General features: G+C 46.2%; 1 protein-coding gene across 1 annotated transcript; it reads right to left on the reverse strand.

Moving 5' to 3' along the window:
- Positions 1-11,299: 11,299 nt before the first annotated feature.
- On the reverse strand, positions 11,300-38,073 carry LOC128715035 (uncharacterized). Its single transcript, XM_053809915.1, has 27 exons — positions 37,941-38,073; positions 37,417-37,632; positions 32,151-32,572; positions 29,065-29,719; positions 28,812-28,959; positions 25,142-25,596; positions 24,647-25,009; positions 23,671-24,162; positions 22,855-23,003; positions 22,503-22,787; positions 22,130-22,417; positions 21,977-22,063; positions 21,833-21,898; positions 21,513-21,557; positions 20,840-20,881; positions 20,669-20,758; positions 20,512-20,591; positions 20,287-20,435; positions 15,611-20,192; positions 15,345-15,469; positions 15,156-15,268; positions 13,593-14,020; positions 13,370-13,520; positions 13,097-13,284; positions 11,751-12,702; positions 11,541-11,662; positions 11,300-11,456 (listed from the first exon to the last, which is right to left on the reverse strand). The coding sequence occupies exons 1-27, from the start codon at positions 38,068-38,070 to the stop codon at positions 11,300-11,302; spliced, it is 10,980 nt and encodes a 3,659-aa protein (XP_053665890.1). The 5' UTR covers positions 38,071-38,073.
- Between the last annotated feature and the right edge of the window lie 34,016 nt (positions 38,074-72,089).

The raw sequence follows: 72,089 nt of genomic DNA on the forward strand, positions 1-72,089 counted from the left end.
CCTTAAAAGTTCGCTAAAATCCCTGAAGGTTCTTCAACTTCTAAAGATAAACCTTAAAAGAGTACTCGTTAGTTGTTCATGAATCATTTGTGATTTCTGAATCTTTAAAAATCTTCAAAGATTTAGAAATCCTTGAAGATTCAAAAATCCTTAAAAGTTCGCTGAATTCTCTGAAGGGTTTTGAGTTTCTGAAGGTTCTTGAATGGCTTCGAAGATGAATAAACCATAAAAGAGTAATCGTTAGTCGTCCATTAATCATTTGAGATTTCTGAATCTTTGGAGAGCTCTTGAGATTTACAAAACTTGTGAGATTCATAGTTCTTGAGCGACTCAGAAATCTTTAGAGATTCATGAATCTTTTCACTTTTAATAGAGATTCAGACTCATGAATCAGTAACACATTCATCAGTATTGTCACATCACATCCAAATGACTGAACGAACGGTAAAGATCTTTCGTTCTTTTGTCTCGCATCAAAAATAGTTCGCTCAGTTCCCGTTCAACCTGCGCTGTAAACCGTTCTGCGCTACCAGTCGTTCAATGTACATCATTCACCCTGCGTTACAGTTCGTTTTTAACTTTTATATTGAGAGAATGATTCAACCAACCTATCTGAATAGATTCGTGAACTGTAGTAACATAATTTGAAGAACGAGGTTCGTTCGTTCACTTAAAAGAACTGCACTGGTCTACCCGTTAAGCATGATCCCAATACTACCAAGAAAGAAGAGGATTTCCATGAGCTGAAAGTTGTTTGCGTGTCAACAATAGTGTCGTTACTTTGTTGAGGATCGAGCAATTAGAGAAAAATCAACTTCAATTGCTCATTACTGCATATCAGAGCCAACAATCGCATTGCCCATTCCCTACAATGTCACGGCAATAAATCAAACCGTGTTTATAATTGGACATAAAACAAACCCATAGTTCACCAAGTAGCTTCGTGCACTGCTCAATCTTTTTTAGTCAGTCAACCGACCGCAGCAGCCTCTATCCTTTATGGCAAACTCGCAGCAACTACCCGTCAAGGTTGCTTTCCTATGGGCATCTTCATACGCTTCATTAACCGGTAAAAGCGTTCTAAGTAAACGCGATCCCAAAAAAGGGCACACTCGTATGGAAATCAGACCAGTTCTGCATGTGTGTGTGTGTGTGTCACGCAAAACTCCAACATCATAACTGACATGATCAACTAGTTTGTCGTTCGCCCTAAACTGGAGCAGAGAAAGGGCTCCGACGTTGCATCACATGGTCCGGTAGCTGATGATCGGCAGCCCACGAGGACGATGCAAAACAGCCTTCAACTCATCACCATTTCGCACAAAACGAGTACGCGTGACATACCACAGCGCAAACACGACGGCGACGGGTTAGATAAAATGTTTTCCCAAACAAGGAGATCATTATGCAAATGGTTTCCATCTGCTTCTGCTAGCTGCTGCCACCGGTATTTTACCATACGATCGGTTCCGTGGCCCTTTTTTGTCTGCGTTCAACGCAGCGCAACTACTCCACTCTGCGTGCAGGACGCAGTCGCGATCGGCTCGAACGTCACTTAATTTGTTAATCATCAATGCAAGTGTGCAGTTAGCGTATGCAGTGCCTGCCTACCGGCCTATGCAAACTGTTCGGGTTTTGCGTCGTGTGCATTTGTCACGACACTCGTACTCGATCGAGAGTTGCTTTAATTTTTGCCCCCTTTTTTGTACCCCGTTGTAGTTGTTCCAATTTTTCATTGCGAGCTTTTAAATTTTGGTCTAAACTTTCTTTCGAGCTGGGGCGATTTGAGCGGGAAGCGGGACGCGAAAAGATACTTGAAGTTGAGCTCAAGGCAACAAAGCAACAAGTTACTGCGGTGATTCCATTAAATATTGGCCCGCCATCGCCTACTCGATCGATCGCACTCTGTTCGCCCGGTTGCTTTGATCGGTTGGACGAATCCATTGCGATGGAATTGCGTGACGAAAGCGAACCAGAAGGCTACCTACTCTCACCCTCTCCCTCTGGCCATCGCAAAGCGAGGCAAACACGGTGCAACCCTTAATCAATTTAAATAACATCATCGCCACCGCCACCACCCGCTCGGGATGCATTTTCCACCACCGAGGGAAAAACGGATGGGGCCTCTTCTGTTCGTTTGCCTGTCACCGCGGCTCACTGTTAACAAGTTGTCTTGCCACCTTTAACGCGTTGCTGGACGCTACGGGTGCAGCGGATGTGCCCAGTTTCGCTTTGTTTCGCCATGTCCCGTTTTAGGGATTGTTTCGAGTTCCAGTTGCGGGCTGTGGGGGCAGCAAACAGCCATCGCAGGACGATGGGAGCTAACTTCTTCCCTCCGTCGAGCGCGGTTTAACATTGTTGTGGAAATTGATTTGCAAGAATGTTTTACATCCTTTCGTTTCGCAGGGCTACGATGGAGACAAGGCAACAGGGTGACAAGAGCAATAGTCTTCAGGCGTTTATGTGACGAGATGATCGGTATGATGTATTTTCAGTAAATTAAGGATCATTTAAACTAAGCTTGAGAACTAGAAAAAGACCATCCACGTCGAATCCTCTGAAGGTTTCGACAGTGTTGTCAGCATTTCATGTCAGTTACATCACATTGTGGAGTTAAGTGACTACTAGATTTTTTGGATATCTGCAGTAAACAGATTGACAGGGTTCTTCAACTCCAGTGTCCGATATTCACTGCACTCATTTCCACCGTACATTGATTCCACAGTTGTTCTTGATGTTCCTGGCGTGACGTTTGCATTGAATTAAGATCTGTTCTGTTTATCAGTAAACCAGTGTGTTTATGTGACTGATTCACAGTACTTAGACTACGAGACGGTAGCGTAGACATTTAGAGTGCTAAACCAAGATCTCTGGAGAATTACAAATTTCAAAGTTAGCGTTCAACGCAAAATTATTGCACATAAACCTTTACAACATGTGGATAACATTGTGCCTTCGAAGAATTCACGAAACCTATGGACTTTTGATGATATTACATTGGAGATCTTTTTACGTACTTACTTAACCGGTGGTAATGCCACTTCGCGGTCTTGGCCTGCTGCAGAAGTCCTCTCGCAGTCGAGCGCCGTCGTCTGCCATTCCAATACCAAGGCCTTTCTGGCGGACGCATCAACGCCATCACTCCATCTCAATCTGGTCCTAATACGCCTCCTCTGTCCATGTGGTCGATCTAAAAGGTCGTCCGGTGTCATTCTCATATCTGTAGTATGACCGGTTGGCAGACAACACTGACTTTTGATCCAAGATAGGGGAAATTTTGGACGACTTCAAAAGAGCGTTAACCTATTTGTACGTCAGCCCTGCGTAAGTTAGGATTTGTTAGCAGGGCCGCTGGTGGTGCCACCATCAACTTGGTTTTTGCCTCGTTAATCTCCAACTCGAGGTTTCTTTTTTTTTTCGAGGTTCCAACCTCGAGGTTGGAGATCTTCACCGTACTATAAATTCTGACGAAGAGTCAAACTCCTGAGGAAAGCAGACATACTCGTGCGAGGAGATGGGCTTTTTAGAAACGGTTCCTTAAGATACCTGTCAATTTTTTAACGCCTCATTAACCAAGGAGCTAAGTACTTCAAAAACACATTAGACAAACTTCTTCTTTATTGGCACAATAACATCAGAAGCCTGTCATTTTTGGCTTTCTTGGACTTCATCTACCCGTCTACCCGATGGGCCGAATGGAATTTTGGACCGGTCCTGTCGTGTGCAGATTGTCGGCCACTACACCAACGAAGCGCTTAGATTGGGTGTGGAGAAGTCGCACTGATCTGAAGATCCGTAAAGGAACATTATAATTAGTATTGATTCGGAATAAAAGCAATTCCTTAAAGTTTGTCTTTTTGTCTGCCCTTTATTTGACCATTGGACACCAGAACACGCCATCCCGTTGAAACATCATTCCAACTTTCCACACACACACACACAATAATAAGCCTAATTAATATATCAATATGGTAACGCAAACCCGATAAGCGCGGTGAATGTAATGATATGAAATCATGCTACAAATTTCACATTTTTCCACCCTGTTCGCGCTCCTTCTCTGCTCGCACACGGAACGCGCACCATTTCAGTCGAACGATGATCATCATCATTTGTTAAAAATATCATCATCAGCACACCATAAAGTGAGTGCGACGGCACCGATAGCACCGATATGCGTGCTGTTGCGATCGCTATCGCGCTCGTCCGGCTCATTATCAAATGACTTCTCGGAGCCCCCCGGGTGCGTCACACACCCGCCCGGTGCGTAGCATTGCGATGCCCCAGTGCAAGGTGCCGTACGTACCGAATATGGTACGGCCGGGTGTATGTGTTTCTGAACCGACTCCAAACGCAGTGCTCCTTATCGAAGCAGGATTCCGCATCGCGCAAAAGTGGCCGGCAAAACGTTGGCACGCGCTTCCCGTTTTCGAATGTGCGCGCGACAGCAACACGATCGCGATCATGAGGTCCCCCCCCCCCCCTTCCATCACATTGGGAAACGGTACGGTGTATGATTAGGTTGTTATGGTGTTTTTATCGGCTGCAAGCCCAAAAACGCACGTCCACCCATCGCCCCGTAATAGACTCAATTAATCAAGCGGGTCGCGCCGGATCTGCGCCACGCAATGGAAAAATTGCGATCGGTCCGCGTGATAGACGGTGGCAGTGCACGCAAAGACGTTGTGCACCAAGGGGTCGAAGAAGGGGGTTTGGTGCAGCAGGGTGACAATTGTGCTTCCAATTCCCATTTTTGGTCAATCCAGACGAACCATATTCAAAAAAGCACATGGGGGAAAAATTAACGATCGTACGATCGGGTTCGTCGCTTGCCCATCCATCAATTGATGATGTCTTTCGTTTTCACTTCAACGCACGTTGATGGTTGTTTTTGCTGTTTTTTTTTTTCTTCATTCCTGTCTGTTTTTGCCAGCTAGCACCACACACTCCTTACGTTCATTTTGCTTCGCAACGATCGGGTAAAAACACAACCCACAATCACCCCCTCCCCGCCATGTCTGCAAACGGCCGCCTTCGTGTAGTTGCGTTTTTGTGCGATCACAATTGGAAGGCAAAAGCATTGGCAGATTCCTGTCAAATGGGTGCGTTTATCGCACGCTCCGATCCGAAAACTCAATCAAGTTTCACTACCCCGGGAAGAACTAGAGCTAGATCGGTTTTTTTCCCGGCCAACCCCTCAAAACGGTGCAACCCGAACGGAGGGCTTGAGCGCTTCGTGATGGTCAAGAACTTGATACCTCACTGCAAACCGTCCGGTCCGTATGCCGGGATGGAGGTGAAAGCAAACGGGTTTTTTTTTTGGTTTGTTTGCGGGTGTCGGGACCAAGAGTTCTGCATCCAGGAATGAAGAGCATTCATTCTGACATTCAGCTCAACCTTCCATTTTCCTTTAACGGTAACTGGGGGGCCGGATGGTATTTACCCATCGGTACCATTTTGCGGAAAGCAACTGTTCGTACCGATGCCTGTGTGGCAGTGTGTGGTGGCCCCATCGGTATGCCGGTTCCTGTTTGTTTTACAAACGAATGAGTCGAGAAGAATTCATTTCATGCTTTCCGCAACAAGAACTCCATTCAGAACCGAACTTCACGCTAAAATGCTTCAGTGTGTAATGGAACTCGTTGGGTTTTTAAGACTTTTATACCGTATTGGATCGTCATTCGTGGTCCTAACTCGGATCTCTTCTAAGACATCTCAACCACAGAGACAATCACCCCACTTTCTAGTGATCTTTTAACAAACATCCGTCTCACAGATTCGTGTTACCAACGCCGACACGTAATCATTACCTCCAAAACAAAACAAAAATCATTAAAAGACTGATACCGCCACTAGGAATAATGGGTTGGGAACAACAAAAAAGGGCCCCCGAACCACGGCAAACGAGTTCTTCATTCGTTCAACCCTCCATCGACAGGAAATGTCGTCCAATCTCACGATGATAGGGCCCTTTTCGGTGATTGTTATCCGATCTCGGATTTTTGGTAGGAGGAAGGGGTGGGGAGGGAGGTCAGTGGAAGGGCGTAATGCAATCGTTGCCCTCAAAAAAGGGTCATTCTTTCGGGTGGTGAATCTATCGAAAAGACGGAAAGAAAAGGTCCCCCAGGTCCCCAGCGAAGTTGCCCGTGCGCGATCTTTAGATGTTCATTACGGCAGTACACCCCGTTACGAGACAATCAAAAGAGAAACCCTCTAATCTGGGAAAAAAGGCGGATCGCGATGGACGTCCGGCTACAATTGGGCCGGGTGTCCATTTTTTTCTCCTTTCTTTTTTATTCCCCATTACCGACTAGAATCGATATTTTGGGGCATCGAATAGTCCGCTCGATGTCCAATCGAACACCGATCGGATGTCATTATCGCTGCTTGCGAGCAGGTAGGGTTATTTATTGATCCGTTTCTCGAGGGAGAGGGTTTCGTTTGTGAGTTTTGTTTAATTTTTTTTTTGGTTCTCTTCTTCCCGCTAATCACGATCGTGTTATAAAGTGCACAATATACACATTTTTCATCACTGGCGTGTAAAGTTGGGGAAACATAACTAGTCTCCCGCATAGAAACATACACAAACGCATTCTTTACGATGCCCAATTAGCTGCAGGACGTGGAAACGGAAATATGTTTTCATATTTCACGGCTGGATACCTGCATTCAACAGCGATTCTTTCCTTCACATCGTTAATTTTCTACCAGTTTCCTACTTAGGTATCAGATTTTATCGTTAACTATGCTTAGCCTATTAGTACTAGCCTATAGCACGCGGATCTTCCTAAAAAACTCCCCAAAAAAACTTCGTCAAAAAGACCACGCAATATGATACGCGCGCACGATTGGGAACCAATTAGTGGAAATTTCTCAACCGATCGCGTTTAGGACGATTTCAAATTTGGCTACGGTAGCCCACCTGCTGAAGACGAGCTTCGACAGTCGCTCTTGTGGCGATTTTCAAACCCATCATCACTAATTGGATTTGACGCCGAGACGTCCAACGGGTGAAACTAAGTTCAGACAATGGGAACACCAAACGAACGGGAGCAAAAACTATTTGTTTTAAATTACACTACATATTTTACCCGATTAGAACCGTTGGGGGAGTAAAAAACATCATGATCGTTCCCCCAACGTAATGCACTTTAAAAAAAAAGTGGTTGTGTGGTTGTATGTTTTTCATGATTCCATGCACCTCACCCAGCTACGTGCAAATATTTATCTTCAACGTCATCCCGGCTCTTTGTAACATTAATTCGGCTCGGTACAAGGATACGATAATTGCAATGCTTTGCTGCTCATTATTAACTCTTCTTAGGGTCGTTTTTCCCTCCGTTCCTAAGGACATCAATTGTGGTTACGGGAGTGTCCCTTGCGATCAAATGATCAAGATGGAAACATCGAAATACCCACATGCCCATGAGCATGCTTCACTCATTCGGTTGCCATATGGCGGATGAGATAATGGAACGCGCATGATACCTCCTTAGTGCCGTTGATCGGTAATGATTGTTATTATCTGTAAATAAAAAAAGAAACATAAGTACAACACGAAACAACTAAGATTATTTGAGAATGCTTGAAGATATGTAACAAACACGAAACAAACGCAATCAACCTACGTTACGCCTGAAAGTATGCAATGACGCAAACAAATGTAACGCTTCCACTGCACAGCGTTATAACACCAGTTCAAATGAATACTTTCAAACGAAACATTTCATTGAAATATTTCATATTGTCAAGCGTTTTTAACGAAAATAAAATTTTTCCTTACTTTTAACAATTTTATATTATAAAAAACCGTCTAAAACGTAAGAAAATCTGTGGACTCTTTACAAAATAACACATGCGAGTTGCCGTAATTTTCATCAGTTTTTCACTAATTTATCATTTATTCTGCAATATCAATATACCTTAACTGTAGTGCTTATCCGTTCGGTGTCGAAAGTATGTTTGTTTGTTTTTCTGTTTAATTTGCGTTTCGTGTTTTACGTTTTCTTAATATCTTTCCACTTTCAGTTTTTTCTGCTTCTTCATCCCACACTGTCTCGCTCCTTAGTTAATACTTTTTTTCAGTTTCTTTTCCTATGTACAATCACTATAACACCTCTGGAGGGACATAAACGGAATACACACACGCAGTTCGAATCATTCACGTTCTATTTAAACACTTACAGATATTTGTTTTTTCTCTCCGCAGTACGCAGTAAGCACAACGGAAAGAATCGAAAAGTACAAAAAACCAATGTTTTCCAACCATCTCCAATAGTGTGACCGGTAATGTGTAAAATGTAAACGTATCAAGAACAACAAGCGCTACTACAGTGCTAACTTTCCAATTACTTTCCCAATCACGGAGAAAAAAAAAACAGTGGAAAAGAAAAGCCGACATCGTAATGAAAGTTAAAAGCAAACAGTACTTTATATTCTACCAAACGAAAAGTAATGCTCGGATCGTCTCGGTGTGCAGTTTCTTTTTGTGTTTTTATACAGTTCTATCTCCATATTTCGTCCTCCACGTTTATAGTACAATGCAAGCAGCACACACTTTCTACAAAAAATACGTTCTACTTAATCATCACCATCATCGGTAATCAACAGCAGCAATATCATCAACCACTACTAATTCCGTATATATCGAGTAGTGCTGTTAATACCAACCGTGACGTCGGCCAGCATTAAGAACGATACACAAATGGGAGTTGGGGTTTTCCATTCCCTTTCTTGATCTTTCACGATCACTCTGCTTCAATGTTGTTGCGTTTCTTTCTCGTTTCGCGTAACGTAAGGACGCATATGTGTGGCTGGCTTCAAAATGGATGTGCTCCTTGCAGCGAAAGCACTGCCTAAACGAACGCAATTCGTTTCTTTATTTGTTTCCGTGTTCCCGCTTACCGGAAGGATGGCATTCTACTGTATCTAAAGTTTCGAGCTTCGAGTCCGTTTCCGTCAACTACATCCCCTTTGTTAAATGCTTTGTTTCTGTGTTTGTTTTAGTATTTGTGTGCGGTTACGGTTCATTTTTCCGGTTTGTTCCGGTTTCGGTCACCATGTGGTGACCAAACACCGATCAATTGCTTTTAACTGCTTGTGATTGATAGTGATTTTTTGTCTTATAAATCAGTTTTATTCATTTCTTTTCCTACTACCATACATCATCCTTCGTCCGGTTGGTGTGTTGTGTGAGCCAAACGCAAATAATACGCTCAAAGAAATACTGGCGTTCCTCGCTGTCTCCGCGGTTTCATAAGCACACGTTCATTACTCTATCCTGCCATTACGACCATTTCCTGAGGAACTGTGTTGAACATAAAAATATATATATATATACTTATTCATTCGTGTAAGACAGAATAAAAATCCGCGCTGCTGTGCATTTTGACCTGTCTCTGTTGAACCTTCTGTTGGTAGAAATTATACGAACATCTGTCTGTTTTCTGTTACTGCCCGGGGTGTGCTGGTGTGTATATGTGTAAAAAATACTTATTTTCTGTGTTTCTAGCCAAGGGCACAACATTTTTTAACGTACGCTCACATTCGCTTGTTCGTTTGTTTGTCGAGGAGATAGTGTCGCGGCCTCGTATCCTTACGTCAGTCTGTTCCAGCACACGCAAATACACAATCTAACGTCTTAATCATACACCCTCATGGATACAATTGTTTGTCTCATTCGACAGTGGGGGGGTTCAATAAATACAATATCCTCTTGCCATCCAATCGTGGTGGAATAGTCCGAGCAATGTTCCAATTCGTTTAGTAACGTGCGAACACGCAATCATTAGGTATCGTCGTTAAAACATTACAGTAGGAACGACACAAAAGGATCGTCTAGCTCCCATCACATCTTACCGATTCCCCGATCTCTATATATCGCATCGCTATTTCTATCAGTTTGCTCGACGGTAAAACTTAAATAAAAAATTAATACTTCTAACCCTCATCATGTTCTCCTGCAATGAGGAAAACAAATGGGAAATTAATTTAATGAGCTCGAGCGGGCCGCACGTTTCAAATGGCCCCACGATCTGCACACAAACAATGTTGGCTGCTAACCAACATTCGCTCGCTCTATAACGATGGCGTCTTGTAATGTTTTAAGATTAATAATAATACGATTGTTTTCTTCTTCTCGTTCTAATGCCTATTGTTTCACTTTCCATTTAAATACATCTTTCATCTTGCCTTATTACGCATGTGGCACACAGAGCTGTGTCAATTGTTTCATGTTTCTCAACTCTTCTACATTTCCTATCGGAGCAATAAGAGGAGAAACAGTACATCCAGCTGCTGCTTAAGACACGTGTATAAAAAAAAAGAAATCTTCTTTTGCCTTAACATACTCCCGCCGCTACTCCATTCCATTGCCTTTCGTCCACTTTGTGTCACGTCGTTACATAAAACCAACCGAGAAGGGTTCGAAAATCTAACGATCTAACGGTAATGTCCTACTATGTACAATTGGGTAATTGGGCGGCATTTGAACGCAAATTAAAACTGGTTCGTGTCAAAACCAATCGACTGAGTCCGCTGATACTAATATCTTACTGATTCCACAAAAAAAACCGAAAACTATGAGTCTAATACGATGGCCTTATCGATGTTTTGTGATGTAGAAGCAGACATTAGAAGGTGTGCGATAGAAACATCGTTCCACGCAACTCCGTGTGTCCGTCCCTCTGTATGTGTGCATGGGGATCAGTTGTTCGATGTGTTCCAAATCACGCTAATATGTTCACACAGTGAGTGTTTACTGCCGGTTGTTCTCTCCACCCCGGCAATGCAAGAGGGTTCCGCATCGCACGCCAAGAACGCTGCGGCGGACACAGTCTTTTTTCTCTGGTTCTCTCTGGGGTATGTAAATAACGCGTGTGATACTTGATGTGATACTTCCGCTGCGCTATCAATCAGCTTTCGTATCGCCTATCGTGTAGTGCGTTTGCACGCGTTCTGCGAGCTACAGCTACTGTCCGATAGCGTTAGGTTCCTCACAGTTTGCGCTGGTGATGGGTTCCAAATTGTTCATGTTCTTTGCTGAAGATTGCTCCTCACCGCTACTATCACCTTGTTCCATCCAATACTGTTGCGTTGGCAGTAGCGATGATGTTGAAGAATGCGACATTGATGACGGCGAAGTGGTGTTTAGCGATTGCGGTGACGGTGGTGGTGAAGCTGGTGGTGGTAGTGGAGGCGTTAGAAACGTTCCCGAATCTTCCGCAGGTTTTGCTTCAGTGTCGATCTCCTTTTCAGAAACACCACGGCTAGTAGGAGGAGGATGCGATTGATGATGGTATCAGGAGTGCTTGTCCGTCAAATCAGCCCATCGTTGCTCGAAGAACTTGCGCATACCGTGCCCAGCAATGCCGACAGGTGAGTCATCTTCATTGAAAACTTCACAGTTGTCGAATATTTGCCGCACGTCTGCAATAAAGTCTTCGCGTGATTTATACCTGTACAGAGAAAGAAAGAGGGCAAAAATGAGAGTTAACTAACCAACGCTCCACCAATTTTTACCGTTGCCGATCTACACTTACACTAAATCCTGGAGGCGTTTCTTAATCGTCGAAAGATCCATCGGACTCTTGATGACCTTACGATACGTCGGAAACTGTTTCGTGTTAACCGGCAACAAAAATGGCCACGAATCTTCGTGAAGCTGTGGGACGGTAAAGGAGAAAACGACATTATCGCAACATGAACACAATCGGATCGATTCTTTCAAGTACTGGCGAGCAGATACATACCTCCATTTCCTCCAGGATGGTTTTGCAAACGGCTAACTCCTTCAGCAGTCGTTTCGTCGCTTTCTTCTCCTGTTTGGCGCGCTCCTTCGCTTCGTCACGCTCCTTCGAGCGTTCCTTTCGCTGGTGATCGCTAGTACTGCTGTTGCTGCTGCTACAGCTGGCCATACTCAATGATTCCTTCACCGGAGACGGTCGCGGTTGATACTCCTCGGATGAGTCACCACCGCAGCTGCCGTCACCATCGTTACCCACTGGCAGGGCACGTTCGCTATCAAGGTAGCTGGCCGAGGAGCACGCATTCATGGCGTTGCTGGAGGGTGAATAAAATTCCCCACTGCTACTACAGGCGGCCGTAGGTGATCCCGTAGCCTCAATCTGTTTCGGGGGTGATGGTTCGATCGATTCTTCTGGTAGTTCGTTTTGCTCATGCGAAACATCTTGCGCATTGGAATAGCTTTCGCTTTGAGTTGATTCACTCGCAGCAGCATAACTCGTTTGTTCCTCTTCCAGGGCACTACTATTGTTCGGTGTATCACTTTCGGTCGGCGTTGGATAGTATGGCTGTTGCGGCTGATGTGGCGGCGGAACTGACGACGATGTAACCGAAGATGAAGGCTGTTGTTGATAAAATTGCTGATAGTATTGCTGTTGCTGCTGTTGCTGACCACCATACACCGCCGTCATGGTGTCAATCGGTACGGGAGGATGACACATGGCATAATTATTCTCATCCATACCACTTTGTGCGCCGTACTGTTGTGGATGTGGTTGCGGTTGTTGTACTTGCTGCTGCTGTTGATGATGGTGGTAAGCCGATGTTGATGCGGTAGCTGTTGCCGTGGCCGGTACTACGCCCGGCATCTGACCGACAACGGCACTGTTATGCGGTGGCTGTAGATGTTGTGGCGCCGACGATTCTTCATGACTCGTGGACGCTATTGAATGTGCTGGACTGTATTAATTGGGTTCTCTTTAATATCTTCTAAATTGTTCTCATCTTTACGACAACGATCATGTGTTAGGTGGGCGTCGTCCCGTAGGACGCAACCCGAAAGCGAAAGCATTTTTGTGACAAAGTGGTTAACATTATAAGCCCATAAACCAGATAGTGGGACCAGTGTGTCTGTGTGTGTGCGTGCGTTTGGGGGGCAACACAAGCATGATGCGCAAAATCATAAAGAGAGAAGCCTTTTGCACTATGTCGCAATAGATGTGTGTTTTCACTGATCAACTGCTGTTAATCGCAAACATGAAATGATGATTGTTTTAGCGTGAAAGAGAGTGTGCAATCGTGTGTGAGTGGGTGCGCGAAGCACGGTTAGGGTACAACAAACAAATATAGCTACCTTAACGGGGTCGTTGCGATATCCTCGTGGGACGAGTTCAACGACTGGTTCTGCGAGCTGTTCAGCGAGCTGTTTAGCAGCGACTGGGAGCTGTTGTTGGTGGTGCGTTCCTTAGGTTTACGCTGCGGTTTCTTCTTTGGCGGCGCCTTAGCGACACAGTTCTGGCAGTACCATTTACCTCGCGGATACTGCAAGCAAAGGTGGAAGATGCAAAACGTTGGGTTTTATTCGTCCACAGTGCGCTCTTCCGTATAAGGAGCATTCAAAACGTACCTTCAGCATTGGCGGTATGTAACAGTCCTGGTGATAGGCCCGTGGGCATAACTCACAGTAAACCATTTTGCCTAGTGGTGGTGGCCGTAGCCCTCCACAAACAATACATTTCCTATCACCAGTAGCTTTGTTTTTGCATTCAAAACAATACCTACAAACAAATAAAAAGACAGGATTAAGCATCAACTTTAGCGGATGGTTATCCAACTTCGACACTACTTACCAGTCACCGTCCGGAATTTTGTCCATGCGTGGCTTAAAGCAGTAGGTGTGATAGCCACGATCGCACCCGTCGCACAGTAGCAGCTTATCCTCGGATTCTCCCGATTGACAGAACTGACAATTCTGCAATAGAAGGGAAGACAATTTGGATTTCGAGAGAGCTTTTTTCTTCGATTTGCCATTGGCCGTGGTGTTGTTGCCGGTGTTCATCGTCGCTGTCCCAGTTGCCGCCGTTGCCCCCGGTGTCGTTGACGTTTCCCAGGTGGATCCCGAGATGTTAGTAGTGGTAGTATTGTTATTAGAAGCAGTGCCCTTCTTACTGGCCGGTGAACCGTGCGGGTTTGCGTTCGCGACTGCACCGTTCTTCTTTCTACTTGACTTGTTGCCTGCCGTTTTCTTGCTTCCATTCTTTCCACCCTTCGTGCATTGCTAAACAACCGCACAGCATCATGCGACAAAAGCGTCATACAACATCGGTGTGTGGGGATTGATCATTACCATTGCACCAACAACAAAATTACGCATGTGATTTGTACATTCACACGTCAGGGAATGAAATAATCAGGATTTCAAGTTCCCCAACAACAACAACAAAAATTAACAATCCGAGTTAATAGCCAAAGGGAACACAACCGGTCACAAAACATTCAACAACATCAATAGCGCAGCGTGCAACACGGCACCACCCGCCAACAGCCAATAGATACAACAACACCAAATATAGTGAACATATTTCATAATTTTCATCAGAATGAAAAAAGAAAGAAAATGATAAAGAAAGAAAAAACAGCAATCAGTATCCAAAAGCAAAATCTGCCAACCGAAAAAGTTAGCGAAAGGGAAAGAAGCACATTCATGCCTCGACAGGACAAAACCAAACACAAGTACACAACACAACAAAACATTTACAAAACACGACTAAAACAGATGTTCCAAACAAAGCTAGAGTCAAACCATAAAATCATGCCATTACGCAAAAAAAAAAACCAAGATGTGCTCTTACGGTAGCATTAACAAAACGGCTAAACCAAGCTAAAAAGTATGAAAAAGCAAATATCACACACACAGCACTAGTTAACAACAATAATGTATTATCATGCAACAACTGAGAAAATGACAAATGGCTAAGCGGAAAATGTTGCGAAGTAATCGTTCCTCTGGTTTTGGAGGATGAACGACGATGAGAAAGACGACGACGACGACGACGACGGCAACGAGGACGATGATCGGTCAACATAGTATACGGCTAGTAGGAATGCTGCTATTGAAAACCCAGAACTCCTGTACCCCCTATGAGCTGGGCCGTTAACATAACACGTACATGTGCGTTAACCGGTGCGTATATTACACACTCTAAACAGTACAAACAATTATCCCACAACAAGACGGTCACGGGTTTAGAACATAAGTACACACATAGAAAATGCTGGTGGCCATGATTCGACCACCATTACACACCAGCAATAAAACACACAAACGTGTACTTTAGGATGGTGCAACAACATTAAACACACACGGTAATTTACCAGTCCACACTAGTGGATACGGATACAACGCTACGTACCGCTTTCATGATGCTCTTGTCCCAGGCGACGCACGATTCCAACACGTACAGTGCCATCGATAGTTGTGCGGTAGTGACGGAACGTTCTACTGCGTCGCGCCATGATAGCAGACCTGGTTGCGGAAAGGCAAATTAGTATTAGTTTTTCTTCTCACAACACGATTGAGAAAACAAAAGAGAAAACTTTACCTTTCGGGAGATTCTCATCCTCGGCGGAACTGTTGGAGCAGTTGGACAGATTCGATACGTTCGAGTTATTCTGGTTGTGATGCGCCTCCTGTTGCGCAATGACCGCCATTTGCGCCTCGGTGGTGCTGTGGATGGGAGACCCAAAGGGAACGAATTCACGAGGTATTACAATCAACCGACAAATCAACCAGAAAACATTCCCATCTTCCTGTTCCCACTATTCACCCATTCCCCGGCTCCCCTGTCACCCTCCAGATCATACTCACTTGATTCCCAGCGGTGGCTTGAGGTAGCGTCGTTCAATGGCCGCTTCGAGACCGAGGATACGTTCGCGCAGCATCTCAATCGTTACATCCTCCACCACACCATTCTCGCTGTCACCTTCGCGTTGCGGCATCTGCCAACCCTTCACCTGCATCGATGCGCTCGCCACCTTGTCCTCCATCGCTTCGATCTGATCAAGCAGCGCCACTTCAACACGCCGCGCGATGGACGGATTCCAAGCGTTCCAAGCTTCCGGTTCGATGTAACCGTTCGCCGGTGGTGCCGCTCTCGGGTGCGACACATGATGAGGCGTCGTGAGATTCACACTTTCTGCCAGCGATTCCAGCAGACTCTGCCGCAACAAGCGCTCCCGAACGCCGCGCGGATTCAGTGACTTGATCAGCTCGTTTAGCTCCTCGATGTCATTGATCTTCCACCAACCGTAGCGAAACTCGCGTGGCACAACCTGCGGTTCGGTTTTCTGCGGTGCACCGTGCAACTTCACGTCCTCCAGCTGCTTCTCCTCTTCCGGCGTCATCTGCAGTGGCTGGAACTGATCACACTGTACGTACGCGGTCAGGTTCGATAGTGTTAGCGTCATGTACGCCGGAAGGGAAAAGTTACCATACTCTTCCGGGTCTGCCGTCTCCTCGGCAAGCATTTCCGCCCGCAGCCTGATCTGGTTCGGATGATGGTGGCTGTACGAGTACTCGATGGTTTCGCGCTTGAACGCCGGCTTCATGTCGGACAGCTGCAGCGGTTCCGGTCGACTCTTCTTTGCGATCACCTCATTGATCTCATCATCGTCCAGTCCGGACATCGACAGGATCGACTCGTTAGGGAAGTGAATCTCCACTCCCTTCTCTAGTGGCACACTGAAAAACTGGATGTTGTTACCGATGTCCCATCGATTGCCCTGAATTTGGCAGATCTCTCGGCAGGTGATGTTGGTGAAAATTTGCCGTGCCAAAGATGCGGGCGTATTGCCGTTGATTGTCGGCAGCGAACACTCCGTACTGGACAGTGGCAGTTCCTTGTCGACGATCGAGAACCATCGATTCAGCAGCTGATCGCTGAACTCTTTCTCCTGCTTGGTGTCCGTATTGCGCAGATACAGGTAGCTGCCGGGTGTGATCGGAGCACGCGGAACACAACTACTTTCTTCCTCCTTTATTTCGATCATCTCAACGTCGCTACCGTACGAAATCACTGAGGTGGTTGTCGTTGTCCTCGGCTTACGATCTACCCCACCATTATCGCCCACTGTGATCGTTGGTTTGCAATCGCCCGCACTGCTGTCACCAGTTCTGGCGTTATTTCCACGACCTCCGGTAATTATCTCCTCATCGTCGTCCACCTCCTGCAGCTGACACTCAACCAGCTCACCCGGATCCCGCAGCTCCACTCCGTTTTCCATCAATTTTGGCTTCATATCACAGTTCATGCTATCGATCATCGTCGATCCTTTATCGTTCTCTGCCCGACCACCATGCTCAACACCTTCGGGTGCCGCTGTCATACGGTCGCCACTCTCCGTGTCATCATCGGGGATAGTGATCGTGGGCGTTTCGTCCTGCACCACCGTCAAATCATCGTCATCTTCGTGACTGGCCGTTGGTGCAGCTGAGGCCGATGAAGGTTGGTGCGGAGACACATTCACCCCACCAATCTGATTGTTCACTTCGACCGTTTTCGTTTCATCATGATCATTGCCCTTCTGTACAAGGATCGCCGTCGGAATGGAATCTTCAATGTCCATCAGCTGATCGTCGGATTTCTTCGGTGGTGCAGCATCCGCGACGTGACTCGAGGCTTCTGGCGTATGACTCTCCTCCATCGGTTTGTGGTTCTCCTGATGGGCTTCCCGTACGGTCTGCTCGTTCTTTCCCGAATGCTGATCGACGCCTTCTTCGTGCATAGACTCTGCGGTACCATTTGAAGCATTATTTCTCTCGCTTGATGCTCTGATATGATCATCTCCATCACCTTCCCGGATAGCGGACGGCATATTACCAGCGGTAACGCCCTCTTTCAACAGCACTTCCGGTTCATCGATAATTTTGCAATCATCCGACTGCGAATCTGCGGTCCGTCCATCTTCCAACGCTGGCCCATTGCCAAAGCTTGTTCGCGAGCAATCGTCCTCGTCATCTGCTCCTCCCTCATCCTCATCGTCTCCGTCATCCTCTTCATCGTTACCATCAGCATAACTACTCGCAGCACCACCTTGACCAAACGATCCACCTCCTTCGGAAGTTGTACGTTGTTTCTTTTTCTTTTTCTTCATCTTTTTCAGAGAAACCGATGAACATCGCTTACGCTTACGGTCCGTCGTCACAGGTTCTTGTTCTGGTTTCACGTCCTGCGAGACACCCTCTGCTTTAATCGCATCAACTTCTCCTTCCTCTTTCTTGCAGTTTACATCCACTGTTGGGTCTGGTTTCACAACACTCTCAGGTTTGATAGCTGGTGCATACTTCGGCACATAGTCCGGTCGGCTCTGTACCTCCTCGAGTGCATTTTCATACCGATACATCTCGGGTTGGGTAGATTCCATTGCTTCCACGTAAATACCACCACATTTACCCAGATTCCAGTAGCGACGCCAGTACCGGTCCTGTCCGAAACATTTCACCCTTAGCTGGTTTAGAGCGTTCTCTAGCTGTTGCTTGTTTTGGAAGGACGTTTCCAAAATTTTGTCATATTTCCGCTGCGCCTCTTCGGCTGTTAGATGTGCATCTTCGTCTTCTTCTAGCTGCGTGCCTTCGCTCTCCAGATCGCTGTTGTCCTCGTCCGTGCCGCAAGTGGCATGATCGTTAATGATCGATTTAGATAGCAAATCTAACTCTGCTGATGAATTATTCGTTTGATTGTGATGCACTTGCGGGGGTTGCAGTTGTTGCTGCTCACCGTTCGTCATTTCAGTGGCCACACCTACTGGTTTTCCAGGCATGTTAAATACACCACCGTTGGGAGTGTCAGCACTAATATCTCCTGCCTTAACTGGACTTTCCTCCGGTGTTGAAGAAACAGATATTGTCGGTATTTCGGTGCAAGCGGCGTGACGTGTGCCTAGTGCCGATATATCCATACCGGGTGGAGGTATTTCTCCTGGTTCGAGCTGCATCAATGCTTTGTTATGCTGCATAGCAGCATGCACAACCGGATGCGATGGTGCTGACGGTGGGGGAGGTGGAGGAGTGACGGGCGGTGCGTGATGTTCCTCCGTCATCGGCAATGCATTGTGTACGTTGTTATTCTCCGGTATTCGAACGGTAGGACCGTTCCCTTCGATACGGTTGGTACCGCCGTCATCAACGGGCGTAGGCGTTTCAATACCATTCATCGCTTCCGTGTGATTTTGATCGTGAGAACTTGGCACTTCTGTCGGTTCCACCGAGGATGTATCCATTTGTTCACTCGATTCGGTTAGCGCTGCAGTGTCCAACTTAGCCTGTTCAGTGCCATCTCCATTCCCTTCCGACGACGGCGGAATAGTGTTTGGACAGGAATCCTCTGTTACTGTACAAGTCACGGGCATTGGTACGATTTCGACAACATCATTGTCATCATCGTCATCCTCATCGTCAGTCTTATGTGCTTCCGCACCGAAATCTTTCTTGTTCACAATTTCACCTTCCTCCAACTCTCCCGGCTGACATCCGCCTTCTGATGGTGGAACGGAATCTAATTCTTCCCCATCGGCACATGGAACTGTTTCCTTCGTACCATTCTCAACCACTTCACATGCACCGTCATCTGATGCACCATCGGCGCCGGGGTGCTTTGTCTCAGTCTCCGTTTCGGCGACTCCATCCTCCGGAATCGTGATCACTTCCGATGCAGCCGAAGCTGCCGCCGCTGCTGCTGCCGCTGCCATTGCTGCTGCCTCTTCCGCCCGCTTTGCCTCTTCCGCCGCTTTCATTGACAGTGATTTTTCCAGTGCCGCTTGTTGAGCCTTTTCATACTGCTCCAGCCGTTGCTTTCGCGCTACCAACATCTTGTACTTTCGGATTTTGTTGTCCAACAGGTACCGTTCCTTTTTCAGTTGCGCCTGTGACTCAAGGCTGCTGTCGATCTGTTTGCATACCGCTTTGTTCAGTAGCAGATCGTTGCAGAGCATGGCGAGAATTTCCGTCTTGGTGGTCGGATTGAGCGCTACGAACGGTTTATCCTTCAACAGCTCGGATAGCTTGTAACGCGCGTTCTCGGCCAGCAACTCATAAAACTGCGAGTTTTTCGTGCTACACATCTTGAAATCCTCGTCATTGACTAGATGATGCTTGGACGGTGCGTCACGGTCGCGCTCAAGATTGATACCGGACTGTAGCTTCACCTCTCCCGTAGCTACCGCGTACAGATAGATGCGCAGAATTTCCGATACGTTCGTGTGCGTAATATCTGCCTGGCGAAGTGTTTGCCCGAGCAGTGTCGTATGACGCCCCGGATTCGGGATGCCCGGATCTTCAATCGCACACACGAGCAAATGTGTCATGACGGACAACAGTTCCTCTTCCGCATCGATCGCATTCTCCGATGTAAGTGCGAGATGCAACGATTGCAGGTTCGGCAGTGACTCCATATCTGCAGGACAGAGTGTAAAATTGGGTAATTAGTTGGTGCCGTGTTGACTCTTTCCAGTGCAGTTCGACCCGCTGATTGCAAACATATTACTTACCGAAACCAAGCGTTTCGCCAAAGTTGTGCAGAAATTCGAACACCATCAGCAGATCGGCGTACCCAGTGCCAGTCAGCTTCAGTCCAGGAATTCGTGAAAAGGCAGGTAGCACCGTTTGATCCACTATCTCCGAATCTTCCTGAGGTTTTCTGTTGAAAAATACACACCATATTGTGAGATTTGCCCGACAATTAACTAATGCCCGTTCGAAACAATCATATTTACCTCAGTTCGGCTAGAATGTTTGTGTCCCGCTTTCTCATCACCAATTTCTTTTCGCGCTGTATAAGCTTATCCAATATGACCTGCATAATTCCATGAAAAAAATCGTTACGCGTGTAAGCATAAGCATCAATGTATCACATTTATTAACGGCCCTTACCTGGTGTTTCTTCTTTTCCTTCTCTTCAAATTTGCGACGCAGTTCCAGTTGCTTTATCAGAGCCATGTGTTGCCTTCGTCTTTCACGTTCCTATAATGTAAATGAAATTATGAACAATAATTAATTGCAAGTCCTTGGTAGGGAATTCATGCATCGTTCTAAATATCTTACCATTTCCATTGCATACATTAACTCCTTCTGCTTGGCAAGTTCCTGAAATTGAACGAACGAATAAAATCGTTATTATGTGGCGTTACAAGCATCCACTGTACTATTTTCGACGATCAAAGTTACACAAAACACAAGAGGTGTTACCAAAACAACAAAAAACAAAGGTAAAAATGATAAGCATTTAAAACATGTTTCTACTCTGATTAACCAGTTTGACGTGCACCTTGTTTTTACACATGTCTTTAGATCGCTTGAAGATGGTATCTACGGTTTGAGAACTAACCGAACTCGGGTGAAAATTTAAACGAAACTTGATTAACCAACAAAAGTAAATAAGTTGAACATAAAATAATAAGCAACGGTATAATGTTAACACATTGTGTACAGGGAGGAGACATGTTTATCACACAATGAGACAGAACAGGAAGGAAACAGGAGACACATACGAATACATACGAAGGAACATGGGCAAAGATACGTAGGACAGATAGCTAAACGTTTCTCTATTCTGCTTAAAACTTATGCTTTTGGATCGCAATCAGTTCTATTGGTAGAAGACTAGGGAACAACAAGGAAGCACACACACACACACGCACAACAAGATGAGACACAATTTAGACAACGTTTAGCAGGGGATGAGACACTGGAGAATACTATGGGGATATCTCAGTACCTGTTCCTTTTGCAGTATTGCCTGCTGTCGTTTCTGTTCTTTTTCCTGGCGTAACCAAAAACGACGATTTGTTCGTTTCGATTTCATACATTCGTATCCAATTGTTAACCAATTCGAAACCGATAAGATTCAAGTGGACATGTGGACAGCCCGAAAAACGGATTTGTAAACAATGAAACGAAAAACCAAACATTAAAAACATTTCCTTTTAAAGCACACGCCTCGTCAATTATGTCGCACAGTGTATCTAATGTCGCCAAACGGTTCCGTTAGATTTTGGGGATGAAATTCTAAAAATTAACAAAACAAATCCAACACACCTGTGCCTTTCGTGCCGCTTCTTCGGCCTTTTGTCGGGCGAGTTCCTCCTCACGCTTCTTCTTCGCCTGAAAAAAAGTTTGATGAGGATAGAAAAAAGGTTAGAATGTTCATACCGGAGAGCTACTGAAGTAATATATTTTTACCTCCAATGCCTGTTGGTTTTTCAGTTCACGCTCTTTGCGCTGCTGCTCCAAACGTTCGTTACGTTCTGCTTCCTTTGCTTGCCGAGCCTGAGGATAATGAAGTGAGATTGTTTAAGTCCTAACTCCTCACCTGTACAATAGTCAATTAACTACCTTTTCCTTATTTTTGTTCATTTCTTCTTTCGCTAGCTTCTTAGCGTCCCGTAGTGCCTGCTGCTGCTTAGCGATTTCTATCCGTTGCTCCACGCCCAGACCGGCATGCCGGGTGAACATTTTCAGTTCCTCCAGCCGCCGGCTAACCTCAACATCGGTCATCTTGATGAACTCACCGTCGGTTGCATATGGTGGAGGAGCAAGTTGAAGGAACGTGCCAACGACGGCCTTTGCAGAGAAGCTAAAATTATCACGACTCAGATCCTTCGGCTTAAATTGATCTAAATACTGCGAAACGGTATGAAGGTTGAAAAAAGTGTTATAATCACCATAAATAGCTGACGATCTTCCTTTCATCTTCGAACAAACTTACCAGCTGAATTTGATTCATGCCCTTCATCTTGTTCACGCTCTGCGGTGGGTAGTAATACACGTCTCCCTTAATGTGTCCGTTTTTGGTAAGCCCACGGATCATCGTTTCCCGCCTCCAACCCTTCTCCAACGGTACGCGCAACTCCTTCAAATTTATGTGCTCCTCGCCCTCCGATTCGGACATACCGCTCTCGGAGATGCTTTCGGTGTCGGTGTTGGTGTTCGAGGTACTATTGTCCATTGATTGGTTCCGACTCGCTTCCAGCATGGCTTGTCGCAGTTTTTCCTAACGAATAAAAGCAAAGCTATTAGAAACGAATTCTTTAATCACTGAATCGCAAGCTTCTACTTACAATCTCTGCGTCCTGCGTTAAAAGCTGCTGTGCAGTCAGTGGTTTAGATCCGACCGCACGGCTTTGCGCTAACAGCGAAGCAACGGTATTCTTCTTCGGCTTCGACACACCACGGCCCAGGTTGCGTGGGCGACCTTCCTTGAATTGAGCTGCATGGAACACAGAGTGGTTGGGGACAGGGGGAAATAAACATCACAATTAGTATCAGTATCAGTAACAGCGTACGATCATTACAACACTTAATTCTATGTCTAAGAAAGCGATCAAATTGTGCAAGCGCGTGAGGTATTGTTATTTCAATGTATATAAATCGGAATGTTTCCAGCATAAGCCTAACTAGATGTCGTGCCAGACAGTGTGTGAATATTAACGGAGGAAGCTTCGGGATATAACCGACATGAACTACCTACACGCCTGTTTAGAAACATCGCGTGTGTGTCTGTGTGATGCACATGCATTATTCGCTTTTTTCGACTGTTACAAATGTTTTGTTATCTACAAACATGCCTTCCCTACATTCTATTCCTATCGTTGGTAAGCAGCAAAAGTCAGCCAATAATTTAGCTGTGTTTGTCCTGTTTCTGACAACTGTTATTGAATTTTGCTCATGTCAAACAGTTCCAACCACAGTGGAGGAGTTTTGTTTGAAATATTGCTCATGTTTCTCCTTTTTGTGTGTAAATATTTTCAATTTGTTTTACATTACAAAAGCAGCGAATGCGAGGGAAAAGTTGAGGGTTTCTTTATGTTGTTTTGCGGGCATGGCCCACGGGAAAATAGGCGAACGGGAAATTGAAATTGAGTAAAAATACTAACATCCGCCGAGTGATGCGTAATCGTACTCCTCGTAATTGGAGATTTTCAAAAGCTCGGACAGCGAACTGTTGAAGCCAAGCTGGGCCGCCATCAGCTGATGGTTGGCGGCGGCATTGGCAGCAGCAGCCGTGGCCGTAGACGAAGCACCGCCGACGATGCCGCTGTTGCTGCCGCCGCCGCCGCTACTGCTGCTGCCGCCGCTGGTAGTGGTGTTCGAGGTGGTGGTGATGGTATTGGTACCGGAACCGGTCCCAACCGATGCCATCAGCAGGGAGTTAAGCGTGCTGGTGCTGTTCGTACCGGTGCAAAAGCCCGTACTGGTCGAGACCGGCGATGCTGCGGCGTACGCGGCCGCAGCCGACGCCAGGCTCATGTTGACGCTTCCGTCCAGGCCGAGGGAACCGGCACCGAGTGCGGCAGCAGCAGCGGCCGCCGCTGCCGCAGCTGCAGCCGCCGCATTACGCCTGTTTTTATTATCGGACTTTCGACGTGCTATACACAGTGTGTGGTTTAATTTTTCGTTTCGAAATTACGTACGGTTTTGTTTTTGTTTTGTTTTTTCAAAGTTCCAAGTTTGAGATATTACATTCAAAGAGAGAAGAAAAGGGAAAAATAGAGTCACAAAGGATACACAAAGGAACGGAGAAAGTTAAGTACAAATGTGTTGAAAAACTATGCAAGAAAGCCGTCAAGTAGTAACTGAAAAAAGTGTTCTCTGCCGGACGATATTTTAATGGAACACATTACAAAAATTCGCCGTACAGGGCATTCATTTGAAAATGATCCACGCAACTGAAGTGTGACAAATTTTGTGATCTTTATCTTGCACATTGATGATCGCTACAACGCTTCCCTTTCTCGGTTTCAATAAATTAAACGGTAAATTATTCCCTCCCTACATTTCCTACCACATTTCTCTCAATTTCTCTAAATTTTATGTTGCTTCCCAATTCAAACCACCCATTCCAGTACTTACATCGGGCAGAATCGTTCGCATTACCGGATCCTCCACCGAGTGCCGCAGTGATTGTGCTTAAGCTTTGCAAACTATTCCCACTGGCACCGGACATAGCGGGCGATGATGACGATGCAGAGTGAGTGGAATCGCTCCGCATGCCTTCGTTGCACGACTTTGACGGTTTCATCGAAAGATTTAACGGTGCGTCGTCCTGTTCAAGCATTCCAGAGGATTGATTGTTGCTACCGCTGCTATTCATCCCAGCTGCTACCGTCAACGAGGACACAATTGTGGCTGCCGCCGAGGATGAACCACCCGAGCCTTTCGCACTGAGATTAAGTCCGGACCATTCGTTCATATGATCGGCCATGGTATCCTTACCTACAAAGGAATAAGATCAGACACACACGAATAACATTAGGACTATATCTTCAAACAGCAAATATGTTTTAAGACAAGGATGAGACAACTTTCAAAGGAGCTTATGCATGGTCCGCGGCGTTCAATACTTACCCGCGCCCTTACCGGCACTGTACACCCCGTTCGATGTGATCGTCGGTGGCAGTTTGATGACCTCGATCCGATCGTTCGATCCACCACCGGCGCCAGTTGCTCCTGGCCCTAGCCCACCGATGCCACCATTGCTCCCGTGCTGATGATGATGGTGTGAAAGGCCAGGGGGAAGCAGCCCGGATCCACCGCCCGTACCGCCCGTCCCGAGATGCGATCCACCACTGCCACCACCGCTGCCGCTGGTTCCGCTGCCATACTCGTTCGGTTCCAGTCGCTGGCGCTTGGCTGCACTTAAACCATGCATTTGAGCAAAAATGGAATTGTCTTCTAACGAAATGGTTTTCTTACGTCCACGGCCGGTCGTGCCCGGTACCTTGGGCCCCACGATGGATGAGGTGTACTTGATGATCTCCGTGTCCGGTGGCAGCCGTACGCCAAGCAACGAGGAAGGATCACTGAGTTTTCCCACGGCGATGTGTACAGTTGGGTGAACGGAAACGCGGCAAAAGTTAAGTTAAAACAAAAGTAATTAATATTTTTAATATTGAGATGCCGTTGACGGTTCCCGAACATAAATAAGCAAAAGTTAACTTAAATCTAAACTATTAAAAACAGAATCGAATTCTATTAAAAAAATGAACGTAACATGGCCATTTTGTATGTCGTCAATTATACAAGAATTTTATCTTATATGCTCAGAAAAATTATAGTTGAAGAAAATCAAACACAAATATAAGCCAGTACTTTAAATACAACCTTTTTTGGTTTCAAATAACGAAATGTGTTGTAATGTTGTCGACCTACATTCAACTTTCAATAATCAATTTTCCCGCTGCAGTCAATTGGAACTAAAGATTCAGTTAGGAACTGTTGTATTGAACATTGCGGAGCTCATCAACCTACAAGAATCCTCGACAAAATTGCCCAACCCATGAAAACAGACACAAAGCCAGGGCAAAAGACATTGCGTCTCCAGAAAATGGATGTTTCGGAGCAGAAAAAACACCAGCCACAGACGTGACAAAGCCTGTAAAAAAGGCACAGCTAGCGATCGATTATGGACTACCGCAAAATTGCTACTACTGCCGATGTCGTTTAGATCCAATTCTAGCGAGAAGCGATAAAGGAAGAAAGAAAAAAAGCTTTCCAACCCATGCCAGAGATTCTATGGTGAATCCGCAATAGAACGCGATGACCCTCGACATCCGGAGGTGATGTAATAGGGTGGGAAAAAAAACGGAACACACACTTTTTGCCGCGAACTGAGCATCCATTCCGTTCCCAGCTGCGAAGAGTTTCGCATCACAGAACCGAGGAGTTTTAGTTGTCTCTCCGTTCAATGCAACGTTTGCTTCGTCGTCGTCCACAAGGATTACGGTGTACGCAGGACCCTTTCCCGGAAAGTTCACATTCATTAGCAGCAGTAGCAGCGGACCCGGGCAAGGTAGAAGAGTTTGGGCTTATTCTCATCCGCAGGACACAAAACTGCAACGCAATGGAATGCATTTGCAACGCGACGCTTGCCTGGTCGTTGCTCTAGCACAGGCTTTGTCTGAACGAGGGGACGACGATAACCGCATCCAGTTGCTAAAAGAACTAGAACGTATTTTGCACAGAACGACCGAGAGCGGCCCAACGCTAGATCGAACGTCGGAATGGAAACGGAAACGGAGCAAATCCTTCCGCATATGGCGCTAGGCGTTGGATGCTGCTGGGATTCGTGGTGGTTCGACGGACGGTGAGAAAAAGGTTTCGCTCCGTTCAATTTTTCCACTCTTTCCCGTGGTGCAGGGCTGTTTTTTGTGCCTAGACCTTACAGCGCAACCAGGGGGACACACAAGCACGTTCTCGGGAAATTCCTACCTTTCACCCCCAACCATCATGCAGCGGAGGGAGGGGGGAGGACACATGCGCGAAAGCAATAGAGCAACCGTACACAAATGGTAAGAAGGTGAGAAGAAGCAACGGAACCGTACCGCCGGTGTAGTGTGCGGTACAGTTTTCCCTGATGTGAAATTCTCGATTGGGACGGCAAACGGCCATTCGGATGAGCATGGGTATGGGCGACCCTAGCACACGGTACGAAAACCCTCATTTGTAGCATCATCCTTCCCCCGTGCGCTCCCATTGCGATGATGACGATGACGGCGAGTAAAATCAACCCCCCGAAACAGGCATACGGACGCGCAGGAGGCAATACACACAAGAGCCCACAACACACAAACAAAAAAACCATCCTTTCCCCGTAGAGAGAAACGTGGCTGACGATGATGCACGCTCGAACTCCAACAAATTTTAGCAACACAGCAGCAGCAGCAACGCCACGTTGCCTTGTACCTCCTCTGTTTCGTTCCCTAGTCTCTAAGCTCAGCTTCAGTCGAACGAATGAAAATGCGCCCACCAGTCGCCCGCGTCAGCTTGTCCTTTTTCCCTCACACCCAATCTCTTCATGTCCCAAATTTCCCGAACGATGGTACCAACGCTACACCTCCATGGTTTACCATACCCAACAACACAGTGCCATCGTCTCGTTTCCCTTCTGTTTTCCATCGGTGAGGGACGGAATAATTTATTCGTTTACATTTCCTATATCCTTCGCCATCCGCACGTGGGCATTTGGGTGGTTTGGGTGCAGAGGCAGTAGTTCTTCATCGACTCAGGCTCTTTACGGAGGCTGATGCTGCTGGCGGATCTCTGTACACCATCGGCAGCAACCACCGAAAAACGAAAGCGGATGGGATGATACGCCGTGGTGGGGAAGGTTGGTGATTTACCGAGGCCCTAGTATATCTAACCCGCAACCCAACACACACACACATCTGCCATACCCGTGCCACGGGTGCCCTTTCTCCCTACCGGAGCTTTCACAAAGCAGCAAGATCACAGGCGGATTCACATTTACAAAAGGAAAGTAGTGGAAGGAATGGGGCCAACAACAACAACAGCAAAAAAAGCTCACTCAGAAAAGAAACTAGATGCTTCCCAATTCGTTACCTCCATTTGTTCCGGTGCTGCCTTCATTCTAAGAGGAAATATCACCCCATTTTTTTTGGAGGATTTGTTAGAAACAAAACCGTATAAAGCTTTGCAAGAGCAGTTTTCCCGGCTTTATAGACAGAAGATCTTTTCCTCCCGTGGAGTTGTTCCTTCTTGTTTTTTTGTCGTTTCTCGCAATAGGGGACACTTGATCCGTGCTGCTCTGTGGTGTGATTTAACCAGAATATTCAGAACAAAGCATCATCTCGCTCGTCAACGTGCATACGTGATGAGAGTACCAACAGTTCATGCGCGACCCATTCTACATTACGAAAAAAAAATGGGGTCCACGATTGTCACAAAACTTCGCAAAACTTCCGTATCTCTTGATGATTTTTAAAATGCATTTGTTACAAAAGCTTCGAAATAGGCTTTTTTCTTGCCGTTTCACTATCAATATACCGTGCCGTTCGATGTTACGCGGGCAAAAACTAATGCATCGATCTGGAACAAACCGTATCCCTGCACTAGAGCGTGTATCGTACCGATCTTCCCAAACCAAGGACCTCGTCGCTGCACGGTGCCCGTATATGCACCGCACCCGCTGTGTGTGTGTTTAGATGCGCGCTTGTGTTTGGCGGAGTCGGAAAAAGCTCCCCCCCCTCGCCAATCCCCAGCCCGAAACCACACTCACTTCAGTATCCCGGAGGAGATGTAGTCCTTCGCTTTGGCCTGGCTCGCTGCCAGTGCATTCATCGTTGCCGTCATGTTCTGCTGCGTCGTCAGGTCGAGATTGTTAAACTGCGACAGTGTGCTCAGGGCGTTCATGGACGCGCTCAAACCTGCGGAGCAGTGGGTAAGAGCAAACAGCGATGGTTAGTTTTACCGTTTGACACACGTCGGGCGCTCTTTACCAGGCGCGCCAGGAGATGCAAGAAAACTCTCACCCAAATCGGCCGCACTCGGTCCACCGCTGCTGTTCGCGCTGCTGCTGCCACCCTTCCCGCCAACGTCCTTCGACGAGCGGGACGACGAGGACGACAGGTTCTGGAGGTGGTTTTGCTGCGAGGCGGAGGACGAGGAGGACGACGAGGCACCGGGATTCCCGTGGCTGGCACTGATGGTAACGCTGGGCGTTGGCTGCTGTTTGCTGGAGCTCATCGACGGCGAACTGGAACCGCGCGTGATCGATATCGAATCGTTCCCAATCAGCCGGCTCGCACCGTGCGGCGACGAGGAGGCTAACGAGGACGAACCGCCACCACCGGACGATCCACTGTTGGAGGACGATTTTTGCTTGGAGCTTGAGCTACCGCTGCTGCCCGCACCGAGCCCGGCCAGCATACCGAGGCTGGCGAGCTGATGCTGCTGATGTTGCTGAAGCTGCTGTTGCTGCAGCTGCTGCTGTTGCTGCTGCTGTTGCTGTTGGGACTGCTGACTGCTGGAGCCACCGCCTCCACCACCGGAATGCTGTTGATTTTGGGCCGCAGCCGCAGCCGCCGTAATGGCCATTAGCTCCTTGTGCAGGGTCGCTTGGCTGTAGAGCGACTGCTTGTAAGCAGCGGCAGCGGCAGCCTGCGAAGCGGATGGGGATGGAGAGTTCTAAAAAAAAACACAATTCGAGAGAATAAAACAAAAACGTAAGTAAGAGTTTGATGCTCCAAAACATATTGCAATGAGGAGGGTTAATTGTAGGTAAAAGTCAAGTAAACAATAGTAATCTTATTTAATATCCCCATTTTCGTACACATTTGCACAACTGCAAGCGCAATTATGCTTTAACAAAACTCCCAAATCCAGTTATTCATCAGTAACGGAAAAAAGGAGTGAAATAACCTTCCTCTCCCATCAACACACCGCCGATTCGACGGTGAGCACTAATTAAATTTACATGTGCCCTTTCATTCAACCGGCTGTGCCTTTCCACCAAACGCGGCCCCGTGAAACACTACAACAGGGGCAAGTTTGGGGGTTGAGTTTTGGGGTTTTTTTGTGGATGGAATTGCGCGAATTGCATGTGAACCACTGTGCGCCTCCACTGTTTCATCTTACGGTTGAAAAACCCACCCCCAAAAAAACACCACTACAAACATATACGCGTATATGCTTGCTGATTTGCTGTGACCGCGAGTGCATTGGACCGAATCCTGCAATTTGCTAGCATCACACACCATCACGGCGGTGGCAAAAGCAAAGCCAATCTTATCCACTGAGAATAAAACAAAAATCTACACCAAAAAAAAAAGGCAACTACCAATTGTATGACGAACACCGATAGGAGGTTGCCGAAGGAAGAGCACACGCCGCCGTGCGACGTATGGTGGACATTTTTCGTAAATTAATTTTCGTGCTTTTTCTCGTGTGCATAAAACCGAGAGGGTTTAGAGAGTTTTTTTCTTTAAAAAAACGCACACACACACACGGAGGGGATGTGGTTTCCTTTATTCTTTATGTTTTTTTTTTTAAATTCCCTTCGAGCACGACCGGAGCCCAGCGCTGCAGCTGTGTTTTATGAATAGAACTGCGAACTGTGGCAAGCTGTTGCTAGAATCACTAGAAAAAGCATTACTCCACTTCGCGGTAGTGAACATTTGATGTTCGTACTTCTATTTCCACTGAATTCTAGCCTTGCTGCATGTTGATTGCATGTGTTATAAATGTTATCCACGCTAAAGCAAACCAGTGACAAAAAAAAGTAAACCAAATGCATAATAAAACTGCAGTTTTCGCCCTGCTTCAGTTCCTGAAAACTGTCCTCTAACAGCAAAAGCGATGGGAGGTGGAACAGGAGAAGGCTAATATTTTCCTCCCCTGGACCGTCCTCCAGGTGACAGGACGACGTGTTCCACGAAATAACATCCAATCAAGCTGGAAGTTTAAAAAATTGAATGATAACACAGCGCTCCTCTTTGCTGGTGTAACAACAAGAGTTGAAAAAATCGTGAAATGAATTTGCCAGAAAACATTGTTGGGAGAACAATTTTCAATCAACAATTCTGTGCATCTGTTGGTAATTAGATTGAAAGCATATGACACACTTTCAAACCCCGAAGGGTGGATGCTGTGTGTGTGTGTGTGTGTGTGTGTGTGTGTGTGTGTGTGTGTGTGTGCGTGTGTGTGTGCGTGTGTGTGTGTGTGTGTGTGTGTGTGTGTGTGTGTGTGTGTGTGTGTGTGTGTGTGTGTGTGTGTGTGTGTTATTGTTTGATTGGATTGCAATGCGTATAAAAAAACTCTCCCCCAAAAGTGTTGAAGATAAAAAAAACTTTTGTGGTACTATTGGCAAATATCCACTGGAAATTAATGTTCCTTGCCGAGCGATGATTGCTAGACAATTGTTGTGGCTATTTTCCGCAGAAACTTCTAAATTAACACAACCCCTAGACTTTGTTGCCTTAAATTTTTTTGCATATATTGTCAATATGATTATAATTTAAACCCTATAGCACCCATACAGTATCGAACAAAGCAAAAGCAACTGAAATGCATCAGAGTAAAAGCATTTTCCAACAAGTTTCATAAAATGACACATGCCGTCACTTCTGAAGACTTTTTTTTCCAATTCTGTGCTGTTGAAGACACCTAAGACATCACAAATTAAAGCTTTTGTTTCCATCTTGTCGAAAGAGGTTCCCTGACTGTTCTAGCAATAAAAAATATTTGTAGGCCTTTCTTCAAACTAATAGAGGGCAAGAATTATTTTTTTAAGCAATCAATGATTCCTCTCTTTTTTTAATTCTTGATGTTTATTTCTCCCATTTCTTTGCCAAAATCTTTCTACATTTTCTCTCTCGGTCGATTCTCTATTGCATTTAGCGCCTTTTTCCAGCTACTCAATCCGAAACACTACTCGGAGAGGAATTCTTGAACTTCAAACAAAATAAAAGCTTCTCCAATGCAGTATGCGACGAATTGTTGAAATTATACCGAGGTTTTTCACACATTTTAAGAGTTACACTTGTTTCGTACACCACTGTATGTTCATCCTTCCCAATCTTATACAATAATCATATCCTGCTGTGCCACCATAACTTACCTTGTATGAAGAATTGTTATTGCCTCCCATACCGCCACCCATGCCGCCGGCACCTAAACCACCCGCCATACCACCAGCCGAACCACCCGCTCCTCCACCGGAACTGGCATTGCTGCTGTTGCTGTTACTACTTCGGTCACGCTTTTTGCCCTTTCCACCGCCCGAACCGCCCTTGCCCGAGCCACCACCGGACCCACTACCGCCGGTGCCTCCACCGCCAACTCCGCCACCCGCCCCGCCAGCCGATGTGTTGCCACCGGACCCGGCGATGGCGGCAGCGGCGGCCGCACTCATTGCGCCCAGGCCCAACCCGCTCGGGAACGCACCGGCCAGATCATGCGAGAAGGGAAGCTGCGACATGCCGGAAGCTTGCAGCCGGGCGAAGTAATCCTGTGCCGCCAGCTGTGCCATCGACCACCAACCTGCGAATGGAGTGAAAAAGAGAAAAACCAATTAAATTATGTACCATTTGCACAAAAGCAAAGCGCCATAATAGGCGTCCGCTGTTGGCCAAAACAACAAAACCCTACAACAATTTACGTTATCAATCAGAATGCAACGGTGCACAGAGCGCCAATAATCAGTATAATTTCATTAGCAACAGAAAACAACAACAATCGGAACGGACAAGCCTTTCACAAACACACACACGCACGGAACGCAGCATCAATCGAAGTTGTACGTACGCGAAGAAGTCTCGTGTGTTTGTTCGCACGAGAATGCGAGCGAGCGAGCGAGAGAGAGAGAAAGTGACCGAAGAAGCAGGAAGGCATGCAATAAATGAAAGAAAAATAACAACAATCCACCGACAGACCGTGCCGTACAGCAAGTGTGCGTATGGGTGAGCACGCTATCCGTCTCCCGATGGCTGCCACGCACACTCAGAAACAACCGCTTTCTCGCAACCAGGTGAAGCGCCACTTGGAGCGAGAGCAAAAACATCGCGACTCGCGCCCATTTCTCACAAGAGCAACAAAGAGCGCATCGTCGGAGAAAAGTGTTCGAATAAATGAGTCACAACGGTGTGTGCGTGACAGCTACCATCGTATTCTTTCTCTTTCTCGCCCTTAGCCTAAACTCACACACGTGCACTTACGCAGCAGCAGACAGGCGCGCACGCGACACATTCGCATCCAGCGTTCCATTTCACGGTCTCGCATAAAACCTGACCAGACACAAGCGGCGGTCCACCGTCCTGCTGCGTTCTGGTGCTTCTGCTCTTTCTATGCTGGCTAAAACCAAAAGCGCTCTCGCTCATTCGCGCGGTCGCACGCACACAAACGCAAGCACTTACCGCGCGACATCACCCATTCCAATTCCCCACAGCTGGTGTGGACAAAATGTTTTGCGAGGTGGAAAAGAGGTGCGCGTCAAGGGGAAAATGACAATCACCGCAAAGCCCCCCCCCCCCCCCCCCCCTTCCCTGCGTAACCCATGTGTACACACACGCACACACAGTCCGAATAAAGCATCATCTTCTGCTTCTGCACAGCGGCCCAAAGAAAAGCCTCCTATAATCGGGTCGATTCTTTGTTCTTTCAACCTCCCCTTCGATTATAACATTACCGAGCTTCGTTTTGCACTGCGCGAAGAAGCGGTCACCGCACGAAAGGGAGCAGAATGGGCGGGCGCGTGGTGGAAGGACGGTAGAAATAAAAAAAAATCGAACCACCAAAACCTTTGCGCTACCTCTCGCTTGTGTCGCGTTTTGAAAAATCCTCAAGAGGGCGCTTGCGAGGTTGGGCTGTAACACACAGCTTGCTTTGATTGAAGCTGGGTTGTGTATGGAACACCGACAGAGCACAGGAGTTCGCTTAGACATTTAGTGTCAATTCATCAGTGCTTTCATTCAAGTAATGCAACATATTTATAGCTAATAGTCTTCCCGGAACACCCGTGTTATGCTCCTATACAATGCATCATACATCACACACTCTTTCACATAGACGGGACACATGTTCGCAGAATCGCCACTCCGCACACATACAATATTCATTCCAACAAACACACCAACCTAACGCTTAAAGTTACCTTGAACTTGACCTCCACACATTAAAGCAGTATTATCGTGTCTCGGTTTAACTGCGAATGCTATTTCGGTGGAGCTGTACCAAATTTGCGAACACCAAATCCATGTTTTTATTTCCCGTGTGTTCAACTAAAGCATTCCCATTCCCTCCTTCTCACTCTACTAGCCAGTCATTGATGGAATTCCATCCACGTCCCTCCCCCCTCGCACATCTTCAGCACAAACATCACTTTCGCTTTTCGTACTATATTAAACACACAATATACTACATCCACGTCAAAATCGACTCAACACTAACAAACTCCCTCCTGCACTCCCCTTCTAGTCTCTACCGAATTTTCCACTAAATCGCCGTCGAAGTCAGGTGGATGAGTCGCGGTTCTCGTTGGCGTGAAAGGTGATACGGTTGTTTATAGTTCATTGGCACCTCTCTCGCACTCATGCATGATTATGCTGATGATAATGCACTGGCACAATCCTGCGCTTCAATTGCACTCCACACTTAATTAACATCGACGGATCTTCTTGCCCGAAAGGTAAACGATTGTACCGAGGGTGTGTTGTTTGGTACGGTGCATATTAAGTGATCATGTTTCTCTATCGCGAAAACAATACGTGACTAAATTGAGCCACTCACATTCGGGACGTGGAATTCGGTGGAATAGATAGATTGCGGTACGACAGGACCACTACCAATTCTCTTCCGAACCTTATCCTGTACTAATTTTCCAGTTCCAATTGGTAGTTTAACGTCATAGGAGGTGTCACTTTTATTGGAGTCTAAGATACCTTCTCAACCTGTGGACATAGTGTGGAATGGACACCATACTTTTAAACCTATCCTAAGAGCTAGCTCTAGTACAAAAGAGCAGGAATTCTCCTTAGAAACTTTGGATTGATGGGATGAAGTCAAAGTATGAACAAAAGTTTGATTAAAGTCTGCCATCATCATCACCTCCACAGTTGAGGAGCAAAAAGCTTAGCTATCAGATTTTATTCCCTCAGGAGTCTAAGAATTCAATCTGACCAGCAAATTTGAAACATCAATTATTTGAGGGGTTTCAAATGCTGGTTAACATAGCAGACAACATAGACAAGCCCTTCAAGTCGATGTCAGAAGATGCTCCAATGATTCTACTCCATCACTCCTAAAAACCTAAGGACATTATTGAACTCAAAAAATGAAAGGACCAGCCTAATTCCCGGTTAGTCATTGAATTCTTAAGATAACTCACAAATACTGCTGAATTACTTGAAACTAATAGGCTAGGCACACTTCCTATGTGATCAGATATGAAGGAAATCCTTCTGTTTAGTAGTAACTTCAAGCATCGTTATCACCACGTAATTGTTTCCAACCTGAATGACCTCATGGAATTAGTATTCCTCAAACTTTATCTGTGACATTAAAACTAAGTGAAATAGCCAAGTCATTTCAGTGTTAAATTCAGTCAGTTCTAGAAAGATGAAGACCCACATGGATTTGGAAGATTAACTTCTTATAGTTATGGATGTCCAGATAAGGATTCCCATTCCTAAGACATCGATGCACATATCATCAAGTCACTCTCAACAAAGTTGCTGTACACTCGCGATAACACGAAGGAATCATCTCAATTGGGTCTGAACATAAATCGAGGATAAGTTCTCAACTCCCAGAAGTCTCAGAGACATTTGAGTATTTTGATGGATTATTATTATTTGGAAATGATGAAGATTTCTTGAAAATTCCTCAAGAATTCCAATAGTACCACAAAAAAAAAGTCCTGTCCCGCAGTGATAACCAATTCGTGAAAAATCCACTAGCAACAGATAGGTGAGTTCTAACGCGTTTGGTTTAAAGTATCAAAAACCTTCTCCAAACGTCGATACACACGATAGTTTAATCTTACACCACATCTATCAATGAATCGCTGTACCATCATCATCACAGACAGACGCGTTTACGATTATGGCCGTTATGATTGTTATTGCTATTAATATGTTTATTGCCTTATTGCGTAGCACCAGCGCCGCGTCAGGACGAAAATTACGATGTGAAGCCTCTGGAGCCTCTCACACACAGCGAGATTCGCCTTTATATATCTCCTACACAATGCGAGTCACAAGGCTCGAAGGAATAGAATAATTTAATGTTGGCACTGGGGGGCTACAACAACGTTGCCACTATGGCTCTTTCGCTGTTCGCAGTTCGATCGATCAAAATGAGGTCAAACCGAAGCCTCTTTTTCACTTTGCTTGCTGTTTCACTTTCCACGCAAAGCCATAACGCCATTTCAATGAGGTTGCTCTCCATCCAACAGGTGAATATTTTAAATACCTTTCTACTATTTGCGTTGAGTTCTTTTTAAAGCCTCCGAAAAATGGATATCAATGTATACTCCACATTAAAGGCACGGGGCGAATTACAAACAGCACTGTATCAAAAGTGTATTTAAATTGCCGTTTGATTGAGAGTTTTAATAATTCCTTCTATAATACAACACATTTGCATGTATCGAAGGTAAGCCAGATATAAAAGAAGGGTTTTCCGCCTTATTTTACACCTCTATTTATTATGCCGCAGCAGTGCCTTCTCTTCAACACTTTAATGCGTTGACCGACATAACTAGGGCAAGTAAAAGCAAGGGAACAAGGCCACATATGCGGGACGATTACGTGTGAAAAACGTAGTTAATCGAGCATCATGCATGCATCGTTGGCTTACGATCTCCGCCGCACAATCAGGTTCAAAATGCGGGAAATGCAGTTGCCACACGATGCAAACAACACTAAAGCAGCTAAGTTTCGGGTGGCTTTCACCCAAATTTAACGCCCAATTGAACGTTGGTGTGTACCGCCACCACCAATTCAAACCGTGGTTAAAGTATGTCCACCGAGCGAGTGCAATCGAGTGTTTTGTTACCGTTGTATGGCTGCCTGCCCCGGGAGCAGTAGCAGCAATTCGGGTCGGATGGTGATGATGAGGCTGATAGTGGGGCTAATTTGCATACCCCATTATGGAGGCATTTTCAGCAATATTAAAGCAGCACAACAACAGGGTTTCCCGCGCGCTTTCCGAACTAATCGACAGGTGAAAGCAGTTGGGTGAAATGGTCTTTCCAAAGGAAAGGCCTGTCCAGAGATTTACCTGAGCATAACACATAAATAGGGTTAAAGTTCAACGAAGTTACCAATCAATAATACCGTACCGGTGGTGGTTGCGATGCCCTCGAAAAATGGTGGTACAGTACTTACTATTGTGCAAACCGGCCAATGAGGCGGCCTGGGACGCAGCCACGGCCATCGTGTTTTGGTTGTGGTGGGACATGGAGAATCGATCGTTGCCACTGCCGGAACCGGAACCGGCGTTCGGCATCAGCCCACCGAGCCCGCCGGGCATACCGAACTGGGAGCCGAACAGTGGGTTCGAGGCCGCCGCCGCCATGGCGGACGGATCTCGTCCCCAGTATGCTGCAAGGAGAAGCATGATGGAAAGGAATGTTATTAAAGCGTTTAGCATCAACGAAATAATCTTAAAGCCACAATTTAATCTATTTTATTGAAGCAATAAAGGAACACAATAAAATACTAAGGAATTTCCGCACGTAACGCAAACTAAATTAACTCAGTTGATAAGAAGATGCAATATTAATTTCTGGAAAGTAAATAAAACTGTAACTCGTCCAATTCTCCGTTGTTCTGACGTGACTTTAGCATTAAATTTTGGTAACATCTTAAAAAACATCGTAAGCATACGCAAAGAACCGCCCCGAACTTACCGAATAGTGAGGCGGCATCTAGCAGCGCGGCCGGATCGTTAACACCGGCTGCGCCTCCCAGACCGGTTCCGCCCTGCCCGCCGCCACCCTTCTTCTCGCCGCCGCCCTTCTTCTCCCCGTCCTTATCCATTCGGCCAATTTTGACGGCTGTGTGTGCGGCGGCAGCTGTTGCGCTGCCGCGGCTTCCGATGCGCTTGCGAAAACCCGGAAAGCCCCGCGCGACCGGTACACGCCCCTATGGGAGTGGGTGTATGTGCGCCCCACCGGACAAAGAGGGCACACCGGTTGCCGGTAGTACGATCGATCGATTGATCGATCACTCGACTTAATCTACGCCGATCGGTGGCACACTGCACGCCAAAAAAGGGTCACCACCCACCCACGAAACTACTGAAGTGATGTGCACGGGAGGGAGGGGAAGGGACCTCAATATTCACTACATTCACTTGGTTAACATTACTTTTTACACGCATACATACACAACACACTGTACACACTGGACACGCACACGCACGATTGCACTCACTAACTTTGCTTACTTTTTATATATTCTTATTACTTCACTACTTGCTTATGGAAATATTTTCTTTTTACAATAAAACTCTTCCGACTCTCCAAGCTGAGTTGAGTTGAAGTTGGTTTTGGGTGTTGTTTTTTTCTTCATTAAACTGCAATCAGATGAAAACATTTTCATTAGGAACTTGCACATTGGAGATATTTCTACTTCAAAAAGATTGCCACTTGTATTCTTAACGTACACGACAACGGCAACGAGTTTCATAATTTCACATCTTCACTAATAATATAATAATCAATCACGAGCATCCCAGGAATGAATCACTTTAAAACGAACATAAGCCAATATAGAACACATTCACCAATGTTACAGATTTTACACTTAAGCATTTTAGTTACACACAGTAAATAGCTTATATTCTTTAAGTATATTCACTTTCAATACACATTAAATTCTCTTTTGGCAAATTTAATAAATTCCAGTGATTCGTCCACTTGAAACAATCAATGAATCAGCTCTCCTTAACGTGGCAAAAGACGAACCTCTTTGTTAGAATCGTATTCGATGAGAGACATTTAGCCAAGAATGTAAAGTTGACTATTACTAAAAGTCATATTATTGACGCTTTTTTTTCCATTTCTGACATTTCTTCATAGAATTCTTCCAACCATTTGTTGTTTACAAGTGAAATGGAACGTTACTTTTACAAAATGATATGAGATTCATTATAAGAAACATTGTTACAATTGCCCTGAATATGCAATTTAAAAGACTAAGCCAAACTTAACCCCTTGATCTGTGGAGGTTCAGGGGTTAGGCATGCTCCACACGGACAAGAGCACATGAGGACATCGATGTTATTCTTCTGTAGTTCTCTCCAAGGTTAGGATCATCTTTCTTTGACAGAAGCGTCATTCGGGAAAAGCTTCCCAAAATCCTTGGAACTGTTCCGGACGAAAAGGATCTCAGGAACAACCTGCATCAGATATCGTGTTAGCGATCTCGCACATCTCTCTTCAATAACGAAGAAGGAATTTCATCTGGTCCAGGATTCCATGTTAGTTTGAGTAGCTCCGATAACGCTTTACTGTAGCATTTCAATACAAGCCACTTGTTTAAAGAAGCGCTTGCGATGAGAGGGTTTATTGAACTTTAAAAATTGAGATAAACTTGCAATATGTTGATGGAGTATGAAAAAAGTCTGCAGTACAATCTATACCATCGGTAAAACCATCATAAAAAAGAATCAACCAAATAGGCAAACATTAATGATAGCTCGTAAAATATTCCTCTGCAAACTGGTATGACTTGCAGTAAAACAAAACACGAACAAGCCACAAATCAGTCCGGCAGGGAAGAAACCTCATGCCTCTCCGTCCATGATTGAACCAGTCCGCTAGTCCGCCATTCTACCCGGCGCAATGGCTTGTTGATCGTCAAAAGTTCAGGTCGAATGCGTCCAAATGATCCAAACGATGTGACGTGGCATGTGAGACGGATACATGCACACAACGGCAGCAGCAGCAGCAGCAAGCGTTTCGGGTGTTTTTGAACGTTAAATTTCTGAGTTTTGTCTTCCTTTTTCACAAGCGTGCAAATTGCAGATGCAGCTGTTCGAAAAATACCTCCAGGTTACAGAAAAGATCAATTCTGACCCTTTACACCCTCTTCCTCATCAATTCATCTCCTTTTTTTCAGTGATTTTGTGGCTTCACTCTCTTGCTGAATGTTGGTGGTGATTTGTATATTGTTCCATTTTTGTTTTCGGCAAACAGCCGCGGAAATGTTGTGTGAGTGCTGAGGTGGGGTTTTTTTTTTGCTGCTGTGGCCCTTTTTGGAGTGCTTGTAATTGCCACCATCACATCAGATAAGCGTGTGAGGGGCAGCGGATTTCACCGAAAATTGCCCCATCTCCGCAACCGCAACCACGCTCTCTGCGCTCCTCTAATGGGAGGGAGGGGTTCGAATCGTCTGATCGTGATCGCGATTATTATACCCGGGGGTCTCGATTTTTCTGCTTCTGCTTCTGGGCCATCGTTTCGTTGCCGGACAGCAGCCGGTGTGCGCCCAACCACAGACATGACATCTGAAAGGAATCAAAAAGAGAGAGAGAGAGAGAAAAAAAAAATTAATGTTGGTGCACAAATTGTTTATGCTGCCTCCACCCCATTTGGACAGTCGGCTACGGTCCCCGTGTTATGAACCCGTGGATGGGGGGGTTAATGGCGATCATGAGAAGAATTTGCTGGACGAGTGGCAACGGTGGTTGAAGATTAAAATCATAAACGGAACCGACCAACGGAGCCAAGGGAGTTCCAATAGACATATCTTCGCCTTCAATCTAAGCATCACTACCACTTTTTCCCAAAATCAGGTGATGCAGCTACTGTTCATGAGAGAAAAAAAGCTTTGTCGTACATCGCGCTGCTCATAATGAGTTACCTTTGGAAGCAACCAGAACATCAGCATAAGTCAGCGCCATTTGTTGGATTTAAACAGGAAAACCAAACATAGAATACAGTCCTTCAGTCAACGGGACCCTCCCTTAGCTACAAACGCACCCCGTAAAGGCGGCGACATAAGAACGAATATGTAGATTTAGCCCTCGTTCCTTTTTTTTCCCGTGTTAGGCGGTTTGGTAGAATGAAAATGGGTAAAGCAACAAACGTAACGAAACATTTTCTGCACGCGCGCGCTAGTAAGCGCATCGTCACTCCACCCGATCGCCGCCCTACGTTTTTGGGTTGCGTTGCCCCTCCCCTTCACCAGCACCAGTACCCAACAAACAACAACAAAAAACCGCTAAAATAGGTGACGATGCGCACCATGAGAACAAGTGTGCGTATGCGTGTGTGAAATGAAGATACGAAAAGTGATCAAGAGGAGCGGGAGGCCGCAATAGACGGTGGACAGAAGTGAACAAATAAACGATGTGAGCGCTTGGCTCTGATACCGACATTTTGGCTGGCTACCAGCGAATATTGCAACTTGACGGTAAAATTAAGGTATGCATGACAGCGAAATAACGCCGACCGGTTGAAAAGAGGACTTGCTGTGACGATGGGTCCCGGAAAAAGGTAGTGCAGCTTGTGGAATCAATTAGGCATGAGTCTCGAGAAATTGCTGAATTTCATTCAATATGTAGCACTGAAGAATCGAGGCTATAGAAATCTTTAAAGTTTTAAGAATTTTCTCTTTTAACGCTTAATAACTGCTCAATAGACGTTGAATATATCTTCAGACATTCAAGAATCTCCAGAGATTCCTGAATTTTCCTGCAGTTTGAAGATGCATGAAAATTTTAAGATCATTAGACACACCGATCGCTTAATTATTGCATCATACACATTCTGGAACTGGAAGATATAGAGCTAAGAAGGATGTTGTCTACGGAAATCTGCACCAGAGTCACATTAGAAAAAGAATTCTCTTTCGAATCGTGATGAGCAATGCAAGCTGTACACTTTCCATCAATGCAAAATGACCTTGAGCATCGATCACAAAAATCCTTGAGGGATTTCATGTGGATCTGCATGTGGGACCAGAGTTATGGACCGCCACTGGAGAACGAATTCGAACTAATAATTCGATGGCATTCAATACTTCAAAGACTACCAAATTGATTACTCTTTTTGGACAAAAAAAAGCCTAATTAAAGTAGATTTCGTGAAGCTCTATTAGAATCTCATTAAATCTCAATAAAGCAATCCCTTTCGTCTAAACTCCAACAAGATGTGACAAAAGTGAGGATTGTCTATTCTCAGTAAAATTGAAAAAATAAGCACAAAGTGGCGACAAAATGGCAGCAGATGTTCAATGGTACACTATGGATTAAGGGAGGGAACCCTCAAATCTTCATAGGGAACACACATTGACGAATGTGACACAGTTGATCAGCTACAGCAAAAAAAAAAAACTGAGCTTGAATTAATTGAAGCAAACGAGAGCGCATTTCGAACAAAGAATTGGAGAACGATCCATATGGTGGCGATGGTGCGCCCTTAATGAGTTATCACGATGCGATGTTTTTGACAGGTGAAATGCAAGTTTCAAAGAGATAGTGAGGAAAATGTGACCCATGCTCTGAATACCATCCACGCGCCATCACGGTGTATTAGTCGATCCCGGGCAGCTCCAGGGAAATTGCACTCCAAGCACTGGTACAGAAACCGTGTGCATCGTTGTTGATTGCGTATCCCAGCCAGCATACGAGGAGAAATTTCATTCTGGCCATGCCCCGATAAACTAAAGACTTTTTTTTCTATTTTCCCAGAATTACCCATTCCAACAGAAATCCAGGGCGCTGCATGAAAAGGAGGGATGCAGCGAAAAGCAAAGGGGTGCTCTGCTGGTGCCTGTGGTGTGGTTGTGGCTAAAAAAGGGTAGAAAGGTGGAAAAAATGATTATGCCATTGACGACACGACCACACGCGAGTGAGAGAGAGAGAGAGAGAGGACGTCAAGTTTTCCATATACAAACCCTAATACTTGCTCGTCCTTCTCCCAGCAAACCCCTGAAAAAAAAACGCTCGTACGACGAGGGTATTCGTCTGTACGTGAGGCGGGGCGGCGACGAAATAACCCAAAACGCCACCGGAATAGGCCAAAAAGAACGATTTTAACCGGTCGTCGGCGACAAAAAGCAACCGGCGAAGAAACGCAAGGGATGGCACGTGTGTGTGTGTGTTTGCATACAATACTCACACACACACACTCTCTCTGATTGCATATATATATATACACATACATAAAACTCACCCCGTTTCCGTACGCAAAGAACAGCCCAGCAGCAAACGACACGTACTGGGGGAGGGGGCGGATTGCAGGGGATGGCAAGCAACAGAGGAACGGGAGCGAAAACTATTCCTCCTCCTTTTCGTCCTTCTCCTTCCCTACCCCGTTTCCTCCCCCCTAAAAACTTCGATGCCACGTACGACAAAACACTCTACAGACCCTCCCCCCCCCCCTCCCCTCCCCCCTCGTTGTTTTCCATTGCGAGCAGTTTGCTCGCGCGCCTGTGTCCTTAACTCGCGCCCGTGCGGTTTTTCCTTCTGGTCATCCACAAAAGCAACCGCCCACCCCACCCCCACGCTGTGCACTATGAACCGGGGGCAAGCCCACCCCCAATGGGGTTGAGCAAATAAGATTTCGATTAAAACAGTAATACAAATTAAATGATGCAAAGTGAGCAAAAGGGGAGAGGGGGAGGAGGGGGGTGGCCGGAATGTTTTAAAAAGTGTCCCCCTGACCTGGGTGGGGAAAAAAAACGTCTTTTGTGTTGTTTTGTTTTTCTTTTCATCTCCTAAATCAATTTTTTTTTTGGTACATCAACATCCCATAGTGAGATCGAAGCCGGCTGTGGCTGAGTGACTGGTATGTTGTGAAGGTGGTGGGCACCAACCACCACATCTATCATTTCCCAACACCCCGGGGATAAAAGCAAGCCGTGCCGCGCGGTGCGCGCGATTACGATGCGACGAAGGAAAAGTGTTTCAAACGTAGGACACACAGCAAAAGGCTAAGGGAAAGCACACAAGAGCGAGAGAGAGAGCGAGAGAAGAGCCATCATCAACGGCAGTACACCAACGAAAAAGTAGAAAACGGTGATGGCAACGGGGAAAATATATGGACGTGAATCATGGAATCGTCGCCGCCATCGTCGTCGTCGTCGTCGTCGTGCGGATATATCTGGTGTACGATCGATTTGCTGCTGTTGCCGCTATTGCCCTGGTATAGCCACCCCAGCCGCCCATCAGGCCACAGCTCGACCCGTTCGTTCGTTCATCAGCACGCACCAACCCTCCCATTCCAGACCCATTTCACGACGTTCTTCTGCTTCCCTTATATGCTCACCAGTGCGCATTCAACGTTGCCTGCTCTGTCTCTCTCTCTCTCTCTCTCTCTCTCTCTTGCTCTCGTTCCCGTGCGGGGTTTTTAGCGAAGCAGAGGACCGCCAAACAAGTCGAACGCCCAGGAACTTGTGTGTGATCCATGGTGAAGCAACCCCGCGCCGAACTCACCACCTTCTTCCGCGCTTCTAAATAACCGGGCCTGGGGGGGGGGGGGGGGGGGGGGGGGGACCACGTCCGGAATATACACAGGTCGAACACACAAAGGCATTCGTATCGGGGGTCTACTGCACGGTACCATCTCTTACCGTGGCTCGAACGGCATCCACTCTCGAATTCGTGTGAGCACCACAGCCACTGGTGAGGGCGGCGAACATGCAGTTATCCACCCCTCCAACACAACCCTTCCCCCCCCCGGTCCACCATCCGGCATTAATTACTGTAGTATTCGCACCGGGGTTCTTGCGCTGAGGAATAATACGATCGCCGCACTGGAGCTTGGGACTTCTCATCAATGCGTACCGGCGGTAAATAATATTGCCAATCTTCGATTCGGACAACCGATCGAATGTCGAGCGAGAAAAGAAGGTTCGCCGATTGGCAACTGGCCAGCGCGCTTCTGGATTGCATGTAACGACTTATGCCCGCCTCTTCTCAGAGCTTACCTACACGACTCCGCTAACTTCCATTAAAAAGTGCCTCTTCACGTACATACCAAGCACACCGTGAGATATGGAACATTTGCCATGGCCGGCCGAGATAACAGCGACAAACACCGTCCAGAACTCCTTGGTGGATTCGCACACAGTGGAACGCAGCAGCAGCAAAACACCGCTGGATGCCACATTTTGCACCGGCACCAGGCTTGCAAAAGGACATCGCCGGCGGTGCATAAGAGGCGAAATCCCCCCTCCCCTCTTAATTCCCAATGCAATGCTGCTGCACTGAAAACAAAAGCAAAACAAAAACCTCTGGCGCATCAGCATCACCGTCAAGCTGTGAACTTTTACTGCAGTCGGTCGGACGGACCGGGCCAGGGACCAACAACAACAACAAAAAAAGGGCTTGCGGTTGGTTTTGCTGTGCATTCGTGTTGCGCGAAAGGGGCATTTTGCCCCGAATACGGCCACCCATTAGAGGAGGATTCGACCGAGCGAGCGAGAGAGACAGAAGCACAAGAGGACAGGGCAACATAGCACACACAACAAACGAAAAAAAGCTCTCAAACAACCGAACACAAATTGGACGCTGCAAATCTTTCTTTGGCGATTGGAACTGGTGGGTTTTGCAGAGGAAATGGGATAGGGTGTGGGGGAATACACGATGCTGCAGCTAGGGTCCTTTTTCTTGTACCATCACCGTTTGCGAGAGAGCAGCCGAATTTGCCATTCTTTTCTGCCATTGCACACGGCACAGGGACGCAGCACACCGGGCCACGAAAAGTGGTGGCATCTGGAACCATTTTTTTTTTGAGGGACACGAGGGAAACTTTGTTCGGGGGTTGTTTTTTTTTCATGCTTTTTGGAGCAAAACCCGGGAAACAAATTCTCTTCCCCCCCGGGGGCCCAAGAGCCATGTACCAGCATCGCATTGCACATTGAAGAGGAGCAGCAAACGAAAGTATCCCCCAAAAAAAAAAAAACAACAACCATTAGTGAAACGGAACACCCGAATTTCCGTCCTTGTCCGGCACAATCTTGCATTTGTGCTCTCGATCGGTTTGTTTCAGGATGAGCAATAGCAAAGGCGAGATATTTCGGAGGGTCTCCAACTGGTACACGCGGTGAACTAAACACAGCTACAAAATCGCACACACACTCTCTCTCTCCCGATACGACGGAAGGAACGAAACCCATCCGCAACACGGAATCCAACCAGCAGCAGACGCGAAAGAATGGAAAACAAAAATCCCAACCCCTATACGCGTATATTAAGAACAAGCACCCTTGTGTGTGTGTGTGTGTGTTTCGCGCAAACGGATCATCAATCAAAAGTTTTTCTCCATTTTTCCATCGCGACTCATGTCTCGTCTTTTCGGATCCCCGCTGCACGCGGGGGATAAACCGATGAAGAACTTCATGTACGGAGCGAAGCAGCCAAAGGGCAGATGGGTACAGAGTGAGTGCGAATAATATTCCGTAAAGAATAAAAAACCAACAACCCCCAAAAAATGGTCAAAGCAAGCATGGTTTGCGATACGGAATGAAACGAAAAAAAGCGCCTACTGCGATGGGACTTGGTGGTAATATTCGTCGATAAAACGAAAGATACGAAAGATAAAGGAAAGGTCCCTTAATAAACCCTTTGCACTTCAACAACTCAAGTGGTTTGAGATGTTTTCCAATTATTTCGATACGATTAATGTTTGATTTATCCATACAATCAATTTATTATTACAAGTATTTAATAGAAGTTAAAATTGTCCCATTCTTAGACGAGATAGTTGAACATTATGAGAGGGGATTCAGAATTGGGAAATCATCCGCTGGTCAGATCTCCATCATGAGGGAGCTCTTGAAGAATTTGCATACGTAGAGTAGAATTTAATGACCGTATGAGCATTTTTGGAATCATGATCAAAGACATCAGACTTGATAGAATGACTATGACTACCATCAATGAGGTAGATCACGGTCTAAGCCAGTTTTTTTGTATGCGTTTTGACGTTTCCAGGCTTATCCGCTTACAGCTCGCCATACAAATGGCAAACCAAGTTAAGCCTAGGAAAGAAGGATTAGATTGGTTTCTCAATGAAAGTACCCAAGTACCCAAAACCCAAACTCGACAAATGTCAAAACAAAGAATTTTGCTAGCTGGTCTGAGCCAGGTTAGGCCATGTTTCCCGTGTGCGAAAAAGGTAAACAAATTTTTTTAACTAAAACAACTAAAAAAAGATTATTTTAATAATCAGACTTGTATATTATTTCATTGCATTGAAATTAAAATGAATTTACTAAACTTAAATCGATTTTCCTCAAATTGTAGTTTACAAAAATGATCCCTTGTGTCATTCTTTATGTCAAAATGCTATGTCCTTTACGAATCTGTACAGAATGATACAGCCCGGTACCTGGATTATTTGGCAGATACAGGCTTAAAGCTTAAGCTTTCTAACTGTTGGGATGATCTACCCCAATATCAGGACACTCAAGACACTCTGGTGATTCTCATGACAAAGCACACACTTAATGACTCTCGGAACTCTTTTAAAATCGCGGTTATGCTAACCATACTTGTAAGAGTGGCAATATCCATGAATTTCAGGGCGCTCAACACCCTCTGCTGATCCTACTTGACCATCTTTCGTAAATCAGCACCGATCCTGACATATGCTGATGACATAGACATCCAGGGTTTGATGATGTTCAAACAAGTGGCCGCACTTTTGAAGATCCGTCCAAGAACTCACCAACGTTGTGTTGGAAGTCAGCACCAACAAAAACATAGCTGTCCCACACACACACGTCTGTCTGAGGACACTTCTCCCTACTCAAACCACCTGTCACAGCACAGGACAATATATAATTCCAATCCCAACAAACGTCTCTGGGACATCAACTCTGTCCAAAACGGAAGAAAACAACTGGAACCGCGTTCGGGAGAAAGATACCCAGGAAGATGTTTGGAATTCCAGCTGACGAGCTCCATGAGGCTCAATGTGGGGTGGTGATGTCATTAGAATGATACCGAACAACTCACTACGAGAGCCTTTCCACAAGGATAGAAAAGGAGTTTGGAATCCGGAGTCCGTTCTTACGGCTTCTACAGCAGTCCAAGACCTCAAGCCTTAAAGCAGCCCAGGGTTCTTAAGGGCATGTTTCGCAACAAGTCATTTGAGGTCTTTGTGCCAGTTTTCTTATCAGAACACAGAGAAATCACCCTTAAGGATAATATGCGGCACTTCATTCAAATGTATCTCTTCAAAACTGCTGATAGACGCTGATTCTGATTCCGCTTACGGTGAAATCCTTCTGTCAAAATCAGCATTAGGCGCCAGACTCACCGCTCCAGTGCAAACGGGTTAACGGAATGAAATGCCGAAATTAAACGCTGTTGAACCCGGGGAAGCAAGAGCAATCGATTTTTTGTTTCGTACTTTTTCGCCTCTCCCTACAACAAAATATCAATATTTAACAATTCCTTGAGCAAATAGCACTTACGGCAAACAAAAGCGAACGGTTTTTTAAAAATTGCCCTGCACCGTAAGGAAGGAAAGGGAAATGATGATGGCCGCGCGGAAATGGAAATCAGTGTCCGTGAAAGTGAAGTGGAGAAGTGTGACAAGCAATTTTATCGTTCAAGCTAACCACCCGCCTCTGACGGCCAAAATGAAAAAAATGGAACGAAATCGGCAGATTTTTGCTACATTTTTTGAGGCCGAGAGCTACGGGAGAAGATTTCAGTTCTCTGGTGCGGCAGTGTAGCCACAGTGGAGGGTGAATGTGGCGCCATACCATGGACTGCTAGGGACATTTCCAATGCTCTGGGACACATAACAAGCCCGGATATGGGAGGGGATCGGTACTGTGTGCGAGGGTGAAATTGAACTCCTCCCGCATACACTTTCGCGGTTCACCTTTTTTTTTTCGTCTTAACCCTTGCCTCCCTACCCTCAGCCACCACCCCCCTTTTGGGCGCGTTGTTGACACTTACCGCAAATTGTACACAGCAGAATGCATCGGAGGTTGACCCGTGTTGAGCACGTGAGGGGTGTAGGTGATGGAGACACGATATACATATATCGAACGATGGTCCAACCCCGAGGGGGGTGGAAGGGGAGGGGGGGAACACAATCCGCGACCCGCGTGTGAGCACAAAAGAGAAACCAACACACACACACACTCGCGCGCACACACACTCTCTCTCTCGTTCGTACGCCGCCGCCGTTGATACACACCTAGGAGATGAACATCATCCCGAGATGGAAGCAGAAATATTCTGCCCGCACGGGGTCACACAGCTTCCACACACAGCGCGAACACTCGCCACCTGTGTTGTCCATGTCCACCGGCTCGCGCACTTTGTTCTCTCGCTCTCGCACGTCCGCTCCGGCGTACGTGACCGGTGGTGAAGCGCTCCGATACCGATATTCGATTGGAAGTTCGTCGACGTTCGATCGGTTGAAAGATGGGCCCGCAACAACCGTACCGTTTTTTACGCCTGTGGGCCGACGCCGGGTGGCGGTCGACGGGGATGCCATCAGGTCGAGCAGGTAGCGCGCGTGCAAAGTCGAGCAGGAAAGGTATGCGTGAAAGGCGCGAGGGCAGATTGCCAGAGCATGAACACACAGCCGAGTAGGCATTCGGACGAAACGATTTCCTCCCCTCGCGCTATTAAACCTGGGCAACCGAAGAAGACGTTGGACGCCGCACCGAGTGCGGATCGGGAGGGTGTGTTTGGGTAACGCAGGGTAACCCTCGCAGCAAGAGCAGCACCACCGAAAAACACGAGATGAAGCGAGAGGGTGCGCACACCGCACCCGTGTTCCTTCCCCCTCATCTTCAGGCGCGGTCCATCATCGTCGCCGAGACCGCCACACGGAGAAGAAGGTGAAAAAATCCAAAATGTCAGATCTGTCGCTCACTCGGTGTGCTTGGCTTGGCGCTCTCTTGTACCGCACCGCATCATCCCCCACCCCCTCCTCCACCACTCTTTTTTCTATATGCTCCATTCCTCCCGCGTAAAGCATTCAACCCACATCTGTGCGCTTCCTCGTGCGGGTATCACACCCCAGGGGGAGGGGGGAGGGGGGGTTGTTGCTGGGACGGAAGGGGGTTGTTCGCTCGCATCAGCAAAGAGCATACCATCATCGAAAGCCGCTCGGTAATGAGAAGGAAGCCATCTTTTCATCGATGCGCACCCGGTCCCCCGGGTTCGTACGGGGTTGGCGATCCACCTTCTACGCCTTCAGCCCCTCACACACACGCGGGACACAAAGTGAAGCGGAACACTGCTGTGCAGCGTGCGCATCGTCCATTTTTGTCCGTAGCAGGGACAAAAAAAACCCCCGAAGAAGGAAATTGGTGGGCCTCCCGAATGAATGACAACCCATTAGCAGCAGCAGCAGTCGGCAGAGCTTGTTCTACGGCTTATTCTCGATAATTGCACGCGAACCACACCGTTTGGTGCTTTGGAAATTTTAGCAAAATCCAATGAGGAAAACACAGCAAAAACTGCATTTCCCAGAAGCAGATGAGATCATTTACTGGGGAAATGTCATCTGCTGTCAGATTGACAAACAAAATGGACAGGGTCACTCACACACTCATTACCCGCTTAATTCATTCTTCATTGCAGGGTTTCCCACGCGTTGGCTTCAATCGCTGGTGACACTTTTGGGCATCCAAAAAAAGGGACCCAAATATTCAGTTTTGGGCTGAAACAAATCGAATTCACGAATTGCACACTCCTTTTGTACCTTATTTTCGTCATCACCACACACACACACACAACCACACGCATCGAGAGCGAAGGAATCGCAGTGGCAAAAGCAGGGACGCGCCGTAGGAACTCTCGCTTCATGTTGCAACTTTCATGCTGTACCCTCCGCATCCAATCCCTTGAACCCGCAAACAGAGCCCAGGCCCCTTGTGACTGTGTGTGTGTGTGTGCCTTTTCTTTTTCTTCTGCTTGCTCTCTTCTTCTTTACCTAGCCCAGCGCGGTTCCTCCATTGTCTTTTGGGTTTTTTTTTGCAGCAAAAGGCGCACTTTGCCTACGGGGGAACGGAGACCAAGTTGAACAGGGCAATGCGAAACACGGGCGATATGGTGGCGAGAGACGCAAGCATTTACACACCACGTCCTCCTCTGCTTCCGACCGACCCATGCCTTTTTCGCTTTGCTTCTTTTTCCCTTTCATATTCCGTCCGGTGGGGGCAGCGTTTGCTCGACGGATGCGAAATGAAAAGCAATTTTTATTTGCCCCGTTTTCACACCAAGCACCAAGAAAAATCGCCACAAAGTGACGGGCCCTCGATATGGACAATGGAGTGCACGGATGAAATTAAAAAAAACCATACGCCAATCTTCCCTATAAACACACACACAGAGTTGCGGCATTTTGAGCCGTGTGTGTCCAGCTGGGTCGCAAAGTTGTTGTTATTCTCCTCTTCAGATTTCACAGGAAGGCCTTTCATTCTACAACTGCAGAATCTTTTCCAAAATTGAGATTAATTTATCAAATCTCGCTGTGTAGCTCCGTTCCCTTTGGAAGAATTTGACAGTTTATTGATCGCCGATTGACAACCTCACCATCTTCGCCCAAATTTTCCTTTCTTCCACATCGTATATTGGGTCGGACGCGGTGCAGACACCCTTCTAAGGGACTTCATGCATCTTAGAACAAATCGTCAACCGTAGTAGGCCGTTCGTAAAGGAAGTCATGCGGGAGAAGAGTACAACACACACACACAAGCGCACGTCCATCACGGGTAGCAAACACATTTTGCATCTTTCCATCGCTTTTAACTACGCACTCCTACCGCAAAACTTACCGCTCACACACGGAGCGCATTGAAGGCATTGGATGACTTTCCAAGCGGTCCGAAAAACCCTGCGGATCTGCCGTTAAAACACCTCAACCCTGCACTCTGCCATGCACACAAACGCACACTTAGCCACACGCTGGATCATCGTCATCATTACGCCCGAAACGGTGGACGACTTCTTTCATGTATCCGCGCCGCTTCGTTTTCTTTTGCTTTAACGAGACAAAAACCCACCCCGAAGAAGTTTGCGCATTCCGCGTCCGCGGCATCAAGTTGTCCCCCCTCCCCCCTCCCTCCACCACAAAGACACCACACTCGCCTGCCACCTTTTAACGGGCAGTACGCACGGCGGGACACACGGACGCGTACGGGAGCCGCTCGGTGCCGTGTGTGATTGTATGCGTGCCCTCTGCCGTGCAATTCCGCTCGAACCATCCCAAAAACCAGATCGAACGCACGAACGGCGTTAACACGGGTGGAGAACACGCCATAAGGGAGAGAACGGAAGCGGCAGCGTCACATCGAAACACACACACAAGCGGTACAACACGCCGCGACACACAAGCAACATGAAGAAACACAACAAAAAAAAAGAACGATGTATCGAACGCACAAGCCCGTAATGGCGGCGGCGGTGGCTGTTATGAAGCAGCCAGCGCAAACATCCCATCGATTTGAACTCGGCACGTTACGGGGTTACAGGCACACCGCGCTCGTGGACCAGAGGAAAACACCAAATGTTGAGATGTATGTGTGTGTGTGTGTGTGTGTGTCTGTCATTGATAATTAACAGACAAAAACGTTCGATTCCTGTCGCGGGATTGTTGCGGGCATTTATAGAGCAGAGGGAGAGCGCAACTGTCATCAGGCTTTGACAGTGTCCTCCGCCGGTACCTCCTTCACCTCATCCGGACATTCTTTACACCCTGTTTCAATTTCCATCATAGTTTACATTGGCCTTTTCTTCACGCATACACACAGACACACACACTGCACTGCTTTACAGCTCATCCATGCAGTGCTGATGTTACGCGGCGGAGCAGCAGAATGAGGGCGATTAGCAGGCGACGGCTGATGAGCAATCAAATTCGCGATTACACCACCCCTGTTGGGGGAGATGGTGTGGTGGACCCGCAACAAGCTCCTTCCACACTGTTTTTTTTCACTTCTTCCCACTGTGGAGCATCTCTGACGCCAGAACATCACCGAGACTCAGCCCTCTTCCACGAGGTCTGGTGTATATAGAGCAGGTACAGGTAGGGGCCGCCTTTGGGTTGCCACTGACGACGAACCAAAAACGGACCGTACGCGCGTACAGGGAATGGTGGTTGTTTGGTGGGCAACACTATACAACAACTGACTGAACTGACTGCTGGCACCCCCACGGTTTAGGGATTCTTCACTGTCACACGAAACAACAACAAAAAAACACTTCTTTCCGGCGGTACTATCCTCGCATTCATTAAACCTAGCGTACACGGACACGGCGTGATTCGTATACACATACTCAAGTGAACCAATACACAATTACGCACACATGCACAATGGAACAAACCGCCGGCGGGATATCAAAACGCACTCTTGACCAGAAATACGGCCCGGGACACAAAATGGTGCGTCCTCACGCGTTCAACACTGCTCACTCACTGAACGAGAGAAACCGTCCGGCGCGAGTCGCAACACGACAGTGAGCAAACGTTCGGCCGCTCTCTCTCTCTTTCTGACGCACCTCAATCATTTTCGCTCCTTTTTTTCTCGTTATCCATCAATTCCCTTCAACAGCCAACACAAAAAGAGCGAGAGAGAGAGGGCGCATCGGTGTCTCTCGTGTTTAATCGATCTGTCGCTCTCTCTCTCGCTCTTTCCTTCGGAATAGTACGCGAGATGCGTGACCGCGAGAACGGTTCGGCTTTGTCGAATTGAGGAGAAAAAAAAATAGAAATGTGTGCTCTGTGCCTGCGCCCGCCATTTGAAGAAGCGGCATCTGCTTTGCTCGAAAAAAAATGCTCTCCTTACCGACACTTTTTGTTGTTGCTGTTGCCAAATGTGCATTCACAATTACGATTACGCACTTTTGTGGTGCAAATACAATGTGTGCGAGTGTGTGTGTGTGTGTTTCACTGTCAGCTCACTAGATGAAAATCAAACAATCTAGTAGCCGAAGAAGCAACACATCGGCTTACCGTGGTGGCATAATTATTCGATAATATTCGTTCTCCTTTCCGATGGAAATTAAGGCACCCTCGGTCACTGTTTATTTACCATCAAACTAGACTCTATTTACGACCGAATGCGGCCCACCCTCTGTGACTTTCGCCATTCCGAATTCTGAGGAAGCGCACTCTTTGCCTTTCACGGTCATCAACAACTGCCCAACAAACGACGTTCTAATGCAGCGGAATGAATTATCGCGGTTCTATTGATGGTGAATCTCCGGTTGGGTCGATTGATGAGATCGAACATGTTTCGCGTCACAAATCGATCTCACCACCGTGCACAGCGACTACGCCAACTGCATGCACGAAATATTCGGCGACATTCCGCCCCTCTCACTCACTCTCGTGCACGCTTGGCAAAAAAAAAACATTCGACATGACGCGCGGGTGCAGATGTTTTGTGGTTTATACGTTTGGTTCCCAGTTCCTTCCTTACCCAGCAAAACCTCACACTCTCCACACCAAAGCCAAACCTGAGCCTGAGGCTGCTCATTCGAGCTGTTTGTGTGTATTATAAATTCTGCTCGAAAAGCGTCGCGCTCATCTCACCGACCGACCTGACACGGCGGCCCCCGGTCGCCCAGTACCGTCACGAACGACGCACCAAACAAAAAATCATTCTTACCTTTTTCGCTTTACCCTCAGGATAGTCTATTTTATGCGTCTCCTTCGCTTCGCCACAACCCCTGCACAACATACACCATGCTCTGCTGGGGGACTGGTGGTCCTCCCATAAAAAAAAAAAAAAACATTTCAACGGAGTACGGAGACAACATACAATTCCCTCAACAGCCACGACACACTCACCCCCTCTCAAACCATTATCTACCTCTCGCTCTCCACCTACCCCACCACCACCACTCATTCTCATTCCCATCAACGGAACACAAGGGTGCGCGAGAACGATGCGGTTTTTCTTTCTCTTCCTCCCGATATACACTTCTCCGCCCCCTCCACCTCCCTCCCTATCACCCCTTCTGTCCTATGCAGCCCCTTCCACCATTCCGACCAGGAACAACCGACTCGCCAACACGAAAACGAACCGGCCGAGCGCGGGCACTGGGGCCTTCTTGTTCTTTTGCTCGAACGCGCGCGCCACCCCTCCACCCACCTTTTCCCACCCGCATTCGCTTCCTTTTATTTTTTAATTTCGTTGTGTCCATTCTCGATTTATAGCTCTGGCACAACACAAAACAGTGACGCCGCCGCAGCCTCCTCTCTCGCAAACCAACCACTGTACTCCAGGGGGGGGGAAGCGCACTTCCCAAAAACACAACAAAAAAAACATTCCTTTCTGCTCGTTCTGCACACCGCGGTGGTGGTGATTTCTTTTTCGTTTTGTTTGTAAATGAGGAACGAAGCCTGGCTCGGGAAGGAACAACCAGAAAGCATCGTGTGAGAAGGTGGAGAATACACGAAACCAACAGCAAACGCAGCAGCAGCGGCGGCAACCTAAAGGGAAAAGGAAGCGAATAAAAAGTTCATCAATCGGACCACGGCACGGATCGAACCAGAACACCTTCTCGCCGTCCGCGGACTGATATTGGACGGATTTTAATTTTGGCAATGCGGTTCGTTGGGTTCCTCGCTTGCTGGTTATTCCTTTTGCTAATCAAACCGGGCGAGAGATCCACGAAACATCCCTAGCTAAACGATTGTGTTTATGTTGTTTTAGACCAAGATCGCTAATGCTATCCTTTGGAAGTCGTTTTCCAATGGAATATGACTCTCCAAGAATTAAAAAAAACCATCCGAGAATAGCTCAGCAATAGACGAATTCTATTCGAGAATTCGAAACAACGAACTATTGGGGCTCAAACTATTGCTCCTTTTCTTCGTCATAGTAAGGGAAGAAATTATTCTCCAACTACCTCCAATAATAACCAAATATGAGAATTGGACGAATAAGACTCTCCAAGAGTAAACCATCCGCGAATAGCTCAGCAATAGACAAATTCCTTTCAAGAATTCGAAACAATGGACTATTAGGGCTCAAACTATTGCTCCTCTTCTTCGCAAAACCAAGGAAAGAAATCATTCTCCAACTACTTCCAATGACAACCAATTAAACCTCACGCATAACTTCCTAAAGGGATAAATAGTCTATCGACCAACCCCCGACGGACTTATTCCGGGGGCTTCACCCTGTATAGACTGTAGGGAAAGAGGCCCAAGAATTTTACGGATACTTTATTTTCGCTTGCTACTTACTTTTATTAGCAAACTACCCACCGAACCGTGCCCTCTGAAACCCCACGGCTCCCGATAATTTTATGTGCCTCAGATATTCTACTCTGGGCCTGGAGGACTTTACCTCCGGTGTGTGTGTGTGTGTGTGTTGTATGCAAACCAATCGAAAAACCCATCCGAAAAAAGAAAAATCCTTTCCATCCCGACAAGAAAAACTTCCTTTTCTACCACCACCACCAGGACTACTCCACCACCCTTGCCGCGTGACCTTTTCCCCAAGCGGACCTTTTCAGGGGGTTTGCTTTTCTCTTGCTCACTCAAACAGCCGAAGAGCCCAATCCCGGTGCTTGACAGCGGTTCCAAATCAGCCAAGAAAATCGAAACGAAATTGTCCTTTAACTCAGAACACACCTAACGGGTGCTTCTAGCCTGGGTTTGGGACTTTCTTGCCATGCGGCGGTACGGTGTCCTGTGCCAATTGCTCAAAAACGACACAACATCGCCCTAACGAAAGGAATCTTCTCGCTCATGCTCGAACCTGCTCCCTGTTGTCCGTGTGGTTCTTTTCCATTTCCCACCCAGAAGAATTGGGAACGGATCATAGGGAATATTATAGCCGGAACGTGTGAAAGAGAGCGGTAACGTTTGCTTTCCCTTTCCACTTCCTTCCGGGTACGTGGTTAAGCGCTGGTGGGCAGGAGAGAGCCTTCAAGGGTGTTTTTGTATGGGTACGAATGTACGTACGAATTTTCTGCCCCGTCTGTTCATACACGGTCAGGATTTATGATCGCACACACCACTACTACACACCGCCGTCATGCGCCGCGCAGTATGCCGGGTAGGCCAGCGTAGTGCCTCAGTTTAGGAAAGCAATCCCACGGCAAATCCATCCACCTCCTTTGAACCTCACTCTGCCCTTAGCTTGCTCACACACTCAAAAAAAAAAACCTCGCTTCTTTCCATATCTTTGCCCCAATCGCAAGGCTTCTCAACGGGACAGTGTACTAATGCTGCTCCTGCTGCCGGTGTCCGGACACCGTGCCCACCACCCACACCCGCACGGTAGCTTCCTGAGATGGGTGGCAATCAATAACCTTAGGCAAAAAGTTAGCCTTTCCTTGGTCCCTCCTCGGAAACTCCCAACCCGCCACTAGGTGGGATATATGGGTAAAGCGGATCGCTATCCTTCACGCGCTTTCTGTACCGAGCGAGCGAGAGACTGTCGTGTCTTCGTGAACGGCCGTGGCGTGACAAGCGAAACAACGGCAGGCAAGCAATCAAGCAAAAGCGTCCCACACCACACACGTCTCTTCTTTCTTTGTTTCCTTGCGGGGAGCGTCAGAATCCGAGGGCCGAGGGTGTCTCTTCGATCTGTGTTGAATTGTGTTGTGGAGGAAAAGGATCCCATTTTTTGCACGCCCTGGACATCCAACAGTTCCATTTCGCAGCAGATAATTTCCCAATCATAAAACTCATAAACTAATAAACTAGGCCAGATGTGAAAATTAAATTGTCATTTGCCACATCAATGTCCATGGTTATAACGTATGCATTAAACCCGAGTAAACTGATATCAAGGGGTGTAAATATGAGTTGACACCTACGAGAGATTCCAGCTACGCATCGTATATTATACAAGAACTTTCCAATGACTGTGTCTGAAATTGTTTTATCAACAATTCCTAGATTATTGCAACAGTACTTCAAAGTTTGTAGAAGAACTCACTCAGTACTTGTCCTCTCAAAAACTCCAACAAGTTTGCGAATTCTAGGTCGCGAGATGTAGGTCGTAAAGTTTAAAGATGATGGATCGATCTGTTGTGAATGTTAATCTGTTGTGAATTTACATAACAACAATGACACCAGTAGAACAACCATCAACTAAGCCAACTGTCAAGACCGTTGAACAGTAGTTCTAGCTCAGGCCATTTACAGATCATTTGACAACAAATTACTGCTGGATGAATCTGACTCAGATTTAGATCCGCCAGATGCTCTGAGGATTCATAAATCTGTTGATAGTCAATTACTGATTTGATTGACTCCTCACTTAAGATTCATAAGAATCTTCTCAAAAGATTCACTGACCACAAGACTACACTCAACATCATAGTGACCTATCGTTTCCCCAAGAACTTGGAACTACTGGAGAAATGTTCAAGAAGTACCTAGACAACATGGACATGGTTATACGCAGGAGTTGGTCCCCGTAGGCAGGTATTGGCATGCAGAAGATATGGTTGATGGTACTAGTGACACAGTTTCTTTGCTTGACCCAAATTCTGACCTCGCGGTCTCAATGTACTCGCTGGCAATAATAGCAATGCACCCCGGATACATTACGTCATCCAACAAGAAGATAAGATTTGACGAAATTCTCGCGATTCATGATGCTTCCGGAGAATTTCCTCGTGAAGGTTGGCAGCCAGCGAAAAAGGGAAAGTGCCTTTCCTTCAGGGCTTATGTAGATTAAGGATATGGTCATAAGACATCTTCCGGAAGAGGGCCGCTTCGCCTGAGAGTATCACGTTAAGGAGTAAGGATGATCTTTTAGCCTGATCTGGTCTGATATCCATTATTCCAAGAGATCGCTAAAGTAAATCTGGGACAAACCTCAAGAGGCCTTTACCTGGCCCTATAAAGGTCTTATTTCAACTACCTTTCTTTGCATCTTATTCCATCGTCAAGCGAAACTAGTCCATAGGTTATACACCTCATGACACAATTTCGTTGCGTGAGCAACCCAACATTGTATGCGCATTAAGGCAGGACGGTTCGCTAGACCTGCTCCTCATCCACTCGGAATTATGTTTCATCATTTGTTCATCACCGTGGCACGAACCGGAGATAAATTAAATGCGCCCCAAACAAGTGTTTCGTTTGCAAATACAAAAAGTCAGAATCAACCACGGGATAAAATCATCCACAGAAAAGCATAAGCCACCGGCTGAGAGCTACAACCACCCCAAAAAAAAGCACAGAAAAGGCAATTCCACGCACAAAGAGGAATAAAGCGTACTAAACGCAAACATAATACAGTGCGAGGCATATAGTTTGAAGCCGCCACAAACAGCAGCAACTACAACTGGTGCTGCACCAACCATATCCCACTGCCGAGAGCCATTATTATCGTCGATGTCGTAAACGATAAACATACTTTCACGCGATAGCATGCCGATCACGTTTTGAGTGCGGGGCAAAACAAAACATTCAACCAAAAAGGCAAACGAATTCGCTTAGAGTGTGCCGCGGCTCACTGCCGTTGACGCGAACTTCGGGGGGTCGCAAAATAAGCGAAAGAAGCGAATGGAGAACCGCTAACAGGGCGGTGGAGTCCACGTCCGAGAAGGAAACGTGGCGGTAACGCCACATAACTTCTCTCTTCGGTCGTTTGAGAAATGTTTGAGACCCATCGAACGAGCGGGGTGTGTGTCATATTGTCATGGTGCTAATTATATCAAAACGGTACAGAATCAATCTTAAACCAACATTAAAAAAAAAGCAGAAAATCTTAAACTATGAACAATGTGTTGCATGATTTACATGTGCTCCATGGACTAAACCCCGACTGGACATTGACTAAATGGACTAAACACTTAATACAAAAATAAAACACTACAAACAGCTACATGAGCTAATGATGATGCTCAATTCGGTCAACACAAACAAATGTAATCAAATGATTAGATACGAATGGATGAGTTTGATAGTACTTTTATCTTTATAGCTTATGGGCGCTGCGTATACATTACCAGGCGCACTACGCAGGCGGACCAAATACCTCTTACATATTCTTTTAAATGATTCTCCGCACAAACTATTCCGATCGCCGACCTGGCCGTTGCACGAACATTTCATAATCCACACTTTTCACCTTCAATATATCGGCATCAGCTACCGTGTGGAGGAAAGCTTCACCACACCACACGCCAACTACTACGGCGGAGAAACCAATCCGTTAGCAAAAGAGGAGGGTGAGTTTGGAAAAATAAATCATCAACTTTATTGCATCTTTTTGCTCACAAACATGGACCCAATAAAAGGTGGTTAATTTTTTTTTCGGTTGTTTTCAATAGTGCAAGCAAACAGGTCGGCCAGAAAAAAAACATGCCGCGTACGGAAAGAAAATAGTGTGGCAGCCGACACATTGGTTTTTTTTTTTGCTTTTTGGTAAAAGATCGCGATCGCACACACACACACACACACAGCAACAAGCTCGCTCTTCCCTTTCACCTTTAGCTGGTGGTGGATGGCGGGCATGAATTAACAAAAAAAAACACGGGCGAACGGGTTAATGTTTCACGAAGGAAGGGTGTACACCGTGGCGAGAAGAATAATAAAGCGGAGGAAGGGCAAACGTACGACACATACTTATGACGATTCCGGCCAAGCGGAACCGACGATTCCAGCAGCGCACCAGGAGAGGAGCAGACGCACGGAAAGGTTGGGCAGGAAATTTTATGCGAGAGCTAGGAAAGGAAACGATAATTACGAAATGGCCACGGCATTAAACACCATGCATGCGAAGGGAAGGGTGCAAAGCCCAAACAGCATACGGGCTCTGCCCCGTTTCGGCATGCATATGTGTGTGGTGACACAGGGGGGGACGCGAGAGATTTTTAAAAAAGGTGGATTCATATTGCGGCCGGGGGTGGGGGGGTGGCAGTTTGTGATCGATGTGCGCGGGTGCGAAACGACTGCTTAAACTGTGTCTGATTGTGAGCTGTTGCTCGCACTGACTGGTGCTCGCATTTATGCACGATGATGGGGCACATTTCGGTTGCCAATTGGCGAATCCATCCATTCCATAACGGGTGAAGTAACATGCACGGCACTAAAATAAGCGTGACTATGATTAGTTACCTCGTGCAAAAGCATCAGCCAGCATCTCACACATTGCCTCATGTTGGGGAATAAAGCGTGATAAAGCCAGCAGAAGATGAACTGGGTCGGTCTCACACGGCAGGACCGGTCGGAAATCCCAACTGGATCAGACACCCGTATTGGAGGACTCACAGCCAGAATCAATGTCAAAGACATCAAGAATTCAAAGGCCTAGTCTTCTTGAGGTTGTTGTGCCGATAAAGAAGAAAGTCAACAGAAGTTCTGTTAGATGTAGTTCAACCGTTTGTTTACATAGTTGTGAAACTATTTCTTATCTTCATCAACATTAGAACTACCCCAAAGATTGGACTTACGTAAATTGTTATAAGCATTTAATCTATGACGTTGTACCCAAAGCCGAATTGCGGTTCTGTCATGATTGCTTACCTGTAACGAAAGTGAAAAGAAAAGCAAAATTCTATAGCTGATTGATAATGATAATTTTAGTGATTAATCGTTATATAACCGTAATGGAGGATATTGAAGTTACTCGTTTATGAGATCTGCTTTTAAACTGATGAACAATTTCACCAGTTTTTAAGTTGTGGAAAGAAAAGTGACCTTGAAGAGACAGAGCCGTGCGTGCAAACTTGTCTCGTTTCGTCTCTCACAAGGCTTCCAAACACACATGATTCGACATTTGGGACAACAATAATCACTCTGGCCTTGAATACTTGTTGCAGGACTTGTTGACATCTTTGAAATATTTGGCAAATTATTCTTCTATAATTCTAATCCTTTTCCTGTTCAGCGTTTCAGATAAAGCGAGCCCAACCATAACTGACCTTTGAAGTTATCTGCAACGATCAGCACTACCTTATCCGAAGTAAAGCACGTGAGAAAAGCGATAGAGTCGTTCGATGTCTGTTCGGCAAAACAGCAGAACTGGACAAGGGACTAATACTTCCATCAATCAGATACTTGTACCAATAGCAATAGCTGTTAGATATTTGAAGCGTTATGGACATCTGCTGGAATATTATTATCCAAATGTCTTGACAGTCGAGAGGATGCATTTAACAGGGTGAAGATCATTAACTTACGCCATGGGGTGGCATTTTCACGAAGAATACCCGAAGAAGAAGGTGTTAGAATACCCCTAACAATAGTCAGTTCTTATAGGACAGCGTGCTGGTTTGAATCTTGATATAACAACCAGCAAACCACCTGTTTTCTTTTGTTAAACTAACGTAACCCATAAGAGAAACTTGAGTTTGGAAAATGAAGGATTAATATCACTAGAGGTGCAATTAAACAAGATCCATACATCCTCATCCACATAACATAATTCGAAAAAGCGACTGAACTTTTCCTGATATGTCTAAAACAGGAAATTGATCTTCACTAAAAAAGCGACCATCGTAAGATATAAAAGAAAAACTCATAATTAAAAACAGCGTTCAGAGAGGGCACTCCATACGCCAGACGCTATAGAAGAAATATACTAACGAAAAAATGGAATATGAGTATATAGGAACTGGAGATACAAAAAAAAACTTGTCACATAGACTTATCTATCATCCAACAAACAACAAGCTGGAATTCCTAACATTAGAACGAAAGGGTTTTTTTTTAAGGTCACCTCAGGTTCGGGTTCGGCTTTTTGGTTAGGATTCTTCCAGTTTCGAACCCACTCACACGTTCACTCTTCCTCACTTGCCGGAAGTGTGAATTCAGGAATATGAAACGCAACAACAAAGGCACCGGTACCGGTTAAGCTGTAGCACAAAATGGCCTTTACTGTTAAGTCTCATCTTTTCTCCCCTTACAGGGATGGAGAATCTGCAACAAAGCTAAGTAAGGAGGGGGGAGAAAAAAAAATCCCCAACCCGGTGTCCATTTCACCCCGCCGCAAAAACCGGGACCGGAAAAGCTAAAGCTACCGATTTATCCTAAGAAGCAACGACCCAAAGAAAAAAAAACTGTCAAGCCAACGAAAATGGTAACAGTCCGGTGTGTCGGGGGAGCTACCAGTAGCAAGTGCTAGTGTTTTGCTTACTTACGCCATCTCAGGTTCTAGCATCGCACACACACACACACACACGGATGGAGGCGCAACGGGGGTGAAAAAAAAAATCATCGTACAATCCTTCCTGCCGCTCGGAAAAGAACAGTTTACCGAAGGCGGCCAGCTAGGAACCAGCCGTAAAACTTGCGCAAATCCTTCCACCCTCTTCGCCCGCTCGTTTCATTCTACGTGCGGATGGGCTGGTGGTGTCCTGAAGGGGTTTTTTCCTCTCTCTCTCTCTCTCTCTCTCCCCTCCAGTACATAGCACAAGCCGAACAAAAATCGTTACTGCATCGTTTGTCTCCCCGCTTTGCCCGTCTGCAAACCCACCCACAAGGCCACTTATCTTCCCAATAACACAAAATGCTCGGGTAAACTACAAACGAGCTACGTATTTACTGAACCCACCATCACCAATCCCCGCGTTAAGACGGCCACACACACACACCGTGGGGGGTGGGGCGGTTTCGGTACGGAGTTTCCGGGTGTCGCCCGATAAATACACCAACACAAACGAACAAACCGCCCTCTACTCGTTGTTCCCCCCTCACCGACCAACCAACCAGGGGGGTGTGCGCCAACCCCAGGATACGGGAGAAATGAAAAGTGGAAAATTAGATAGACCGAGCTTGGGGCCGTGCCGCACTCAGCTTCGCTGATGGTACATAAATTTCCTACCCCGACAGTAACTGAATGTCCCGGGCGTACGCTTTTACACGGACACTTTTCCCACGCTTCACTGCATCGCGACGAATATATACGGACGAAAAAAGAAAAGCCCTCCTCCCGCACACATCGGGCAAGAACGAGTCTTCCGGCCGCTCTCGAACGATTAAAGAAAATTCGATTAGTTTTCCCGAGGCTTTTCTCCGGGGGGGTTTTTTGTGTCTTATTGTTTTGTTTTTCTTCCCAAGAAGCGAATGGATGCATCTGCACCATTCCTTTTGTTCTCGATTGTTGTTGTTAATGCCTTAAGTTTTTGCCATTCCATTCGGTTTGCTTCATCGGAGCATCGTTTAACAAAGTTAAAACAACTTTAAAAGTGAAATCATTCAATTACTTTCCGCAACGAGGTGGATTAACAACATATTCGAAAAACAAGACTGTTAATAACTTAACGACCTTTTGCCAGCTGAAACGTCACTAAACTCGGATGTATTTTCACATAACGGACACATCCACTACCACCGCATTTCCCTTGTAATCATCCAAAATTTGGAGAAAAGATCTTTCGAAAAATACAACAGCCTGTGTGCGTGTGTGTGCCGGATCTTTTCTTATACCTTTTTTCGGTTCATTTTCCGAATAAAACATAACCTTATCGTTGAGTCGTCCTTTTCCTAATTTTTGTTGTTGTTCGATTCCAAGGCAAGCTGTTGAAATATCATTTCATTCTCCCTTAGCATTTCCCGGGGAACTGTGGATCACCCGTCTGGCAGTTTCCTCCCCTTGTCTTCCTTTTTCGCTGTTCCATGCTACCAACACCAAGACCAACATTTTGTGCAATTAATTTAAATTAAGCGAACGGAGCGTGGTAGGGGGCGCACGTGGGTAGGAAATAGGGACACAGTCGGACACAAATCGGTCCCGTCCCATCCATCCATCGGTTGCCAACACATTCGTCGCGCGGTGTTTCGTTCAAGACTCTCGAAACAAAATGGCACCCGCACCCTCCCCACCACCCAAAAGGTGTTTTTTACCGCATCTCGCGCAGATGAAAACCTCCCCGGTCCGTTGGTCTCGCTACTTCCAATACCATTTTCCATCCTCAGCCACCAAAAAAAAAAGGGACCAAGGCTCTGATTGTAAGGACCAAGGACACGGTTTGTTGTTTTCCATCTTTTTTTTCCCTCCCGTCATCAATTTTTCACTCATTCTCCTCGGTGTACTTTTTTTCGTTTCTTTTCATTCGTCTTCTCTGTGTGCTCTTGTCAGTTATCAAGCGAAGAAAAAAGCGGATCCCTGTAACTTTTGCGAACCTCGTATTCTCATCACATTTCGGTCGAATCCTCTTCCCGCGTCACCGTTACCAACACCCCGTACCAAATCATCGACATTTGCCAGCGAATGTTTGAAATTGGCCTCCACTTTTTGCCTCCATTTGCTTCAACTTTAGCTCGAAACAGTGGGCCGGGGGGGGGGGACATTTTCCGTGTGTGAAAGAAAGGCAAAAACAGGTAGGAAAGAAAGATAACGAACGCTTCCGGTTGGATGGTTGGTGACGGATTTTTTTTGTTTTTTGGGGTGGGTAGCCCCCCAACAGTCATCCACAAATTTTGCACCCTTGAGGGCGCAAGAGCTACCGACCACATTCTTGCCTTTTTGCCTTTCTTTCTTCTCTTTACCGTCTAATGCCACCAGAAAAAAGAGAACTAGGAATCGAATTTTTGCGACTTTTAAACACACACACAACAGCGAGCTGTGGAACGGAAAGATAACCGGAAGAAAAACGTGACGGATAAAGCAAGATGGCAACGAAACCATCTTTTTATCGATGAGATTATGGCATGATGCTATGATGAGTCGAAGAATCGTATGCGCAAAATTGATGGGATGGAATTTTAGCAACAATGTGTTCGATACTTCAGCTGCTACCAGTTAAATAGTCTTTTACTCAACACTCTTTTAAACGGTGATGCACATAATAAATGGTGATATACAATGGTCGATATAAGGAATCATTTAAGTATTCCTTGGAGTATGTGTTGAGTAGTAAAGTGAGAGGCATTTCTGCACTCTCTTCAAGTTGAACTACAATATTTTAAGGGTAGCTCTGAAATCTTTCTACCTTGCTTGAACATCTGCAGAGCATAGAATCAATTACGGTGAAGTCTCTCTAACCTGGCAAGCTAAAGAGACCGCTATCTTACAGCCAAACTACACACACAGTTTGACAAGTCGTCAGATTATGGCACAGTCTGCGCCTGCTGTCAATTCCATACAAAAATCGGTCTGATGCGATCTGACGCGGTTTGGTACGTGTAATTTGAACAGCGTCAGGCTCAGATCAAAACAATTTTACGAATGATGTGTTAATAAATGTTTAAAGAGTAGATTGCACCAAACTTTGATTAATATTGAACTACAAGATAGGACGGTCATAAAACAACAACAAACGTTTCGTCAAACCCATTTCAACGGATGATATCAAGCCGTTTGACGCGGTTTGTCCAGACACGATTGGGTTGTCTGGGAACCAAAGATTATAGCGACGCCTGCTGTCAAACTGTGTGTGTAGTTTGGCTGTTAGAGAAACTTGCAGCTTTGCAGAAACAAAACACACTTGGATGGTAAACCATTTATGTATGGCAAAAGTATTCAATCATGCTCTGTAAACACAGCCATCACGAGCTGTCATTGACAAACCCCAAAACATGGCTACCATAGAGAGACATTGATTGAATATCATTTGCAGCTTAGAGAAAGTGATGTTAGGTAGACTTTGCAGTTTTGAGATACAAAAAATGTATTGAAATTGAAGGAACTGTCGAAATTGTTCATCTTAAGAAGACTTGCTATTTTTTAGACATACTAACCTTAGAGAGACTTGATTGTATCTGCAAAAGAAACATACCTGGCGGTTGACGACCAGAGAGAGAGAGAGAGAGAGCTCTGTGTTCAAGATCACGATGAATGTGAACACAATTAAGAGATTCAGAAATTGGGCAGAATTAGACACCATTCCAGTTTTACTTGAAATTAATAGAGAAACTGCCAAAAAACCTCTTGAAACCGTAGTCTCTTGAATCAGCAGTTTATGAAATTCCTAGCAGATATTACTGAGATACCTCGATCTTCAAGATAATGCAAAGATGAAGATCGTTTGAATTTATTTAAAAATAAATTTACTTTATTCCGCTCATCCGGGGCTGGTGTATTGCTATCGGCGCCGATCTTCACAAAGCAGAACTGGTACAAAATCCCATCTGGACCAATCCCCCGTACGCAAGGCTGACTATGCAACTACGGGAATACAAAATCAATGAAAACCTGCAAAAAAGAAAGACTCCTCTCATCCATCAACTGTCATATGCTTTATTGGAGAGGGATGTTAAACTAACCACTTGCAATCGTCACAGCGTAATGTGTAACCGTAAGGGAGTTCCGATCAATGTTTACTCTTAAATTTACTTCCTTAAAAAACAATTGGAATGCATTTATACCTCCATTATCATGAGATCACACTACAAGCATTCATCACAATACTTCAAATCGTTATCCTCAGGCGCTCCTCACTCATTGCAAACGTTTAATGATTAAATACTGCTTCGCTACATTCACAGACAACAGCGCAACTGGTGTAGCACAACGTTCGTTTGTCTAAGGAAACACATTCAAAAGCTACCCCTCTGCACCGCGCCGCTACTCGACCACCGAGTCGAGTCCGATCGGAATGTGGGTGAATAATTTATGGAGCATAAAATCGATGAAGCATCAGCATAAACGGCCGATGTGTTATCGTTCGTTGGAATTACACGCTCGATTTGCGTGGAACTAATGATATGACATTATCGACGGAACGAATGGAACGCTTTACGGCCGGGTTTACAATTGTAAAACAGATAAGACGACGAATAAAGCAAAAGGTTAATCGTATATCGTATGTTTGGATTGCTCGTGCAGATGATTTTCATTCGATTTGCCACTCTTGGCTGGGGCAACAATCTCGGTGTCTCTCCCTTAATAGTAATCAAATCCAAATGAAACATTTCCTTGCGTACTTTTTCATCAACCCGCTTCGCTTAGCGCACGAAGCTGAAGCTAGCTCGGAACAACCGTGCGTTAACTCGCTGGGAAACAACAGCACCCACTCCACCACCTAAAAAGTGTCCAGCGAGCGAATCGAACACGGTGCGTGGCTGCCACACATGCCATGAGCGACGCGAAGAAAAAAAAAACCAAATGGTGCCCCATTCGAACTCCCGGCACAGAACGACAGGGACACCGAGACCGTGTTCCATCCGTTGCGAAACCGTAGCAATCAAATTATAATAACCCGGTGCCGGCCAATTCGCTGACCTCAGGTTCTGAGCCCGGGAAAAACCGGTGCAAAACACATCTAGCGCCAATGTCGTCGAAAGCACGGACACAAAAGGGGACACACACACACACACCTGGGTAATGGTCGGGTTGGGTTGGTGCGCGCTTTTGCCCAAGTCCTGCAGAGAGCCTTTTCTTTTTCCGGATGAACCACCAACATCGCCCCCCCCCGCCGTTTGCCATCGAGAGGGCATTGGGAGAAAATGAAAATGTACGTCGCAGGGGCAAAGGGATATCCGCGGGAATACCGAAAAAAAAGAAAGGGTGGCTTGATCGAGAGAAGTACGCAAGACGGGGACGATGGTGCTAGAGCTACCTGCTGCTGCCGGGGGGGTCCTTCCTTGCTGTTGGGTTAAATTTTCTATTCCACCATTGTGTTCGTTTTGCTCCGATGTTGCATTTGGGGCGGAAGAGAAAGGGGAGATTTGGGAGTGGGAAAATGGAATTGGAAAAATAGAAACCATCGGTCGCGGAGAAACGACACACAAAATGCGACGCGGGAGGTCACTGCGCAGTGGAAAATGGGAAAGTTATTTTCACTTCCGAAAGTGCAAGGATGAGAGTACCCGGTTGTAGCCCGGTTGATCGATAAGTGATGCGAAGGCGAAGTGGTCAAACACAGGTGCTAGATTATCGAAATAATCAAAAAAGGTATAAATAATGCTCAAAAATAAAAAAAACCTTCCTCATTTTTATCTATTGTATTTTTTTTGTGTGAAAAGCAACTAGCGTTACAGTAACCTATCAACCAACAATCAGGCGGATATGAACGATTATTGCCGGGGTAGATATGACGGAGGCCGGGTGCCGTATTTTTGCTCTCTGTTCCCTACCCTGTGCTGCCCCCCACCCCCAAAAGTGTTATCCTTTCTCGCCCATGCGACCCCCATCCGCCCGTTCGTTCCACCGTATGCCCTCTCGCAAACAAAGACACTTGTGATATGAAATTCTCAAGCATCCCCCAGCAGTGGCAGCAGTCGATGTCACCCATGTCACGCGTTCTTGCCTGCCATCCTGTGTTGTTGTTGGGGTGGTCCCGGGTGATTTTATCCGCGAGGCATTTCCTTCGCAACACCGCACAGATCCCGAGTCTAGCGACTGTTTCGGGAAGTGCAAAATGCGACACACACAGCAAAAAGTAGCGGCGGAAGTAGGAGTGGAACCGTGAAGTGGAGTTCGTGTCTAGAAGTAAAAGCTGACGCAGCCGGGTGCAAGGAAAAACGGGGTGAAGGCGATACAGCAAATGAGGCAAAGTGGGGCCTCGATATCGTGGATTGTTTGTGGGGGGGGCCGTTAGACGGGCTTCTGGCAAAATACACAGAAACTTGTGTCGCACACACCGGACGTACTGAAGAGGCTCGTACACACACACACACGAACGCATACGAATTCCGCATCTCATTTTACGCGGAAGCATAGCCACACACAGGCACACATCGTTCTGGTTCTTATGTTGCTTTTTTTTTTGCTCCTGAAGCCAACAGTCGAAATGAATTGCTCCTTCAGAAGGGCGACAAGATTGATGAAGGTTTGTGCCGGCGTTTTTGGGGTCGGGCGAACAAAAAAACACACCAGAAATTGAAGGTGTATCGGATGTGGCGGTGAGGTGAACAGAGACAGAGAAAGCCCGAGCAGGATGAAGGAGAAAATTGCGTTTGATTGCGAGGGATAAAACGTTGATTTTATCACGTTTTTTTTTTGTTTTGGGTGAACAAAACCGAGCAATTTTGTTACGAGCGTTTGGATTTTTTTTTTATTTTGTCGCTAAAATCCATAAAGACCGGAGGCTGATTTGATCGCACTGGTGCTCTGTTGTAGCATGCAGGTGAGCTTCAATAGCGCGTCTAAATACTGAAGGAAAATGAAACGTTTAACAACACAAAATGTGTACATTCCACAGTCTAATGTCTGAGGAACTTCTTCGCATCCTGTCGTGACAGTCCAAAATGGGAATACATAATTCCAGTACATGCGCCTGTGAGATAACGATTTTGATCAAACCAGTCGAAAAATTCTTATTTATATTTGGGTGAAAAATGCTCAGAAGAATTTTTGGAATCCGCACCCATCGACGAGGTAGGAGACTAACTAGAATGTAACTAATTAGACTTTACAAGTTCCGGGTGTGTTGGTTTTGTCATTGGAATGTCACCGGACGACCCAACCAGTGCAGTCTTTTTAGGCCTATCACATGGATAGAAGAAGCGGTGAGTTCCAGCAGATCCAAGGGTAGTATATATAGATGGACGAATCATTGCCGAGGAGACTCCTGAAGATTAGAGGACATAGCTATGCTTATACCGTGATCAGGTCACGGAACTCCAATAGCTCTGAGAGCAGTACTTGTGGAAGGACAACTGAGGACTGATGACCGTGGTCGAGAAGTCTTCAGCATCTCAAAAGACGGTATATCTGGAATTACAATAGAGGAGTTATAGTAGGCCCAAATTGAGAGCAACATCACAACAGGTCCTGGCAACTGTGTAGCGTAGCTGTTAATTCCCAACTATCAATATTTCCTCAATAGTCTTCATTAAAGTGTTTTCAAGCTTTAATCCTTCAAGGTTTTTATTTCCATTTATGCATCTGTAACCGCAATTCCATTCATAAACACCAATAATTAAACGCTATATCACCGATACTATAAAATACAATCATCCTTTCCGAGTGCACCATCTTCCCCCCCACTCCACTTCAGAAAAGCCCCCAAGAGACGGGATAACAAATTAACTGATGCTTTAAATTGATAAGAAGCGAAGCAAAAAAAAAACAACACGGCACCAACACACATGCAAAACATTATTCATTATCGCTCTTTGACTACTGGTGGCACTTCCGGTCCCGGGCCAGGAATGCAACCGAATCGGGCGCTGTATCTCCTCTGTATTATTTAATTGCTTCAATTTATTGGTCTTTATGGCAATTTGTGCACGGCTGTGTGCCGACAGGCAGATGGACACCTGGTATAAAAGGGAGCCGGAGAGGGAGAGGCCGTGTAGGCCGGCGAGTTGGTCCCATGAAGCCGAATGAAAATTTAATGTGAATCCCGCTAATTAGCCGTATGGAAATTCAATTAACCCCCTTCTTGCAACACACCGCCGACCCACCCCAACCCCACAAACCACCCACACATTGTAACCGTGGTAGGGTTTGCATGGGGTACCATATTATGACCTAATTTGGTTGGCGTGTGAGTGTGAGGTTTTGGGTCGGGTTTTGGGCCGGCAAGGATGTAAAGGGGACGCAGAGCGGCGGGTGCGCATTATGGATTTATACGCCAGAATACAGGACACACCGGCGAAAGTGTTGGCGTGTGTTTAAGCTATGGTGTGGGTGACGCTGTGCACACATACACACCCATACACCCTGTATCGAGATGTGACATGTGTGTATATTAATCGACCGAAAGTGAAAGTGAAACGTTAACTATCCTAATGTTTCCTTTCGAGTGAATTACCATAACAAACGAATATTTACCCGTCGAATAATCGATTCGTTTGGCAAAAAAAGGATACTTTAAAGGGGGAATGTTTACACAATGTATTATCGAGTGTTTATAAACCCGTACGAACTCATAAAGAGTTAAACTTTGCGATACAAATCAATTAAAACGAGCAGAACACCAGACAGAGAAAGCGAGAAAGAAAGAGATGTTAAGAGGGAGAGAAAGAGAGTGGATAAAGAAAATTCTTTCAAACTGTTTAATCCTTCTGACAGCTTTTCGACATCATCATCGACCCATCGGCGAGGGACCGGGAGTGGAACATTAGCAATGGAAATTCATTTTCCACCACCCAAAACTATGCTAGAACTCGTTCAGCCAAAATATTTCACCCCCCCCTGCTGTTGTTGGTGTTGGACGAGATTTTGGTTACTATTAACGACCCCAACCGTCGTGACGTCATCGTGAACAACAATCGACCGAAAGCAACAGTGCAGTTTGTTAGCGGAGAGGGAGG

Source organism: Anopheles marshallii, chromosome 3 (genome assembly GCF_943734725.1).
Source record: "Anopheles marshallii chromosome 3, idAnoMarsDA_429_01, whole genome shotgun sequence".
Taxonomy (NCBI): Eukaryota; Metazoa; Arthropoda; class Insecta; order Diptera; family Culicidae; genus Anopheles; species Anopheles marshallii.

Excerpts from the sequence above, each read along its gene's own strand:
- LOC128715035 (XM_053809915.1), bottom strand. The coding sequence starts at position 38,070 with ATGGATAAGGACGGGGAGAAGAAGGGCGGCGGCGAGAAGAAGGGTGGC. Across the intron at positions 32,573-37,416 it reads ATTGGCCGGTTTGCACAATA|GTTGGTGGTCGATGGCACAG; the intron begins GTAAGTACTGTA and ends CTCCATTCGCAG. Across the intron at positions 25,010-25,141 it reads CAGTGCCGGTAAGGGCGCGG|GTAAGGATACCATGGCCGAT; the intron begins GTAAGTATTGAA and ends ATTCCTTTGTAG.